The sequence below is a fragment of the Lates calcarifer genome, unplaced genomic scaffold (genome assembly GCF_001640805.2).
Source record: "Lates calcarifer isolate ASB-BC8 unplaced genomic scaffold, TLL_Latcal_v3 scaffold_53_113, whole genome shotgun sequence".
NCBI lineage: Eukaryota > Metazoa > Chordata > Actinopteri > Centropomidae > Lates > Lates calcarifer.
This window is the reverse complement of record NW_026118165.1, coordinates 1-72,089: the sequence shown is the minus strand read 5'-3', so window position 1 is coordinate 72,089 and position 72,089 is coordinate 1. Positions and strand designations below refer to the sequence as shown.

The window sequence follows — 72,089 nt, the reverse complement described above, 5'->3', positions numbered from 1 at the left end:
GGTGCTAAATGACTTTTGGTTGTAGTAATAGAAGAGATATAATACTATAAAAGCAGTCCCTGTATTACTCTGAGATATGTAAGTAATTTACTTAACTTAAAAATATTATGGGTTTACACAAGTTGTGGGTTAACAGATGTGGTTCACTTCAAAGTTTAGGTAAACTATTTAAGTTATACTTCGAAATTTTCAAACAATTTTGTGTTGTAAGTGATGCTGAATGGCTTTAGAGGTGAAGGGGAGGCAGTTAGCTTTTCATCTCGGCCTATAACGCCAGTTCAGATGTGCCCTATTATTATTCTTATTCTTATTATTCTTATTATTATATATGCACATAACTTATTTTCTTTTTTTTCTCTATAAATGTTGCTCTGCTGTGCCGAACAGGTAAAGTTGTAGTTAATCCTGTGCACATTTGTGCTTAGTTTGACTTTTGGTAGGAGTGTCAGCACGATCTCTCACTGTTTGGAGAGGTCAGCACAGGTTCAGGGACCTGGGAAGTTTTTTTTTTTCTTTCTTTCCCCTTTCCCTTTTCTTTCTCCTTCTTCACATCTGAGACTCCATTCATACTTAGGTTATCTAACATATGATGGGGCCTAACACACCATCTTCTGGCTCTACATGCTTGATAAACTGGAATATTAAAGGGATACACCATCCCATAAAACGTAGCAGGATTTTCTCGCATTTAAAAATCTTGGGGTCTGAAATAATATTTCTGCAGGAGACTTATCTCCAATCCAATGAACACTCTAAATTAAGGAGCGGCTGGAACAAATATACCACTCAGAGTATGGTGACAGATCCAGAGCACGGCCATATTAATAAGAAAAGTGTTTAAATTTGTCTCAACAAAAATTATACCTGACACCAAAGGCAGACATCCAAAATCACAATGCTATGATACTATGTGACTATGACATAACTCTCCTGTCCATATAGACATGGGTTTCCCAGATAATATTGCATCCCAATACACGTGGCATCTTGATCCATTTCAAGATTTTTTTGCAGATGAAATTTACTTTTTCCTTGAGGTTAATTGTCTTGCTGATTTATCCTAACAAATACAAGAGTTAGACAATAAATATGCTCTTTCTCAGAATTCAAATTTGTTTAAAGAAAAATTGCTATTACAAGCTGAATTTAATAATTTATCAATCAAACAAACTGAAAGACTTCTATTGAAAACTAGGCAAACCTACTATGAACATAGCGATAAGGCTGGCAGACTGTTATCTCATCAACTTAGACAAATGTCTGCCAGCCACATAATAACCAAAATTCGTACAACACAGGTTAAGATGGCTACTCATTCAATAACTATAAATGAGCAATTTAAAAGGTTCTATACAAATATACAAATCTTTACACACCACAAGCTCCTGTTAACCCATTTGAGATTCATGCTTTTCTTGAACAGCTAGAAATTCCAAAGATCAGTTTGGAAGACCAGTACCTTGTGGATGGCAGAATATCATCTGAAGAAATAATACAGGCTATAAAATCCATGCCAAATGGTAAAACACCTGGTCCAGATGGATTCCCAATAGAATTTAATAAGATCTTCTCGTCTAAATTGTCCTCTGTCTTGTGTAAGCTTTTTGAAGAAATTCTGTCTACACAAAAACTACCTTATACAATGACTCAAACTACCATAGTGGTTTTGCCTAAGAAAGGTAAAGACCCCTGTGACTGTTGCTCATATCAACCAATAAGCCTCCTCTCTGCTATTATTATAAAATTCCCACAAAAGTTCTATCTCACCACCTAGATACATCCATCCATCATCTATACCACTTATCTGTTAAGGGTCGCAGGTTGGCTGGAGCCTATCCCAATTGTCATTGGGCAAGAGGCAGGGTACACCTTGTACGGATCGCCAATCCATCGCAGGGCCAACAACCATTCACACTCGTATTCACATCTACAGGCAATTTAGAGTTACCAGTTTACCTAATGTGCATGTCGTTGGACTGTGGGAGGAAACCGGAGTACCCGGAGAGATCCCATGCAGGCACAGGGAGAACATGCAAACTCGAACCAGTAACCTTCTTGCTGTGAGGCGACAGTGTTAACCACTGCACCGCCTAGATACAGTGATCCCTAAAATAATATACCTGGATCAAACAGGCTTTATACCAGGCAGACAATCTTTCTACAATATGCATTGCCTAATCATTATATTCATCCCATTCCAGTCATCAACCAGAGGTTGTAATCTCTTTAGATGCTGAAAAAACATTCCACCAAGATGGATGTACGATGCATCATGGTACGATGCAGGGTTGTCGTCTGTCACCATTCCTTTTTGATTTAGTTATAGAACCTTTAGCTACTGTTAAAGGTTAGGGGTAAGGGGGTTGTATGCTGTTGTTTTTTCACCCTTAAAGTTCTCCTCTAACATCCACTGATAGATCTCCGAGAGAAACTGATTCACAACAACTATAAAGTTGTTACACTAAAGATATAAGTAATTCATTTATTTACAGTGCAAGTGCATAAACAGATATAAATGAAACCGTAAATGCTGATCTGGTTATTTACAGAATTCAATAAAGCAGCTGACCAAAGAAATCAAGGAACAGAATCAAAAAACTATTCAAAGAATGAGCAACAACATGAATGAATTACAACAGGCAAACATGGCATAGCTGTTCATCACAGCCAGAAGTTTCAGATGAGTTGAGCTTAATATAAAAACCGCAAAACACTGCTGGAGAGGCTAAATGATGACCCTAAACTGATGAAGGTCAGCATTCCTCTCTGCATTCTCAACGAAGGATAACTTCAGTAAATGTTTATTTAAGAGGATACACAAAGAATGCATTTTCAATGCCCATGGAAAAGTTGCAGTTTGCAACACTGGTATAGGATCACTGAACCTCTCATACTGAGAGCCGTGACTGTGTTTATACCTATTCTTACAGATCAGTGGAGATAAAACATGAGAAATCATTTACACATCAGTATTACAAGTACTTCACAGCTTCAAAATAATACAAATAAGAAAAATTAAAATGTATACCTGTACACAGTGAATGGACAGGTTATGTGATTTGACACCCTTGTACCCTACATAATATGTATAAAACACAGGAAAGGGAACAGGGTTCATTGGACAGTATACCAGAGCCTGGAGGAGAACAGACAGAATATATTGTCAACTACTGAATGAACACACAACCTCCTGAAACCAAGATACCAAAGCATATTTTTGGTATGTTCATGGGTTCAACTAGCACTCAAACCTCCCCACGTGCCTGAAGGCTTACCACCAAACATGCAAAGAAGCGGTTTCTTTTTATTGAATTCAAATGGCTAGACTGACTGAAGAGAGATACTGTGGCAGTAATTATTAAAAACAAGAAAGGTGGTTGTTGGGATGAGGGAATGAAAACTGCAAAATGCCAATGAAGACCCCATCACGTGCCAAATACTACCCATACATATACAAAATGAAGAACTGGTTCAGCTTGATACTTTACTGCAATAAAGAAAGAAAAGCTGTTTTTCAGGTATGAATTAGCACAATCACTAACAGTGGAAATGTAGGGTCAAAAAAAGAAAAGAATGCTTCCACAGGAGGAGAAGAAGGGACCAGTGGCATTAACTAGTCAGTGTCTTAGAAAAAATGGCTGGGTTATCACGTTTTTACCACTACCCATTCAAAATCTGGTGGCCGTGGTGGTGGTGAAAGCAGTGCAGAGGGTTGTACAAATGTCTCCTGAAAAAGTGGACAGAGCAGTCCTGAGGTCTGACATGCTTAAATGTTTTGAAGGGTCAGACACAGAAATGGGGAAAAAGGATGAGGAAGACAGAGAGGGTGGGTGTGCGATATTCTGAGGGAGGCAACGTTACTTAGTGCAGTCAGTCAAAGCAGTTTGTTCCGAGTCAGAAGCTGGCTTCCAGTGTAGCTGTAGTAGTTATTAATAGTGGTAATGGTAGTATTAGTATGTCAAATTGCTTCTGAGTGAACAGAGCTTGGTCTGCCAGGTTGCATTGTGGTAGCTCATCGTGGAGCTAGAAGATGGAGACCAGCAGGCAGTGCACCGGACACCATCTAGAAGAAACACAGGACAGGAAAGCAGGATGGTCAAAACAAACAACACCCCTACACCTGTTCTACATCACTGTGTGCGTTCAGCTTTACATGCATGCTTCCCTGTACTGTCACTGCTTCTGGATAAATATATATATACAGATATAGAGCCCTTTAATATATCCATAGTCTAACTGCACACTTATTAAGCCACAAAATCACTAAAAACACCTTACGAGCTACATTAGCAAAAAACTGCACAATTTCTAAACTGATGATGCTAATAACAATATATAATATGTACTTTTTTGCTTTGGAAAATATTTTTTCTTCTTAGTGATGTCCTAACTGGACGGTGAAGAAATAGTCATTACATTTCATAGAAAAAAGTGTTGTAATACTGTTGTGCTGTAGGGAAAAAACTCTCAGAAGGCTTACAGTATCAGGCAGGAAATGTCAAAAATGTATAAAATTGCTAAACTGTGTAAAGGAAGTAAAGGAGTAAAATGATTAGTGGTAGAGCTGCGAAACAGCTGCAGACATATGATAAACATGATGTAGCTAGATAGCCAGTGATGGGGTAACCAATTATTACTGCAGCACAGCACAATGACAGGTCAGAAACCACTCAGGCCTCTACAAACAACATCTACAATATATAAGATGTGAATGGATGTCACTGTTCAAGTCATCTTATTTTTTTCATTTATAAACCATATTGCAATGTAACAAGAATGTTGAAATTATTATTGCTCACTGTTGTTTCTCAAAAAATGATAGAGGACAAAAATCAGTCTTCATGTCAAATGTATTCTTATGATCAGCTGAATCTAATATAAGCTCTTTTCCACAACAGAGTCTTGGCTGTCCAAGAGAGTCCTCCTGTAAAAAAACAACCACACACGTTGTTTGTGCAAGCACCTTATTTTGACCCATAGTAATGTTTTCTTGTTAAGCGACATCTAGTGGCCATAGTAACTATGACATCTATTAGGTAGATGTAATATAAATGGCAAAAAACTCTGTGCTAGCAGGTGGTTGGGGCAGACAGATGGGCCAAACAAGCACAGAACCCTCGGGTGGAACCTCTGGGTTCAGTTCCCACCTAGAACCTCACAGTTATTGTTTCTTTGTTAAGCTATTTTAGCCAAAACCACAATCTTTTCCTAACCCAACCAAGGTAATTTTTTTTTAAACTAAACCTAACCAGGTTTCTTGTTATTCAATTCAATTCAGTTCAATTCAATTTTATTTATATAGTGCCAAATCACAACAAAAGTAATCTCTGGGCACTTTTCATATAGAGCAGGTCTAGATCATACTCTTTAGATTATTTTAATTACAGAGAGAGACCCAACAGATCCCACCATGAGCAAGCACTAGGCGATGCCTAAACCTAACCAAACAGAGGCCGTTCAATAAAGTATATTATTAGTTGCATGTTTATTATTGTTACCATGGGGTTGAAGCTCCGTCTGTTGCTTACGGTGGGCATGCTGCCAAAGTGCAATACATCCTGCCCGCTGATAGAGGCAATAGTTTAGGAAACAATCCTCTCAGTCACACTTATGTAGGAACAAACAACCAATATGGTTGTATCAGCTGGAGGACTTGTTGGGCAGTCCATAACCTGGAGCTTCCCATTTCCCTGAACCTTTGAGAACAGCATAAGATCTAGGTTCAACATTCTGCCTTGTTTTCCAGTGTATCTCAGATATACAGTATACAACAAACAGAGTACACCCCAGTGAAATATCACTAAAATGTTGAATTATTCAAAATTGTGAAATATTAAATGTTTAGATTACACTGAAAATACAGGCCCCAAAGTGCAACCTCAATTTTAAACAAATGAGTTTACCTGTGAGTTTTCCTGTGATCACTGCAACAGATTTGATTACACCTGTGATATCCATTAAGGCTAACAGTTTAAACAAGTTTATAAAATAACCTGTTTTGGCCTGGATTGTATCTAATGCAATGTGACTCCACAAGCTAATGAAGTACCTGAAGTGAAAACCCATATTATGAGACTTCATAAAAATGGGAATGGGTACAAGAACATCAGTAAGCTACTGGACATAAGCTGGTACAGCAGTGGTAAGAGGTACAGGAAGAACTACCACCAAACATACTACCAATGTCCCATTAAAGGTGTAGTAGAGGAGAAAAAAGATGAAAAGAAAAAACATTTTGGGAAAAAAAAGTTTATAAAAAAGAAAAAGTGAAAAATAATGTCTCGTGAATCAATAGAACAACCTTAGAGCATTTAAAAGCAAAAGGAAGAACAACAAAAACCCTCCAAAGATCCATCATCATCAAGATCATCCATGCCCAAGAGGGTTGAATCTGTCAAGAATAAAGGCAGGCATACACAGTGTGTACTAACCTTTGCTACAGTTGGTTCTTTACATGGACTTTTCATTGTAGTTAAGTGATACAGTTGTGTTCAAAATAATAGCAGTCCAACATGACTAACCAGATCAATCACTGTTTTTAGTAGAAATTATATTATTACATGGCAAATAATTTACCAGTAGGTGTAGTAGAGTCAGAGAAACCAACAGACCCAACATTCATAATATGCATGCTCCTGAGTCTGTGTAATTGAATAATTAATTGAAAGGGGCATGTTCAAAATAATAGCAGTGTGGAGTTCAATCAGTGAGGTCATTCATTATGTGAAGAAACCGGTGTCATTCAGGTGGCCCTTATTTAAGGATGAAGCCAGCACATGTTGTACATGAAATTCTCTCTGAAAACCTGAGAAAGATGGGTCGTTCCAGACATTGTTCAGAGGAACAGCGTGCTTTAATTAAAACGTTGATTGGAGAGGGGAAAACATATAAAGAAGTGCGGAAGATGATAGGCTTCTCAGCTAAAATGATCTCCAATGCTTTAAAATGGAAAGCAAAACCAGAGAGACGTAGAAGAAAACGGAAGACTACCATTCGAATGGATCCAACAATAGCCAGAATGGCAAAGACTCGGCCAATGATCAGCTCCAGGGAAATCAAAGACAGTCTGAAGTTACCTGTTAGTACTGTGACAATTAGAAGACACTTGTGTGAGGCTAATCTATCGGCAAGAAGCCCCTGCAAAGTCCCACTGTTAAAAAAAAGACATGTGCTGAAGAGGATACAATTTGCCAAAGAACATATCAACTGGCCTAAAGAGAAATGGAGAAACATTTTGTGGACTGATGAAAGTAAGATTGTTCTTTTTGGGTCCAAGGGCAGCAGACAGTTTGTCAGACAACACCCAAACATTGAATTGAAGCCAGAGTACACTCTGAAGACCGTGAAGCATGGTGGTGCAAGCATCATGATATGGGGCTGTTTCTCTTACTATGGTGTCGGGCCTATTTATCGCATACCAGGGATCATGGATCAATTTGCTTACATCAAAATACTTGAAGAGGTCATGCTGCCTTAAGCTGAAGAGGAAATGCCCTTGAAATGGGTGTTTCAACAAGACAACGACCCCAAACACACCAGTAAGCGAGCAGCATCTTGGTTCCAGACCAACAAAATTAAGGTTATGGAGTGGCCAGCCCAATCCCTGGACCTTAATCCAATAGAAAACTTGTGGGGTGACATCAAAAATGCTGTTTCTGAGGCAAAACCAAGAAATGCAGAGGAATTGTGGAAGGTTGTCAAATCATCCTGGGCTAGGATACTTGTTTACAGGTGCCAGAAGTTGGTCGACTCCATGCGGCACAGATGTGAAGCAGTTCTCAAAAACAGTGGTTATACAACTAAATATTAGTTTAGTGATTCACAGGAAGCTAAATCTTAACGTTTTTTTCAGTTTATTGAGTAAATATTTGAGTTTGTAACGAAAAATGCAGACACTGCTATTTTTTTTGAACAGCCCAATATCATATTTTCCTTCATTTTCTGTAAAGTAATTAAAATATTGAAACATTTTACTTTATGTTTTGATGTAAAATATAATGTGCAGTGTTCCCAATGAATGGAAATAAAAAATATTGTAAGGATTTTGAGCTTTACTCACGTTTTAAAAAACACTGCTATTATTTTGAACAGAACTGTACATGTCTGTTTTTCAAATTAACTGCCTTCTTTCTTTGCGGCCTTTGGCTACAATCAAAACTGTATTAAATGGACAAAATTTCTAAGTAATGAATATAAGATATAATTTATTTATCCCATTTGTGGGAAATTTACGAACATATTAGTGATATTGACCAGTGGTGTACTGAGTTTTGTTGTATACTGCATGTCACCACTACACTTGTCTTCATTTTTACATACTGCTTGGTAGGCAAATGTGCCTTTTACTTGAACAAACAAAAACAGAAATAGCAGTGCCGATATAGATTGTCTTTTTTATTTACACATGAAGAATTTTAAGTGCTCTGCAGTAGGAAGTTGACTGAATGGATCAGAAACAAGAGATGAGACTGGTTCCTCAATGCTGACCAGCTCTCTTTGAGCTGGGTGTGTCTCTTGGGATCAGGTCGCTGACCCCAAGAACACACCAGCAGCTGCTGGTCCAGTTCTCTCTGCTCCATGCCAATACCACACCAAAACAACACCCTGCTGTTAACTGTGCTCTTGGATCTAACAGCAGGGAAGTGAATGAGATTTATTTTTACTTATTTTTAATAAGTGGAAAACATAGATCAGTAATGCAAATGAATAAATCTGAAACTACCAACACAATCCAAATATTACTTAATCATAATTCTGAACACTCGCCACACTATGTAAACAATCTTCAAAACAAAAGCAGAACCTATGACAATGGCTTCCTTAAGTTACGGGCTATCACGTTCCTGTTGTGGAAAAAACCTTGTATGAGGCTTCAGTGCTGAATTTGACAGATCAACTGGGTATCTTTGTACTCGTGGTTGTGGGCAGACCTACTGCCAGTGATTTGTTTCAGCAACAAGAATAGATCAATGTACAATAATGGGATGTACTCCTCTGTTGGACAGCAAGGAAACACAATCTGTGGGCGAACAAAAAGAATTTCTTAGAGAATTCTGTTATAAAAAGACATGGAACTATGGACTGATTTGACTGATTTTAGACCAACTGTTTTTAAACCATTTTCCTCTATAAAAAATCTACCCTTTCTGACCTGATGACATTCTTTCAGCCATTGCCACAAGAAAGCTCAATGCTGGCTTGGTACACAAATTATTTCATATCATGCAAGTGTTTAGTGTGGAAGACAAGAGAGGTAGAAATCTGAAGGTGAAACAACACTGAAATGCATTAAGCAAAGGGGTGGGGGGGTGGTTGGGGGTATTAGTTGGTAAATTTCCTTTGGGTACTATAGCTATAAGGGTGTCATCTGATTGAAGTGACCTAAGGCATCAAACCAACACTGTAAGCAACAAGCCACAGGCGAAGATTAAAAGGGCATTATGTCAATCTTGAGGAGGCAATGAGGGAGTTGCATTCTTAGGCTCTGATGCACTGTGATGCATTATCAACTCCAGTTCTCAAGAGGACTGCACTCTCCTGCTAAGAAAATAGTACCTGACTATTCAGTGAGAGTTACGCTTGTAAAATGCAGCTATGATATCAGTAACAGCCAAGTACACTGTTGCCCATAAAGTTGGAATAAAACATTTTTCCCTCTTCTCATGAAATGAATGTGACAATTTATTCTTGATAGATGTCCAATTTACTGGTGACTGACTGACTGACGTGCTGTGGTGTTCACCCTACCTATATTACTATTACTACTGCTGATCTAACACCATGCCCATCATATACTTTTGTTGTGTACCCCTTACCTATTTAGAGAATTTGTCTTAAGATGAAATAGCACGCTAGACTGGTCGTAAGACATGCTAGAACCAGGACTGACCACAAGACTTCGATGCAGCCCAGTGTAGAACTAGAGATAGGATGCATGCATCCCTGGTGCTTTAGGAACGGGACTCACCCAGTGTTGCCGCCGTCACACAAGGACGTGGCGAGCGTCTACTTGGCGTGATGCTCGTAGGGAATGCTATTCTGAGGTTCAGGGAAGGGAGAGAAAAGGCCCAATATGTCAAGTCAGAACCCACATGCTGCATGAACCACATAACTGGAGAAATCCGGCTGAATAGCAGCATGTCACTTCTCTCTAACAAGAGACATGAGATTGATGTGCTGAAACAGCTGGACTGCTCTGGGTCTTGATCTGGGTCCTGTGTGAAGTTCTACACTTAGTCTTTTGTAAATCACGTTAACCAAAACTTCACAAGCATAATTTTCTTGTAATCAGAGACTAATGTTAATTGATCGTATGAAGTAGCAAGATGAACTTTAAAATGTAATTCTACCTCCTACTAGTTAACAATAAAGCCTTTTATGTGTTCAGGGGAGAGCCTCTGCTGCAAGCCTAACCTAGGGTGAGGTGGAATTATCTATAGTGAGTCAGAGTTTCTAGTTTCTGCCCATGGAAGCAGGCTTGGAGACAGTATAAGATGAACACAGATGTGTCTCAAAGGTGCCTTGTACCTGTGAGGTGGACATGCGTGAAGTGTCCTGCCGTCCTGTTAGGTCTGAGGATGATACGTTGACAGGAGCGCCACGGTGCAGTCGCATGCTGACCTTTCGTTCACGCTCCATACCAGACATTTGTCGAGGGGATGTGTTTGCTGAAGATCAGAGACAAAAAACAAAGATCATCAGCATTATCTAATTGTGTGGGAAGGGATAGGATGATAGAATTCATAAGCACTTCCCAATTTGCATTCCGACTGTATACGAATAGTATTGGCTACTTTGGATTCAAGTGCCACCACATCTTATTGTGTGTTTAAGGAACAAAATAAGCCAGACTCTATTAATGTTATCATAAAAAAACAGTTACATATTTAGTTTACATTTGTATTGACTATATTTAATTACGGTGCAAAATGATAACTGAAATCAGGAAACTTGAGGCATCTGATTTTGATATTGAGTGAACTAACCTGTATGCGAGGTGGGTGTTAGTGGGGCAGGCGGGGCTCCATCCTGGGCTCCTCTCGGTCTTCCTGATACGGCAGGTATTCCCCTAGCCCCTGGGTTTCTGCCATGCCTCAGCCTCTCCTCCCTGTCCCGGCGCTCTCTCTCTGCTTCCTCTGCTGCACGGTTGGCTCCCTGTGTAGAACAATAGCAAACAGCCAACAAAAACATGACTAGCAGAACAAGAATAGTCTACAGCCACAATAGAGCTCTGTAAGGCTATATCTGAAACATTATCATGCTGATGTGCATTGCTACTTAGCACTACACACAAAGTTGAGGCTTTTAGCTTTACAGGGTTTATGTCTAATTTCTAAAGTATTGCACAACTTAGACCTCATGATGGTGAGAAAAGGTAAGAGGATCACAATTGTTACAATTCATCCAGAGGGTGAGGAAGAAAATACACATCTTGGCTTGGTAAAGACATGATAATTGAATAAGGCCTGAAACCACTACTAGCAACTGTATGTTAAAATGCAAGGCCCCTTCCTTGTCCTTGTGTTTATCACACCTTCCAATGTTGATTCTGTCACACCTTACAAGTGTCTTCATCACTCCTGTAAGCATTGCTCACCTTGCATTTGCATACTGTCTGATCACCACCCTGTACCCATGGTATAGCTGCCCCCCTGCCCTTCACTCTGGGTCAGTTTTCTGTCTTTCTGTGCATCAGTAGATTCACCATATTCTGGAATACTAATAAATCATCAGCATTACAGCAAACTTTGAGAGTTTTCTTCAACAAGGGGGACCTGAAGGTCAAATCAAAGCAGTCCAATCAATAGTTAAATAAAGTAAGTAAAACCCACAAATGCAAACCTTCCAATGGCACTGCATACATATGGGAAAAAAAATCTTCAACTGATATATATATATATATATACACACACACACACACACACACACACACATACATACACACGCACACACATACACATATCAGTCGACGTCTATATAAATAAATATAGATCAAGCTTAAAAGTTCCTTTTTACTCCTAAGTGAGATGTGACGATACCATAAAGTCAACTTTAGGGCTGCCCCCTATAGTCAACTATTCGATGCATCAGTTGGGAAGTTTCTCCAACTTTTCCAACAGTACACACACAACACTGCAGGAGCAACAGAGCGAAAGGCTGTAAGCTTTACAACTAAATCTTACCTTAAAATGACCAAACCAAAAAACTAACTGTGGAGTTAGATATTTGATGAAAACAGATAGGTAGAGCAACAGCACGATGTAAGCAGTGTGACTAGCTCAGATTCTCTCCACTCCAGTGTCAGGTGAGTTCTACTTGCTGAGAACTTCATGCCCGTCGCAGACACAGCTGAAGCGGGAACTACTGGTGTTATTAAGAGTTAAAACTGGCTGACAGTGTCAGCAGCCTGGCGAAAGAGATGACTGAGCTATGAACAAGACACCAACTTTATGTCTGCAGAAAAATTATTGCAGCCGCTGCGATACTATAAAGTTACAAAATATAAGCTTGAGAGAGAAAGAAGAGAAAATGAAAATGGTAGAAAGAACTAGCTAACGCCATGCTCCACAAATTCAAGTTCAATCCATCAAGTGAATGTTGAGACCTTTTTCTGGATAAGTGAAAACTTTGACTTGATGACAGCACCATAAGAAAAGCCAAGGGATCACCAAGTTAAGTAGGATTAATATACTGGTCAAAATATCTGTACCCACTTTCATGCCAACTTATCAAATAGTTATTAAGATAAGTCAGTGTGGGCTACAGTGGTGGGACAGAGCAACATCCCTAGAGCCTTGTCACTAGCAGGGCTAAAAAAACATGGTTTACTAGTAAAGATGCTTATTAATTTATAGCAGGTATTTCTTTTCTTTAGTCAGTCAGACATAATCATAATAATCATAATTATCATAATTACAAGTATGTAAGAAGGTTTACTCAACAGTCCATCTTCCCTGCTTAAATGCTTTTTCAAGGACTTTTCCACCATAAAAAAGATAAAAGCTTGAGGGAAAAGGAAAATCACATGAATACAAGATGATACTTCATCAAATGCAAAACTCGTGGAAAAATAATTTTAATCTAAAAATATCAGGTTTTGTCTTGTCCTACTGTAGCTGATGCTTCAACCCCATACACAGTTCAGACATTATGAATACTACTCACAAACTTAAGCATGTTCCAGTCAAATACATAGTCATAGGAGAAGCCTTGTCTGTGAAACAGGTTCCTGAAGAGCTGCCGTAGGTATGAGTAGTCTGGCTTGTCATCGAAGCGTAGAGAGCGACAAAAGTTCAGGTAGGTTGCAAACTCAGCTGCGAGAAAGAGGAAGAATACATTTCTCAATTGCTGGGAGTGACTGTTCTTGCTTAATATTGGTCAATAGAGAATTCTGAAACAATTTCAGGATAATTCAAAATGAAGTAAGCCTAAAAGAAGTTGGAACTCACAAGGATATCCCTTGCAAAGCACCTCAATGGGGGTGGACATTTTCTTCTCACTGATCCGTTCGTACTTCTGCCTCTTGGTAGCAGCCTTAAGGCCTTGCCAAGGCAGTGAGCCCAGATTAAAATACATAAGAACATAGCCCAAGGACTCCAGGTCATCACGCCTTGACTGCTCTGTAGAGGGAGACAACAGACAAAGAGTGGGATGAAGAGAAGAGGAAAAATTGGTCATTACTGCAAAATACAACTTCAAATTCACTATCAAATGCAGTAATGTGTTCACGTCAAGCAGGCCTATATTGTACCAATCCCAAGATGTGTGTTGATTGAGGCATAACGTGCAGTGCCAGTCAGGTTCTTATTCTCGCGGTAGGGAATATGCTGGTGTGTACGAGCGTCACGATATTTTTTAGCTAGGCCAAAGTCAATTATGTAGACCAGGTTGCCCTTTTTGCCCAGTCCCATCAAGAAGTTATCAGGCTTCACATCTCTGTGGATGAAGTTCTTGGAGTGAATGTACTCAATGCGACTGATCTGTAGTGGAGAAGGAAAAAAACAAAAAAAAAAAACAAAAATAATTTGAGAGCAATGGCCAAAACCCAGCTTAACACCAGTATACTCACCTCTGGACAAAAGCAGATTGAGTTTTCTAACTAATCGTGATGACCATGATGTTTATCGGAGCAAACTACTTCTTAATAATATTTCATCAATTACAACACAACGCTAAAGGTTTTATTTTTTTGACAACAATCGCAAGAAAAAACAACACATCTTGAAGCTGTAAACATCTCTAAACAGGCTATCCCTGAAATACTTTCTAAGAATCACTGTGGGAAAATCTCAATGATGGAAATGATTGATCATTCATTCATTCATACATAGTGGTCTAAGTTCTAAGTAAAATTTTCTTTGCAATACTGAAACAGATAAATTCTAAATTCTAGTAGCACATGAACTGCATATAGTTAGTCTCAGTGATGTGCCAATATAAATACCAAAGCACTTTCTGCTCTCATTTTCAGCAGCTCTGGATTAGTGTTAGAAGATGAGATACAATCTGAAAGGACAATGTGTAATGCATGCAGGCACTAGTCAGCAGGTAAAGAGTGTGTGTGAAGTGAGTAGGAAGTCTCACCATTTGATCAGCGAGCAGGAGGACTGTTTTGAGGCTGAACTTGCGAGAGCAAAAGTTAAAGAGATCCTCCAGGCTGGGCCCCAGCAGCTCCATCACCATCACATTATAGTCACCTTCGGCTCCACACCACTTTATTGTTGGAATACCCACTGCAGCAACATGGAGTAAATGCAATTAAAATGCTAAGAACACAAAAATGTGGTCTACATATCCTGCTGATATATTCCACTTGCTAAAGATGAGGCCAAAGGAAAAAACCCCTGAAACAAGTAAGAAGTGAAGTGAAGAAGTGATCTGGTTGTAAATAAAGGGATCATGAAGAAGAAGGACTACAAACAACTACAGGGTACCCAAAGATTTCTCCAACTTAAATGTAAGGCTTTTAAAGACCTTTTTAAAACCACTTGCAAAAGTATGAATAATATTAAAGCTGCGCCCATCGGGGGACTGGCAGCTGTGGGGTTAATGCAGGTTGAACGACGTATAGTGGTGTAGAAGTGGACCGTGGCATGACGTATTGCGATTAAGAAAATATGGAAGTACGCACCGAGAGGCTAAAAAATGTTTTGTGATGTGACTAACACTGACACTGGTTACAACAAGATTTAAAGTGAATAGATTTGAACTGCAACTTTCTCATCTTCCCACAGCCTCTGACAATGAAAGCATCTGGCTGCCTTCAGCCCAACGCCTGTAGACCACTCGCTTTCCCACTGACCACTAAACAGCTGAGTGAGTGACTGTAGTGGGTCGATCCCTTGCTCACTCTTATTCCTCTTGCATAGTTATTTTCTCTGACAGTTAATATTTTGCAGAGCTCATCATCTGTGACAGCTGTAACTCTCAGCTATTATGAATGTACTTCGTCTGTGACATCAGAACATGTTACAGTAGCTTCACAAACTCCTGCAGGTTCAACTGAACTAACCAACAGTTTTAAGTTCAGAAACATTCACTCGCTGACCTAAAACATTTGCTAACCTAGCTACATGATACGGCTAAAAACAGCCCACAACGCAACACAAAATACCATAGTTACACTAGTACTTGCTCCACCAAAAAAGAACATCTGTTGTAAAGAATGGAAGCATGATTGTATAGATAAGCCAACGGCAACTTTACATCTACGTTTCAGGGGGAAAAATATTGCCTTATATTACTGCTAAAACTGCATCAATTTTTGAACTGTAGTGTATAGAGAATAACTGCAAGAAAAATTTTGATATCTTTAAAGTGGAATTTCATTTTCAATAAAGACAACCCCACACCCCCAACACCACAAAGGTCTTTAGAAGTCACCTACCAAATTTGAAGTCAATCGGATCAAATCTCTAGGAGAAGTACGTTTTGGTACGAAATTTGGTGCCAAAGTTGCATACTAAATTCAAAATAGCCAACTTCCTGTTGGATCTAGGATATGGCTCCAAGAGGCTTTTCTGTACGTCTTGGGGTGTTACATGTGCCTGCCAAATTTCGTACACCTGAGTAAAACGTACACGGTGGCTACTTCATTGAAAATTTCTAGGGGGCGCTTTTGAGCCATTTTGCTACACCCACACCCGAGACCCACATTAGAAATTTCATACATCATAGAGTAATAACTAATAACATAATTGTCAAGTTTCATGAGTGTCGAAGATTGACTGCCACCAGAAAAGTGCTGAATTAGGGGGTGCTCGAGAGCTGCCGTAGCATGCCCGTGGCCAATTGTGATATCAAGTGCTTAAGTGTTTAAACGTGTGTGTGTTTTGTGACTTTTTGCGCTTTTTGACTTTTGCGCTTTTTGCCCTAAAGGCCTCAAAACTGCGATCAAAGAATGAAAACTAACGCTGGAAATCAACAATGACTGACCTTTTGTTTAACAAAAAATGTAGTGAGTCCACAATGATGAGAGCAATGACCTCGCTGACTTTCCATTGTTGCCCTGGCAACTTTCGTTGCTCAGGCTCTAATAATGGAAAGTCAGAAGGGATCTTATTATTGCCTGAGCAACGAAGCTTGCAAAGGTCCTATTGGAAATGCTTGGATTATTGGAGCCCGAGCACAAAGCGTGTGAAGGCCCTACTGTAATTGCTCTGATAATTATTATTATTCTTATTATGCTAAAATCGCATTTTTGAGTGCCTAAACATGCTCACCAAAAACACTGGCGAAAATTGACATCTGATAGGGTTCGCATGCATGGGCACGATGTACAAAAAAGTCTCTTGATGTCATGGCCTCAAACCAACAGGAAGTCAGCCATTTTTAATTTCAAAATTTCATTTTAATTCCATTCATACATTGTATTTGATTGAACTCCTCCTGCAGATTTTATCATATCGACCTCAAACTTGGTCACGATATTCTTGATAAGTTTGTGATTAAAAGTTATTAAAAGATTGTTTAGATGTCAAAGGACATGGCCATGTCTCGCCATGACAGGAACTTGCATTTAAGCTGCTGTAACTTTGTCCAATCTGCCCCAAATTTCAGAGGTTTGATAATGATCCTGGCCTGAACACACCCACATGTCAATATTCATATTAAGTTATAGCGCCACCTACTGGAAACAGGAAATTACTTATTTTATACTCTGACCTACTGTTACTAGCAGGCTGATCATATCCACTTCAAATTGGTCAGGAAAGCCTTAACACCTTCATGATGCCTCAATGTGAAAATTGTAAGGTTCCCTTTAAGGTTTCCTTTAAATGGAGTGGTAACTCAGATATACGATGTATTTATCTGGCCTAAACTTGATATGTTTGATCAGAATCTCACCCTGAGGACATCTGCATGGGTCTTGCTCAAGGGCATGCCAAAATGACTCTATAGCGCCCCCCAGAATTTTTCAAAAACCCTTTGCCATTGGGCTTATTTTGTCCTAGGTGGACAAAATTAGGTACACATATGTAATATGCGGCGACCAATCTGCCCAAAACTTCATGTGTGATAAGTGTCATGGCCTGAAGACATCTAAACATCTGTATTAAGGTATAGTCATAGCGCCATCTATTGGCAACAGGAAATAATGTTTCATCCAAGTGTGTTGATCTGATTCACTTCAAATATTATAAGACAAGTATTAAGATCATAACGGTGCTTTATTGTGACATCTAAGTGTTCATAGGACGCCTGTGTTGTGGTGCCCTGGCGAGTTTCAATGCTTCACCATGAAACAAGAAGTTGTTGTAACTCTCAAATGCACTGTCAAATCTGCCCCACACTTTACATGTATAAGAATGCATCTACGTGACAGTTTTCAGTCACAGCGCCACCTACTGACAGCAGTGAAAACATTGCCTGATCTGCCTCAAACTTCACATGTAGGATGAGCGCTCAGACCTGAATGCATCTATGTGCCAATTTTTGGTCGTAGTCTCACCTATTGGCAACTGAAAATGAAGTCCCTGGCAACGAAGTTGCGAGGAATATTGTTTTTGTAGATTATTATTACGTGGAACCACAATAACCTTGCAGGTTCACAGGCTGCACTACAGACAATGCAATTTCTTCAGTACTGCTAGCGCTGACTTTATATGCTGTTGTTGGTGGGGAACTTTGCTGTGCATAGAACTATTGTATGTGCACTATTATTTTTGACTACTTAATACAGAATGACCATTTGCAATATTATGTTCACTTACTGTCAATACTACTTTCCATTTCCATTTTAATTTATTTTTATTCTCTTACATGTGTCTATTGTCTAGGTACTGGTTCTTGCATTTACTCTTTACCCACTTTACTTTTCATTTGTATTTATACTGTCTAAGTAATAAAAAAGTTCTATCATATGGTAGCATATTGCATCTATGGCGGGCCATAGTACATTTAACGTGTTTCACACTAGGGCTGAATGATTTTTGGGAAAATATCTGATTGCTATTTTTCTGACAGATACTGCAATTAGATTTGCAATAAAGTTTCTGAAAGTCAAGCTTCCGTCCAGGATTCACTATATACATGTAAAACGTGATGAGGCATTACAATATAAGAGATCATTAAAAAATTAACTGCTTTATGTGGTAATCCAAGGATGAGAATGAAAATATACAAATCCAAAATGTATTTGTTTATTAACAAAACAAAGGGTAGCATTATGTTCGCTTGCTTCTTTGCAGTGACTCTACATTACTCACGTTGCTGCCAGTGGTGATTTTTCTGCTGATACACTGAAGGGGAATGGCGGGATGGACAGGCACACAGAGAGCCAGTAGAGATAGACACAGCCGATAAAAACTTGTCCCGGTAGAAAATACAAATACAAATCTGACATTGTTAGCTAGTTCATTCTCATCCTCTTTTCTCTTCTTTCTCATTCTCCTTCTCAGCTCAACCAGGTATTTTGCAACTTTGTAATATTGCAGCAGTAGCAATAATTTTCCAGCAGCAGGCCGCCACAAGAGAATGTATATAGCATAAATACTGCAGAGACAGAGTTGGTGTCTTAGTCATAGCTCAATTACTTCTCTTGCTGGCCTGCTGACACCGTCAGTTGGCTTTAACTCATCATAACACCAATAGTTTCAGCTTCAGAGTAAGTCACATTGCCTGCATTGGGCTGTTGCTCAGCCGCCAGTTTTCATCAAGTAACTCCACAGTTAGTTTTGTGGTTTGGTCATTTTAAGACAAGATCTGGTTGTAAAGTTTATAGCCTGTCGTTCTGTTGCTCCTGCAGTGCTGTGTGTGTGAACTGTGACGGAGTTAAAAGTGTAACATCTCATCCACTGACATTTTGTTGTAAAAATAATCACAGCCTTTGTTGTTTGGAAATCACATTTGCTCCAATCGTGATTTCAGTTAAAATTTGATAAATTGGTTTGCCCTATTTCACACTCTTCATATGGGAGTTGAAAGCCATAAGCCATTGTCCCGAGGTTGAAGATTTTCAGCACAAGCAGCTTTGGTCCTCACAGTCATTGCCTGGGATGGGTTTAAACCACTCATATTTTGGATTCTGCTACCACTTGGGGTTTAAACAACACTTGCCCATTCTGAGGCAAAGAGCTAACATAAGTTCATTAGTAGAAAGGTGTGAGATATTTTCTCACACACACACGCACGCACGCACACACACACAAAACAATCAACATTTTGTTTTGTTATTTATGGGGTTGTGGTATTTATTTGGTCTTCCATAATGAAAAGAGAAAAATTAAAGACCTTTATAAACAAATTTCAGTGTTTTGAAAATTATGTTCTATCCCTTTGAGAATATTAAATAAGTTGTTTTTTAAAAAAAAATACTTTTAAGATCCCACAGGTACCCTGAACTACACAACTGGTAAACAACAACCCTGATAAACTTTCCTCCCTGTTTTACCATTAGCTGCAGACTATTTCGCTTGAAATGCAATTGGGTTGTAACAATAACAAGTTGCTTTAAGAATAACAGAATTTGCAGTTGTGTGCAAATTATGGATTGTGTGGATTCAGGATCCCATTTTATTTAAAGCTGTGAGTTGATTCAATGTAGCAGCTGGAAGTGTTAGGAAATGGAGAACAGAAGTCCAACAAGAGATGAGGATTCCAGCATGTGAGCTGATACATCACCTCCTCCTTGCATCATCTTGTAGATCTTACTCTCGATGTGGAGCTGGGGGTGTTTGGTCTTCACACATTCCAACTTAATTGCAACCTCCTCACCCACCGAAATATCTGTGCCTAAAAAAGGACAAATGATAATAGACATGGTAACTGTAGGGGTTCTGTTCACCCAACCACAAAAAAAATCCCACTTACTAACCTAGTAGGACCCAGCTACACAGACAGCTTAAAATAGGCTGATATTAAGGCCTGGCTTTAAAATTAGCACATGAAAGGCAACAGTGTGACTGATACTATGAAAGACTGTGCTAACCCAAAATACGATATATATATATATATATATATATATATATATATACATATATACACACACACACACACACACAGGAAGAAAGTCTAAATATGCTCACTGACGAAGTGTGCACTATGTCCTGAGTAATCCTTCACATTTCTGTGAGCAGCCTGTGCCATACAAAGTAACACTGGTAAAAATGAGACTTAGGCCCTGTTTACACAAGTTTCTTTGTAACATCATGCTAATGTAGCTTAATCAGCACTCTGTGGTGAGAGGTGGTTGGATAAAGTTCTTATTGTCCCTTTAATTTTTTATTTATATTATGTGTAGCACATGCACTGAGTATGCAGCCTTGCCCCAAACATGAGAGGTCGGAGAAGCAGCAGAGCCGTGACAGTGGCCTGATACTGTTCCTTTTCAGAAACATTTCATCAGAGGGTTACTGAACACCTGTCACTAAAATCCTGATGACAGGACAAAATTGCAGCTGTGTATGTTTTAGCTACTTATAAGAAATAATCTGTCCATACCATATAGTCGTTGGTCCATACTATTGTGCCTGAAAATGCATATCACATAACCATTAACTTACAGTGGATGTGTAATTGATTGAATTTTTTTTAACTGCAATATGGCCAAATTCCTACTGAAATTGTGATTGATATCACAATTGTATTGTCTGTCAAAACACTGGCAATATGACTTTTTAACATCATAAACATTGACACTGACGAGCATTCACACTCAAACATACTGAAGGATGGGACGGGAGACACTGTATGCAGACAGAGGTAAATGTGCACTGTCCATGAGGTGTAATCATGGCGCTTGTGGGCTCATAATCAAGTCACAAGTGGGGAGGCTCACAAGCTTGACTATTTGTGTAACAAAAGAGCATTTACATTTGTTTATTCTAACTGTCTGTCCTTCACTTATCTTGAGAACGGTTTATCCGATCTACCATTCACCTGGTGGGTGTATATTGCTGGGGACCTAAGACAGTGCAGTAGAGCTGGGCAACACACACACAATGTAGTTAACAACATAGATACATGTGAACCCCGTCTGTGGGTGTAACCATTAAAGTATTTTTCCTGCATGCCTCTACCGCGTGTAAAGTTACAGTCGACCATCAAAAGTCTGCAACATTTTCAGATCTTGATCATGTGATTAACTCCTAGGTACCAAACCTTGTCACTGAAAGACAAAGCATCTTTTGATACTTGATGGCATCGAAGAATTTCTGTAATAACTGTAAAATATCTCATACAAAAGTACAATTACAAAAGTCAATTATTATTATGCACTTTCTGCTTGCCTACCATTGTCAGCAGACAGTATGGTTAGTAAACTGTTAGCCAGTCTTGCACTAAAATTGTGTTAACATAGTGTCAATCTCCAGATTAATGTACACATCAGAAAAAAACAACAAACCATTCCTACACTGTGTGAGCACCTTGTTGCGACACCTAGCTGCACCTACTTGTCTGTGTATGGTGACATTGACCTGCGTAGTGCAGTTAATGCGCTCATGCTGGCGTTCGCAACAGATGGTGGCTGCCTTTCAACTATAATGCACAGGCACAGGCTTATGAAATGTTGATGTGGCAGTGGTAAAAAACAGAGATGGTTGCACAAAAATAATGTCAAATTCAGCTTGTTTTTGTGTCAATATTTTAACTGGCCCGAGAGCCATTTTTGGAGACAGTGCAACTAATTTTCAATGCGACTTGCAAATACACCCCCCATTCTTGGGTCAGGTCCACATGATGTTTGTTTTCAGTTTTATCATTTATGGCTGCGCTGTTTGTCATCTCTGCCTGGGGCGAGGCGGCATTTTTGGTGCATGTGCAACACACAAGCACAGAATGATCACCTGAGCTGAGCAGAGTTGCCGCTGCTGTGGACAAAGTGAACCACGTAAAAGTGAAGATATCTCAAGTTGGCGACAGCAGCTCTCATTGTATTACTGATACCAATTTATATTTTTCTTTTTATAGAATCTGCATCACCTCCTCCCACCTCCTTTGTTTTGATTCGGCACTATATAAATAAAACTGAATTGAATTGAATTACTCTAACAAATAATAGGCCAGTAAGAACTTTATTAAACTAGCTGTTCAACATATATTAAGGAAAGCAGTATTTCCAGCTTTTTTGGCATGTTTAACATGACCTCAATGAAAAATGTGAAGGATTAATTCATTTTGTCAGCATCTTAAATCATTCATTTAAATTAAAAAAAAAAACTTTTTCTTTTAAAATAAAACAGTGAATTGTTATTTCTGTAAATTCTCTTTTCTACCAAAACATTTATGAGTAATACACTTAGGTTGGAAAAAGATACAAATTTGTTGTGTTGAATGTCAATTTAAGTAGTTCTCCTAACTTTTGGGCTGGTGTTCCTACAATTTTCAGTAAGGAGTACCAGTGCTCGTAGTGGAAAAAATAGTCCAGAGCTCTGAAATGTGCTCTACATGTTGCTGTGTGTATGCTTTGTCATGCTGGTCTCATACTGATATTAGGAATGGTAGACTGTATGTATGATTAGTTTACAGAAGTCAAGATTTAAATGAAATTACAACAAAACAAAGAATAGAAGCCAGAACATCCCAGGTAAATTCAATCTCTATAAAAACAGCTCTGAAATGAGAAGTGTGGGATTCTCAAGCTCAAGCTTAAGAGCAATGCAACATTCAAGCTACATTTTAAATGTTTCATATTGTTATCACTCATCAATGTCAGTCATATCAGAAAATTGTCACTATTACCTTAATTAGGCGACTGTGGTAACAAAATAATATAATGTGGTAATGACATAACCAGCGTATTCCACCGAGGTAGCCATACGAAATACAAGCAAATTAGTACAAGTGTTTCAGTTTGTGGAAATTAATACCATCCTAAATTGCCAGCTAATACTAAGGGGAGCTGTATTTTTGTAAAACATAATCCAGACCAGCAGTTTACAGTTTTTACTGATTTTACGGAACACAATGACAGTTAAACACGCCTGCTGTCTTACCTGCATTTTACAACATGCGTGCAATGCTCGTAACCATGTAAAGCATATCAACGCAAATCACCTCGCTTACTTACAGCAGTAAACTTAGCAAGACAGAGGTAAGTCATAGCTAGCTTAGCAGTGACGTAAACTGACATTAATAGGAGAATGGCGTGAACCTAATGTAACTTAGACGGGGTAAAAATCTTAGAGATTGCTTATTAAGGTAGGTATCAACGGGACATCGTCTGCTTGGTGAACGTACGAGCACAATGAAGATACATTTTACTCACCTAAATAAATGTCCCCAAAAGATCCACTTCCGATTTTTCTGCCCAGCCTGTACCGGTTCCCCACTCTTAGCTCCATTTCGCTATTAGCTAACGTTATGTTTCTTGCTTCGTTTCTGGCTGAGTAAGTAACGTTGCTTGTCCTAAATGTTTAGCTTTAAGCCTTTTGTCAACGGTACGTCGGCAAATGTTCCACCGTCTTTGATTGGTTTACAACCCCCTTAATTCACAATCTCTCTCCCCCCCACCCCCCCAAAATCCCAGTTCTTTCTTTGACAATCCAAATTTCACCATCCCTTTTTTATCTGTCTGAGGAACGAAGAGCTGTAATATCGATATCATCCGGTAGTGTGAAACGCGTAGTTTATGCTCTCCGTATCTGGGGAGTCATTATTGGCTAAAACATAAGGATGGAGACGGATTTTGCTGACAGACTCTGCCCCTGTTCGTGCGCGGTTACATTCCACTGTTGATATCTCTCCTCCACCGTGAAAATTTTATTCACTGATGACGTAACTTCCCCTAGCAACAACATGCAAATCTGGGGAAAAAAAAAAACCCTGAATCAGTGTATGGAAGTGTATGTCAAATTAAAAGTCGGTAATTTAAAAAACGTTATTTACTGAAAGTTACACCACACAATTCACGTTATTAAAGATCTGTACAATAGTCTGCTATTTAACATTGTGGCTCCAACAACATTAGCATTCTCCTACCTAGTAGTAACACCAAGTAGTGAAAGTCCTTTGTTGAGGAAGACAAAAGAAAGTTTAATTTGTGGCTGATTCTTTTATCAGCCAGGCATACTAATGTGTAAATTTAGTCCACTGGAAAGAATATAATAAGAATCAACATTTTTCATTATTCATACAGTATGAATAATGATTAGAGAGATGTATTAACCAGCAGCTAAAGTACCTAATGTTTTAACAGCCATCAGGTCAAAAGAGCTAGCACCTTATCATTTCCCTTTTAACTGCCAGAATTCTGCTCATACTAACATTAAAAGCCAAAGAGGAGCAATAGATAAACACAGGATGTCTTACTCATACTCATATAGCGCCATCCCTGTAGCCACGCCCACTAATTTGAGTTCCGATTTTTCTGATTGGCTGCATATGGCTTGGTCCCATAGATTTCTTTTCATTGGTTGCATGTGGGCCAATCAACATAGAGCTAAGGTAGCTCACGTGGCAGACCTGTTGGTCTACAGATTGAATAACTGGCTTGCACATGCAAAGCAATACTTTGCATGGAGTCTGCTGGTCATGCTCGCATCCTGTAAGAGTTGTTACTGTGACTTCACTGTTAAAGACAACCTCATTCAGACTATGACATCTTAGTGAAAATACTCATATATTTATACATATACTAGAAAAATATAAGTTTATAAGATAAGATAATCCTATATTAGTGGAGAAATTTACATTGTTACAGCAGCATCAGGGATTGAAAAAGATTGAAAAAGGCATAAATACAAGTAAAAACACCAAACAAGATATAAGCAAGATAATATTATAATAAATATAAACATAAGAACAGTATAAACAGGACAGATGTAATAAAAATATAAACAAAGTAACAATATACACAGGACTATATACATAGAAACAGACTGAACTAAATACAGATATTGCACATTTTGAAATGGTATTGCACACAGTGAGTGACTGATAAGCAGCTGTTTTGTAGGTGGATTAAAGTACAGAACCTAGTGAGATAGTCCATGTGAGTATGTGGTGTGCTAGGAGCAGTGCGATACCTCTCCTTCACACACTTTGGGTGAAGCAGCCTATCACCGAAGGAGCTGCTCAATGCTGTCAGACTGTCCTGCATGGGGTGGAACTCGTCCATCAGGGATGATAGCTTTCAGGGATGATAGCTTTCCACTGGGTCATGGGGGCACCCCAGACAGAGCGGGCCTTGTTGAATAGCTTGTCAAGTCTGATGGCTGATGCCAAAACAGTGTCAAAAAACTGCAGAGTCATCAGAGAACTTTTGCAGTTGGCAGTGAGGTGAGTTATACTGGAAGTCTGCAGTGTAGATGATGCAGTCCCGTGTCCTCACATACTGTTGGTGGGGTAATCCAAAATCCAGAATGTGAGATGCTGGTCCACCCCCATGTGTTCCAGCTTGTCCCTCAGGAACATGGGCTGTATGTTGTTGAAAGCACTGGAGAAATCAAAGAACATGATTCTCACAGTGCTTCCAGGTTTATCCAGGTGAGAGAGAGCTCTGTGGAGAAGGTAGATGACTGCATCATCTACCCCAATGCCAGGCTGGTAGGCAAATTGCAGTGGGTCCACTGACTAGAGATGGACGAGAATCAGCCGCCCCAGGGTCTTTGTCAGGTGAGATGTCAGCGCCACCGGCATGTAGCTGTTGAATGTTATGTAAGCAGCAAACAGTTTTAAGCACATTACAAAAATACAAGTCATGTAAAAGAATGGAAGTAATGAGAGTTTTGATGACACAATGGAACAATGAGTGTAGTCATGAATGATGGGCAAAGATGTTATGCACCATTTGAAATTGTATTGACTGTTATCTATTTATCTACTGACAACAGATGTGCTCTACTTTCCACTCACAGTTCAAAACAAAGAGGACAGACTTTTGGTGTGGGCATGAGTGTCAATGTATTTATAGCCCTGTGATAGACTAGTGACTTGTTCATGGTGTATCCTGCATATATGCTGGCACAGCATCCAGCCAGTTGTAATACTTACCAACTGATTGTTTTTAGTTACTGAGGTATCATAGTAATAACTATTGTATAATATATAATATTATAATATAATACTACAATATAGTATGTATCATAATACATACTATTACTTAAAATTCCTTCAGATCAAAGAACAGAATCAGGATTTTGGTATGTTGTTTGGCTGAATGTGGAGACTTTAAAGTCTGATCCAGGAACAAAGTGCATGCAAACATGGACATATCTTTCTACAGAACAAATGGAATACAATTTATGAAACTGCTGAGAATCTTACTTGTATCAAACTAATGTGCATTCTGATCCAGTGATCCAGCTCAGGGCAGAGCAGAGGCCTCCAGGTATAGTTTTGGCTGCCACATTACAGCGAGAGAGAGTAATGAGGGACATAATCATCCTAATGCTCAAAAATCTGGGCTCCTCAAAGGGGACTCTAGTACACTTGAGTCTCTCACAGATTATACCTTATCTATAGCTATAAGTGATTAGTTGAGTCAAGCAACAGTTGGTGGAGGCAAGTACAGACTGTTACCACAAGATGCCTGGTATTTCAGTCACGAACACCAAGGTCATGAATGAAAGAACAATTCAGTGATATAGATTTTATATTAAAGATTTGAAGAAGAATAGTGTGAATGCTGAGTCAGCATTCACACTATTCACGCTGAGTCAGCATTCACACTATTCTTTCACTCATTCAGGACATTATTGTTTGCATTCAACTTTTTCATACTATTTATACTTTTTAAAATATTCAACTTTTTGTGCAAATTTTTTCCCATTCAAATGAATGGACAGAATGTTCAAATCCTTGAAAACTCTTTGAACTTTAACTACCTCAGCATACTTTGTGCTAGAGACTTCGTTTAAACTTTAAACAAGTCCAAATAAGTTCAGCTATTAAGCTTGCATTCAACTTTTTGATATCTTGTACAGTTTTTGAATGACAGCAGTTTATATGTTATGCTCATTTCTGGCAGTTTCTGAGTTTGTAATGGGCGTGTATTACACTGGCTATAGTGGGTGACGTCACTCTAGCCTTCAGCCCCTCAATTTTTTTCTCAAATTTTTGTGCTTCAACCGTTCTCCTGCCCACATCTTTCACTTCTCACACACATTTTATACCTCAAATTGTAGATACTTTTGTGCTCTGTCACACAGTGTTTAAGACTTCATGCCTTTTTCTCTCCATTTTAACTGTTTGAGTCAAACCCTCAGCAGCTGATTTTACCTTTCAACTCTACCTCTTTCTACCTCTTTTACAATTTAACTTCCTACTTATGATTCTGCATTTAGCATTAATTTGCAAAAAATTCTAAAAACTTGCTTTTGCTTTGTGATTATGTGGTATTGTGTGCATATTGTTGAGACATGAAATGATTTTCTAAATGATGTAGGCCGACAGTGACTATGTTTATGGGAGAAAGGGTATTAATATTTGAAAATGACTTTTAAAATATTAAGGACTTTTAAAATATTAAAAATATTAATATCACCAAAAGGTTTATTTTTTATTACAGTAGAATAGTAAACAACCCTAAAGTTTTTGGAACACATTTAGCTACACACAGAACAGTATTTTTCTCTCTGTGTCTTTTTACTCAATTAGTTAAACTTATTTTTTTACTGTGATTGTTTTGATTGTTTAGAACTCTCTTTTTTCTCAATTAATTCAATATACGCTATAGGCTAATAGAAGAGCCATCTAGCTAAAAAAAAAAAAAAAAAAAAAGTTGTAATGCTAATTTTTCATTTGTGCTCATCCTGTGAAACTTGATGTGTAATGTAAAGTCATTATTCAGTGCCATTTATCTCAAAATAAAAATATATTATATAATATATCCCCTGCAGTTCACCTACAGAGCCTACAGAGCCGACAGCTCTGTAGATGATGCAGTCAACATGGCCCTCCACTTCATCCTACAGCACCTGGACTCCCCAGGAACCTATGCCAGGATCCTGTTTGTGGACTTCAGCTCTGCCTTTAACACCATGATTCCAGCACTGCTACAGGACAAGCTCTCCCAGCTGAGCGTGCCTGACTCCATCTGCAGGCGGATCACAGACTTCCTGTCGGACAGGAGGCAGCATGTGAGGCTGGGAAAACACATCTCTGACTCTTGGACCATCAGCACCAGCTCCCCTCAAGGCTGTGTTCTCTCCCCTCTAAACTTCTCCCTGTATACCAGCAGCTGCACCTCCAGTCACCAGTCTGTCAAACTCCTGAAGTTTGCTGACGACACCACCCTCGTTGGGCTCATCTCTGGTGGGGATGAGTCTGTCTACAGGGGGAAGATTAACCTGCTGGTTACGTGGTGTGGTGAAAACAACATGGAGCTCAACGCTGTGAAGACAGTGGATATAGTTTAGTTTAGCTTCACCCTCCCCCATCATCCCATGTGACTCCCCATTCAGAACTATGGAGTCCTTCCGCTTCCTGGGGACCATCATCACCCAGGACCTCAAGTGGGAGTTCAACATCAGCTCCCTGATCAAGAAGGCCCATCAGAGGATGTACTTCCTGCGGCAGCTGAAGAAGTTCAATCTGCCAAAGACAATGATGGTGCACTTCTACACCTCCATCATTGAGTCCATCCCAACCTCCTCCATCTGGTACACTGCTGCTACTGCCAAGGACAGAGGCAGACTGCAGCATGTCCTCCAGTCTGCTGAGAAGGTGATCGGCTGTAACCTGCCTTCTCTCCAGGACCTGTACACCTATCTATCAACTATGAACTTCTTTGTAACCATTATTTGTATAGTTATTAGTTAACATACAAAGACTGGTGGTGTATTTATTGTCACTGAGAATGATAGTCAGCCAAAATACATATTTATGAAGTTACAGTAAACTATTGACATGTTTTCAACACTGACACCATTATCACAAAAGCAAGTTAAACTAATATGCACACATTCCAGTACATTTAGTCTAAGAAATACCTGTTTCTGAATCATCACTTTCAGTCTCAACAGGTTGCTGTTGACGTGGATTTGGGTTAGAAGTCCCAAACCACTGGGCTACGATCAGAATTCTTCAGCCTGATTCAGGTGTCCAAAAAGTATCAGGAGACGGCAGTGTCCAAGGCAGCAGAGTTTATTTGTCGACAAAGATACCCGGGAACCATTCACAGTGCATACATGACACACCAGAAGAGCCCCAAAAATGTACTGGCTCTGACTATATATACTGTTTTGGCTGTGACTTTCCACACCTCTTAGATCATTTCATTGGTTTACACCAGTAAAACATTGGTTTTTATCTAACTGTTTGTCCTTGGTCCCTGTTTGCAAATACACCTTTATGTTCAAATGCTCCACATCTTCGGTGGTGGAGAGTACATGGATTCTTCCTTTTGTTAAACTATTTTGCTGAATCAGGCTAAGCTGGCCCTGTCCTCATCTGACCTGTACACTCACTGTACCAGCTGGCCCTGTCCGCATCTGACCTGTTCACTCTCTGTCATACACCATTATGTCTTAGCCTGTCCTGATTATATATTTTTTTAAAAACAAAGTTATCCCTTACTTTAACACCATTATTTCTTAACTCTCCCTAGCATCATTTTTAAAAAGTATCTAACTTTTTCACACTTTAATATGAATCATACAAGGTATGCATTATATTCAGTTAACCCTAACATCTATACATGTAACACATGTTTTTCTCTGAATCACTTTTTGAAATATACAATTTGAATCATACAATACAATACTGAATCATACAATACAATACAGTAAATGATACTACTATTTCATACTCCTACAAATGTTAAGATTATCTGCTTGCTACAAGATCCTCTCTTAGAGGTATTTTACTCCTTGCACATCACACAGCTGTTGGCTTTTTACACTACACTGTCTTACCTTAGATCTTGAGGATCCTGTATAATAAGGAATTATGAGAATATTGATAATAGAATACTGACACCTAACTGATAACAGCACCTTCACTGTCTGAATGTAAGCCATCTAGATAGACTTAACATACATACAGACATATGTATGACATAACAGTGCACTGCATTACAGTTTGTTTCACTGGTGGTACTGAGAGAGAAAACATTTAATCGCTTAGTTTCTAAGTTTGTGTTAACATTGCTAAAATGTGAACTGAGCATGAAAATTTTGCACTGTATTATCTTTTGATTCCACTTTTTTTATAAAGACACTTAAGACATCTAGTATCTTTTGTATGTGAACTGCCTGTTTTAAGATGATCACTGTAAGACTCAACAGGTTGCAGCATTTTCTTTGATCTTGAGGATCTTGTTCAAATAAGGAATTATGAGTATATTAATACAAGATAATGTCAGTTAGTAGGCAACATAGCACACTATCAGCCTCTTAATTGATAGTGCAGATAAAGAAAGCACTGTGTACAATGTATTTCTTAAACTAGCTAAAGAGTGATTAGAAAATTCTGTACTTTGTCTTGGCCACACACAGACAGTATCTTTCTCAGCTGTTACAGTAATACTTACTATTGTAAGTATTATTATTATTAATAACAACAACAACAACAACAACAATAATAATAATAATCAAATTATTATTATTATTACTACATTAATATTTTTTCTGAGATGAGAAGTGATTTTGAGCAGTTGGTGACAGGCCTATGCATTACCGTCCCCATCCCCTCCATTTCACTGATCACTAAAAATAATAAAATATAGGCTGATGATTTGGAGCCAGGTGTGCAAATAGGCAGGGCAGTCAGGTGAGTGAGGACAGGAAGAAATGTTTTTACACATCTGGTGGGCAGCAAGAGCAAGGCGAGTCAAGGAAGGAATATGGCCAGTGAACAGTGATCTGAGGCTGGAGGAAACAGAGGGTCAGATTGTGACTGTATCTCACCCTTGAGGGATGGATTCCAGACATCCCTATGCAAGGAAGAAGCAAGTCCAGCAGGTGGGGGTCTGGAGATTAAAAGAGCAGGGGCTCTATGGTCTATAATATGAGGGCAGGATAAAGACACAGTAGGGTGGACACTTCTGATGGACAGCTAAGAGGCTGGATAGACATGTGAAGCAGCCTGGAGGCCAGAAAGCCACAGAAAATGTCATCACTTCATCATTTTATCTTATTAGACATTTGTGTAACATTTTGTCATAATTAGTAATATTAGTATTGAGTTATGGTCAAAAACGTGTTTTGTGAGGTCACATTGACATTGACCTTTGACCTTTGACCTTTGACCGTCAAAATCTAACAGTCACCTTTGAGTCCAAGAGGAGATTTCCTTTAAGACAGATCACATTCACATGAATGGGACTAACCTTTGACCTTTTCACTTCGCTTAATAATTTAATCCTGTTAGACATTTGTGTGATAATTAGCATATGGGTTACAGCACAAATGTGAAGAATTTTCCCCCACGGTGTTAAAAAATAAAATATAATATAAAATAAACATTTTTAAAAAATGTTAATGATTGATTGTATTTACAGACATTAATGCATATTTTGATATACTTATGGCAATCAAAACTTTTATCATTCGTGTTTTCCAAAGAATAAGACTGCTTTGAAAGGAAGTTACAGTGATTAAATGGGTCCAAACTATTCAATAAAATTAAAGTCTGATCACATAAACGTGTAATCTATATAAAATATGAAGCATACTGATATATGCAGTTATCAGGAAAAGTGGCCCCACCAGGGAAATTCACACACTATGCAATACCATCAGAGCAAACACACCATGTCATGAAACCCTACTTGACTTCACCTCAGCTTTTAATAAAATCAAACCACAGACCCTAATCCAGAAACTAAATACACTTGGACTGAGCTCCACCCTGTGCAACTGGGTCTTAGACTTCCTAACAGACAGGCCGCAGTCTGTGAGGATCCACAACGTCTCCTCCTCCTCCATCAACCTCAGCACTGGCTCCCCCCAGGGCTGTGTGCTGAGCCCCCTCCTGTTCACCCTGCTCATACATGACTGCTTAGCGAGACACCTGAGCTGTCTGATTGTGAAGTTTGCGGATGACACAGCTGTGGTTGGAGTCCTGTCCTCCTGCATCATAGTGTGGCACGGCAGCTGCTCGGTGGCAGAGAAGAAAGCTCTGCAGAGGGTGGTGAAAGCTGCACAGAGGACTGTGGGACGCAGCCTATCCACCACCACGGATATCTACACCGCTAGATGCAGGAAACGGGCCGCCTGCATCCTGAAGGACCCCACTCACCCCGCACACGCTCTGTTTTCCCCTCTCCCCTCAGGCAGGAGGCTACGGAGCATTAAGAGCAGGACCACCAGACTGAGGAACAGCCATTCCCGGAAGCTGTGAGGCTGCTGAATTCTGGAGGACCCCTGTAGCCCCTGCAACCCCCCCCGACACCCACAGACAAACATATCTACACATACTGTTTATGTCATTTTAACTTTTTGCTGTCACTTTAACTTTTTGCACACTACCTCAATGGTAAAGGACTTTGGATATTGTTGTTGTGTCATGTCATTTCATTTATTTCCTTTTTCTCTATTTATATTACTACATATTCTATTTTATACTTAGTTAGTTATTTATTCTGTAATTGGCATTTCACCTCATGTTCACATGTGTTGGAATGACAATAAAGCTCCTTGAATCCTTGAATCAGTGAACCATGGAAAAAAAAACATATTTTAGCACTTGAACTACATGGGTAAGCACAAAAATGAATGAAATATACACTGATCAACCACAGCATTAAAGCCACCTGCCTATAGGTCCCCCTCATGCTGCAAAACAACTCTGACCCGTTGGGGCATGGACTCAGGAACTCTGGGGGTCTCCTGTGGTGTCTAGCTCTGGGACAGTGGCAGTAGATCCTTGGGGTCCTGTGGGGACAATATTGATCTGACTTGCTCTGGCACATCCTGCAAATGCTCAGTCAGACTGGGATCTGGGGAGTTTGGTGGCCAGGTCAAAGCCCTGGGCTCTTTGTTCCTCAAGTCATATCTGAGCTATTTTGTGGTGGGCACTGCCATTGGGGAGTGCTGTTGCTACAGAGGGGTGTACTTGGTCTTCAACAATGTTTAGGTCAAACTAACATCCAGATGAATTCCAGGAACCAAGATTTAGCAGCAGAACATTGTATTGTACTGAGATGATCAGTGTTATTCACTTCTGTCTGATAGGTATGTCTATTTATCAGCAGTGGAGACTGTTAAGAAGGCAAAGATGACTGGCCAACAACAGTTCTAGGCATTTGCAAAGAAATGTCTTTTGGAGAGAACAGGAAATGACCAAATCCAACCAGTTGAAACTGTTTGGTGGCTCAATGACAAAGAGGGTGAAGAAGGAGAAGCAGCAGCTGACATCAATGAAAAGTGATGCTGAGCTGTTCTCATGACTTAGCTGTCAAACAAGAGATAGAAACTTCAAAGACTTCTTTCAGCATGAAAACCAAGCATGGCCACCAGCACTCTCTAATAGAGGAAGATTACGACAAGAACAAGAGTGACCTGGAGGACCTGTCTCCAGCTTAGTCTAAAGCCCCTGATGCAACCTATGTAGTTTTTGATGGACCTGCCGTTATTCAGATGATGAAGCCAGGAGGTGCCAAGACATGATGATGGTGAATATGCCCAGCCGATATTCATCCCATATAGTGTGTCATGTGTGGACCTTGTTTGGGACACTTAAAAGGATGACTCCTTTAAAGGCACAGCAAAAGGAGACATGTGGTTGGGAAGGCTTTCATACTAGGAAAATGACTTTCTGTGGGTTGACAGAAACATGACAGAACTATTCAATTTCCTGTCCAAGCGCCTCCTTCCTGTGAGGAAGTTGTCCTCAAGAGGTGCTCAGCACAGAGCTACTACAAGATCTCCACACCCTGACCCCATGCAGCCATGAAGAAGGTGATAGTCGTATGTTACTGCATCACACACTCCACAGCACGGCCACCACCAGATACACTATTGACACTGATGTTATGGTCTTGGCTGTGTTTGCCACGAGTCAGCTACCAGGTGGACGTGAACTGTGGCTAGCATTTGGCACAGACAAGAGCTTTCTTACCTGGCAACCCACCAAATAGCTACATGCCTTGGACCAAAGACGTCATGTGCCCATCCAATGTTCCATGCTTTGACAGGCTGCAACACTGTATACACCTTTGCTCAGCATGGAAAGAAGGCAAGGTGGTCAACAAATCACTGCCAGAACTAACAGATGCACTTGTGATACTGCCAAATGGATCAAAGGTCATCCCACATGATGCAATGAACATTATTGAAAAGTTTGTCATACTTTTTTTGACTGAACCAGTACCTGCATCAAGGTGGATCATTAAGAAAGAAGTTTTTTCCACGGATGAACTTGGCACAGCAAATCCTGCCTATTCGAACTACTCTGGTGGAGCACGTCAAGAGAGCAGTCTACCAAGGTGGTTACTTTGACAATGCTACCAGACCCTGTGCTGTCATTACCAACTGACATTACCACAAGCATTGAAATCCTGCTATGAGCTGATTTCTAGTGAGTCTGTGGTATATTAGGTGGTGATGTCGATGTGAAGATGATGAAGAGAAGATCTCCGCTGACACTGACTTACTTGTATATAGAAGTTTATTACAAAGTAGTTCAGCATCGGACAAGCACTGCAGTAGCCTGTGAGAGGATCCGAGCCAATATGGATCTCTCTACCTAACAGCTCTAAACACCAGTATATATACATTGGTTGTTTACATGGTTCATAAGAAACATCTGGACCTTCATTCAATGCCTTCACTGTCAAGAGGAAGATGATGGGTAAGAGGAAACCCTCACCTTTAACCTCTACTAGTCTAGGGGTCACATTCTTAACTCTTATCCTAAGCATAAACCCCAAGGGCTAACTCAGACATAGGAAACTCGTAAAAAGTGAAAGTATCTGGAAACCCTCAGACATTCCAAAAAGACAAAAACATACATAAAACATCCTGTATACTACAAGTCTAAGAGTGGTTATAGGAAGCGCTGCAGGTGCAAGAGGGCTGCAGTCCAGTGTGCAGGCCTCTGCTTCTGTGAGGGAGAATTTACCAAATTAGTCTGAATACAAAATGATCCCTGAAACAAACAGTTGCAGTGATGAACAATTAATATGATCCAGTTGTTTTCATAGAATTCATAATCCACTTTTCCCTATAATATGTATCCCTCCATTTTATCACATTTTCTTTCATTTATTATTGATGAACATTGTAATAAAACATATTTTTCTCTGTAACCTGTGTGTAAATAATATTTGTGGGTGGGGGAGTAAGGAGAGCTAGAGGAAAAGGAGCTAGAAGAAAAGAAAGAAAAAAAGAGCCAGAGGAGGAGGCAGGAGGGTAGAGAGAGGCGAGAGGTGGAACACTGTGGGAGGCTTCCCCAGGGATGTTGTGGAGGATGACCTCAAGGTGGAAACAAATACAACCTTTAGACATCTGCTCCACATCAAATAAGCATCTCGTCATCAACTGCTTCTCGGAGACGTGGCTTAAGGACTGTACTCCAGAGAGCAGCACCACTCCCGGCTTCCTGACGATACGGGTGGACAGACACACCAAAGCGAGCTGTAAGAGAAAAGGTGGGGGTCTTGCTCCGCTCGTTAACAACAGATGGTGTAACCCTAGACACGTTACGATCCATGAACGGATCTGTAACAAAGACACTGAACTCTTGGCAGATAGTTTAAGACCATACTATTTGCCGCGGGAGTTCACTGTGGCCCTCGCCATTGTTGTTTACATTCCGCCCTCTGCACATGCTGAAACTGCTTGTGACGTAGTTCACGCGACTATCGCGAGACTACAAGTAAGATATCCCGACATTCATCGTCCTGTCAGAAGACTTCAAGCACGCCTCTCTCTCCAGTACTCTGTTCACCTTTAAACAGTTTGTGGACTGTCCTATAAGAAGAAATTAGAGATGCATATAAATCCACAGCGGTGCCTCCCCTTGGTGGATCTGGTCACAATCTTGTTCACCTCTCTCCCATCTACATTCCTGTTGTTAAAAAGATCCCTGTCACCACCCAGACAGTGAAATATTGGTCCCTGGAAGCAGAGGAATCTCTACAGAGCTGCTTGGACCTCGCTGACTTCAACGACTATAGGCCTGTAGCTCTCACTTCTCACATCATGAAGACACTCGAGAGGCTGCGGCTCTCCTACTTAAGACCCAGGATGAGAATGTACATGGATCCTTGGATCCTTGGATCCATGGTCCAGCCATATAGAGGTGGTGTACAAGAAGGGTCAAAGTAGGCTGCACTTTCTGAGAAGGTTAAAATCCTTCAACATCAGCAGACCTCTTCTGTGCACTTTTTTTTTTTACCAGTCTGTGGTGGCTAGTGCCCTCTTTTTTTGGTGTGGTGTGCTGGGGGGAGGGGGCTTGCTCTAGGGACAGAAACAGACTGAACAAACTGATAAAGAGAGCGAACTCCACCATTGGGGCTGAGTTGGACAGTTCAGCAGGTGGCTGAGGTAAGGATGCTCAGGAAACTGAAGTGCAACCTGGGCAATAATTCTCACCCGCTACACAACCTTAAGGTGTTTCGGTAGAGCACCCTCAGCCACAGACTGATACCTCCACAGTGCAGGACTGAACGCAGCAGGAAGTCCTTTGTGCCAGCAGCCATCAGGCTTTTTAATGTCCATTAATGTGCAATAATCACCGGACATACAGTCTGCTTTCTGTAATATTAATGGTGCAATATTTTGTTTATTTTCTCACGTGCAATATCTTGTATGTCTCTTGGCACATAGCGGCACACGTACAATATCTTGTGTAATATTCTGTATATTTTGTATGGCTCTTGTTTTTCTTCTTTTCCCTTTTAATTTTAATTTTATTAAAATTTATATTTGGTGTTAGTTGGTGCGCGGCTGCTGTAACAAAGCAATTTCCTGTCAAGGATCAATAAAGTACCATTCTATTCTATTCTATTCTATTCTATTCTATTCTAATGAAATGAATGCTGGGTAGGAGCACAAAATAAAAATACATAAGGGAAAAAATTCAAAAGTTCAGAAGTATACATAAATTTGCGCCAATAGTACAGTACAATCTAAAAGCAAAATGATAGTAAAGTAGCAAAATATATTGCATGTGGGAGGTGGGAACATCTATTGTAATAGCACGCAACAGAATATATATGTAACATGCTAAATAATAGACATAAGATGTCTCATGACATAATCAAGAGGCTCTTTATTTTAAGAAAATAACTGGTTTTAACTAACTGTTCCTGCTTTTATGAGTGCCGACAGCGTGTGCAAGGTTTAAAACACTTAATTAGCCTATATTTCCTCTAAAGGTCTTCAGGTTAACAGTAGCCTATAAGTAGACACACCAGCTTCTTGTGTCAATTAAACACCCATAGTTGTCAGTACATATAAAAGTAAAATGTTGTATTATTCACCTGAGAGTGGAGCCTTCACCAAGAGGGTCTCCACAGTGGAGGCCTGCAGGCAGACTATTGGGTGCCGTTAGAGCAACAGTGCAAAGTGGCGGTGGGTGACTACAGTGGTGAGCTGATGAGGATCCTTCCTACTCCTTAGCAAGTCAGCTTTCATGCTGTGGGACAGTCTTCCCGATGCATTGTAAGGCTGAACGATTTTGGGAAAAAATCTAATTGGGATTTTTCTGACAGATATCATGATTGTGATTTGATTTGCATTATAATTTTTGGAAGTCAAACTTCAGTCCAGGATTCACTATATACATGTAAAACATGTGACTCAGCATTACCATTTAAGAGATCATTGAAATATTAAATGGTCTATGTACTAATCCAATGATGAGAATCATTATACAGTACTGTGTAAAAGATTTAGACAATTTAGATGTTTTTACTCTTATCCTTCATCAGTACCATCAGTGAGATGTATGATCAGTCCCATTAAATCTGCAGCAGCAGAAGAACAAGGAATCCTACAGTAGATGGTCTGACCCCCACATAGCCCTCATCTCAACATTACAGTCAGTCTAGGATTACATGAAGAGACAGTGGACACGGAGACAGCCTGAATCCCAAGATATTATATACCCCTGTGCCGATTCTCCAAGATGCTGGAACAAACTACCTAAGTACAAGTGTACTGATGATAACTGGAACTGTTTTAAAGGTAAAGGGGGGAGGGGAGAGGAAATAGGAAACACTGATCTGATTTAGGATTTTTTTTTTGTTTTCTGCACTGTGCAAGAGGTCAATTGATGAATAAAAATTAATCATTGGATTATTTTCATCAGCATCCTCACTTTACCTTTAGTTCCTAAAACTTTTGCACAGTACTGTATATGAATACATGGAAGCGCCATGTTCACTTGCTTCTTTGCAGTAATTTTACATTAGTCATACTGCTGCCTGTGGTGATTTTTCGAATGCTGATACGCTGAGGGGGAATGACTGGAGATTGACAGGAACACAGAGAGCCAGTAAATACAGATACAGCCACTAAAAACTCTATTATGGGATTTGTCCCGGTAGAAAATACAAAATACAAATCAAACTTAATGTTGGCTAGTTCATTCTACCATTTTCCCTCTTTTTTTCTCTTCTTTCTCTCTCTCCATCTCACTTCTCCATTCCCAAGCATCTGGGAAAGCAGGCTGGGTGGGTGACTGTTCGTAAGGACAGGTGTAGTCGTAGGCAGAAGCCCACTGCCGACCACCACTCAGTTCACGTTTTTAACAGATATTCCCCGCCCAACCAGACCACCATCTCTAATCACCATCTGATATATAAATGTACAGCAAAATAAAATAATTAAATGCAGATTGCTTAATATCAGATCTCATCCAAAGCTGTACTAGTTAATGATTTGATATCAGATTACCACTTGATCTATTCTGTCTGACTGAAACCTGGCTTTGTCACTAAAAGCCAATTTTATTTGTTGTAGTGTACCGTCCTCCTGGTCCATACTCGGATTTCTTATCCGAATTTTCAGGGTTCCTGTCAAGTTTGGTTCTTAAAACAGATAAAGTTATTATAGTAGGTGACTTCAATATTCATGTGGATGTAAATAATGACAGACTTAGCACCAAATTTTCCTTATTACTCAACTGTATTGGCTTCTCTCAGTGTGTAAATAAACCCACTCGCTGTCTCAGTCACACTCAATCTTGTTTTAGCTTATGGTATTGATATTGAACATGTCTTCCCACAGAATCCCGTTCTATCTGACCACTTTCTAATCACTTTTGAATTCATATTGCTGGATTATGTACAAACAGGTAAAAATGTCCTAACTAGAAACATTTCTGATAGTACAGTAGGTAAATTTAAGGAAATGATTCCAACTAACCTAGGTCCATTGCCCTAGTTTAGTAGAGGCTACTCCCAGCTTGATCATCTTGTAGGCAGTGTTGCAAACTCACTGTGTACTACTTTAGTCTCCATCGCCCCCCTAAAAATGAGAACAATAAAGAGAAAGAGGCAAGCTCCATGGTTCAACTCCCAAACCTGTTGACAGACTGCAGCATTTTATTGGGATTAAAGGAACTGCACTAAACTGGTTTAAGTCTTTCTTTGATCGGGATATGTCCTTTAACTCATACATAAAACAAACTTCTAGGACTGCCTTCTTTCACCTGTGTAATATCACCTAAATTAGACATTTTCTGTCTCAAAAGGATGCAGAAAAACTAGTCCATGCATTTGTTACTTCCAGACTGGACTACTGTAATTCATTATTTGATAATAATGAATTATTTGATAATAATAATTTGATGATAATGAATTACAGCTGCCCCAACAAGTCTACAGCTGATCCAAAATGCTGCAGCACGATTATTGACAGGAACTAGGAAAAGAGATCACATTTCTCCTGTGCTAGCCTTTCTACATTGGCTCCCAGTCAAATCCAGAGTAGAATTCAAAGTCCTCCTCTTCACTTACAAAGCCCTTTATGGTCAGGCTCCATCTTACCTTAAAGATCTCATAGTTTTTTTTTGTATCTTTCCCCAGATCTGTGCCTCAAGACAATCCTGTCTCTGAACTCTGCAGACAGTTCTTTTGACCTCATGTCTTGGTTTCTGCTCTGATATGAACAGGTCAGCTGTGAGACCCTATATAGACAGGCGTGTGCCTTCCTAAATCATGTCCAATCAACTGAATTTACCACAGGTGGACTCCAATCAAGGTGTAGAAACATCTCAAAGATGATCAAGCGAAATGGGAGGAACCTGAGCTAAATTGTGCCGTGTCATAGTAAAGGTTCTGAATACTTATGTTAATGTGATATTTCAGTTTTTCTTAATTTAATAAATTTTCAAAATTTTCCTGAAATTCTGTTTTCACTTTGTTATCATGGCATATTGAATGTAGACTGATAAAGGAAAATGAATTTAAGACATTTTAGCATAAGGCTATAACATGAAATCTGAAAAAAGTGAACAGGTCTGAATACTTCCTGAATGCACTGCACCTATTGTATACAGTCAGTCCTGGGCTGAATGAGGCTCCCAGTCCAATCCAGAATAGAATTAAAAATCCCCCTCGTCACATACAAAGCCCTTAATGGTCAGGCTCCATCTTACCTTAAAGATCTCATAGTCCCCTACAATCCCACTAGGACTGTGCTCTCCCAGAATGCTGGTTTACTGGTGGTTCCCAGAGTTTCCAAGAGTCGAATGGGAGGCAGAGCCTTCAGTTATCAGGCTCCTCTACTGTGGAACCTTCTCCCAGTTTTGGTCCAGGAGGCAGAAACACCCTCTGTACCTTTAAGAGTCGGCTTAAAACTTTCCTCTTTGATAAAGCTTATAGTTAGGGTTGGCTCAGGCTTGAACCATCCCTTAGTTATGCTGCTATAGGCCTAGACTGCCGGGAGATCTCCCATGATGCACTGAGCTTCTCTCTCTCTCTCTCTCTCTCTCTCTCTCTCTCTCTCTCTCTCTCTCCCTCTCTCCACGGCACAGATTCATATCCCATAAATACATGTTACCAACTCAATATCTTCCCTTTCCTGTAGTATTGTGCTCTTCCGTCTCTCTCTCCTCTTCTGTCTCTTTCTGCAGGTATTTCTGCCTCTGGAGCTGTAGAGTCCCCCCCCCCCCTTTCTCAACCCAACTGGTTGAGGCAGATGGCCGCCCACCCTGAGTCCAGTTCTGCTCGAGGTTTCTGCCTCTTAAAAGGAAGTTTTTCCTTGCCACTGTCGCCTAGTGCTGCTCATGGTGGGATTTGTTGGGTCTCTCTCTGTAAATACCTATTTTAAAGAGTATGGTCTAGACCTGCTCTATATGAAAAGTGCCTTGAGATGACTTTTGTTGTGATTCGACACTATATAAATTTAATTATTTAATTAACAAGGTTGTCTTGTTCATATATATATATATATATATATATATACACATGTGTGTGTGTGTGTGTGTGTATATATGTATATCTATATATATGTATATATATCATCAGTCATTGCATTTTTTACAGGAGACACTGTGTACACATGCGCTGTACGTCTAGTAGTACACACACACACACACACACAGCCCTGTCTCTGTGAATGCTCCATCTGTTAAGCATACTACTAAAAATAAGCAAACCTCTATTCGCTTTTATCATTACAAAGGTATTTTGCAACATTATAATATCAGTGGCAATAATCTTCTGGTTTTGTGAATTTCTGTCCACCTGACAGGCTGGCAGCAACAATGCCGGTGGTGTGGACCTATTATAGACTGTAGGGACAGCAGCACAGAGATAGAAGCACAGGTGAACACTGTCACCAGATTATGAGGTAAACTGTTGGGTTTGAGTTTTAAACTGTTGGAACTTTTTCACATTAAATACTATAGTGTCTGTCACAACTATGTTGACTCTCCTTCACCCCCTTATGCTGAGAGCACCAGACATGTGCCTTCACCTGATGCTGAAGAGCCGGTGCACTTGGTGCATACCAGGCCTTACATTGAAGAACACTGGAGAGTGCTGACCGGTTCTTCAGCATCAGGTGAAGGAGAGGCCAGTGTCTGATATTTGAAAGAGATGCAGTGCACTTCATGCTTCAGAGAGAAAGCCTGTGTGTAGTCATGCTTCTGCATGTACACTTACCTCATGTGCATAAATTAAGTAAAACAGGTCTACAAAATAACATTTTGTGCGCCTAGTGCAGTTAAATGTGCCCTCATTGTTTATTTATTTTCTCTCTGTGATCATTTGGGGCTCTGTAAAAATGGTCCTTCAACAGCTTCACAGTCTAAAGTCTAGATTCTCAGCTCGGTCCGGTGCTTTATCTGGTCCTTTTCACCCTGTACACATTGGACTTCAAGTACAACTTATGCCACGTGCAAAAGTTCGCAGATGACACTGCTATCGTGGGCTGTATCAGGGGTGGACCTCCTGTCAGTACAGGAAACTGATCCAGGACTTCGTCTCATGGTGCGATTCCAACCACCTGCACCTCAACACCACCACAAGACCAGGGAGATGGTGGTGGACTTCAGGAGGCCCAGGCCTCACCCAGAACCTCTGTGCATTAAAGGTGACTGTGTGGAGTTTGCACAGACGTACAAATACCTAGGAGTGCTGCTGGGTGATAAACTGGACTGGACTGCAAACATGGATGCTGTGCAGGAGAGGACAAAGCCGACTGTACTTCCTCAGAAGGCTGGTGTCCTTCAACATCTATACGAAGCTGCTGCAGATGTTTTACTAGACTGTGGCGAGCGCCCTCCTCTACGCGGTGGTGTGCTGGGGGGAAGCATCAAGAAGAGGTACGCCTCACGTCTGTACCAACTAGTGAGGAAGTCGGGCTCTGTTGTGGGCACGGAGCTTGACAGCCTGACATCTGTGGCAGAGCGACGGATGCTGAGCAGGCTCCTGTCGATCATGGACAATCCACTACATCCACTGCACAGCATCACCTCCAGACAGAGGAGCAGCTTCAGTGACAGGCTGCTGTCACTGTCCTGCTCCACGGACAGACTGAGGAGATTATTCCTCCCCCACGCCATGCGGCTCTTTAATTCCACAAGGGGGGGATGTTAATGTCAACTGCTCTGACGGACTACACACTACATACATACATACATACACACATACACACTGTACACCATGCACCTTAAATATGGCATTCTATTTGCACTGGATCTATCTTTCTTCTATCTATCTTTGCAGGGCTGACACAACAAAGAACTTCATCAGGGGAAAAGTGGAAGGTTTTAGACTGTCCAAATTAAGAACATTTGGGTGTGCCTCTATACACTCACTTGCATATTTGTTTATTTACATATAATGATCTCCTTTACTGCATTATATATATATATATATATATATATATATATATATATATATATAGTGTCACTGTCCACTCACTTTTTTTCTGTTATGATATTTTCTGTAAATATGTCACCATACAGTACCTCCTCATATGGTTAGTGTGGAATAGAGAAAGCAAAGGCTGAGTGGAGATTAAATCAAGACAGAGAGAAGAGTACTTTACATATACATTTGTATTTAGTATACAAAAATTTTAAGATTTCACCACACAAACGTGAAGTAATAAAAAATAAGACAGACAGTTAAAACAAGTATACAATTAATCTTACATTACATACATACACGGCCAATGCATTTCATCATACAACCTCTCTTAAGAATTACAGTGGGTCAAATAACCAGAGAACTTCCATGCAATAGTAGATTAGAATTTTTTGGCAGGACCACGACATAATTCAACCACAGTTTGCTATGCCAACCAAACAGCATGACAGAGTGGACTGCAGTGCTGTGTCTCATCACAGGAAGGAAACACACTGCAGGTCTGCAACCATACAGAAATGCATGTCATAAAGGTACAATCTGCACGGTTTGCCATAGTGACAAACTCCACAAAGATTGGCCCCTTTATTTTACACTGTTAGCAACACTTCTAACTTCGACATGAGCAACTATAATCCCTTTAGTTTGAACTGTTTTAGTTTTAAGAGCTAAATATTCAGGTACATGTAGATAGATATTCATAATGCATTCCTTTTCTAAGGATTATTCTGTACATCACTAGATGTCATTGATATCCATTTTTTCTTTCTTATGTTAACAGAGTGTTGAAAAGTCTTGTGTATTCCTACAGTACAATAAGAAATAGTACCAAAAACTGGACACTAAAAACTTGGCTTAAAACAATACTGTCTTTTATGCGCTATCCCAAACTGTCGAACTATACTGTCTCACTGATGCAGACACGCATTTGTCCAAACACACAAACACCAGAGTTCATATACACTCAAACACGCACACACACACACACACACACACACACACACACACACACACACACAGAGAGAGAGAGAGGAACAGAGATAAGATCTAAACAATGGGATAAATTAAGACAGAGTATATTAAGACCCATGCAAGCTCCTCCATCCCCAGAGAACTCAGGCAGCAAGGTTGTACAGCCCCCACGTTTGGCATGCTCATCTGTCATGTGTTCACAGATAAAGTTACCCAAAGACACTAGACTAAGATCAGATTTCTGTTGAAATTAAGAACACAAGTGTTTTTAAAAAAGGATAGTACGGACTGGATACTATTTCCTTAAACAACTTAAATAAACAAAAATATCTGAATTTAAAGTCCATAGGCTTGCTCTTCAGAGCCTTTAACCACATGGACTTCATCAGTGAAAATGACCCAGTCACTGATCCAGAGAGGTCTTCATCATCTCACAGTCTTCATTGAGGAGGACCATGATGTGAAGTTAAAATTTTGTGAAAAGGTTTTAAGTGGACCTTAAGTTAAGAACATTTTATCTACCATTACCATTACCATTCCACCCTAAATATTAATTATTGACTTTGTAAATAGCATTTTTCAGCCACATGTCTTTGTCTTCAACTGAGTAAACCCTTTTGCTGATGAAGACAACAAGGTATGGCTGAAAACTCCAGTACAACCAAGTAAGTAGACCTTGTGATAAGATTTTTTTTTGTCAAAGTAGTATTCAAAGGGTAAAGAATGAGTCTTCACAAATTTGTGCAAGGCAAAAACTGAAAAGCTACTAATGAAGAAAATGCGTCTTTAGTTCAGTAAAATGTTTCTGCTCTTATTTTTGGTTGCTATTTCAACATTATGCTAGGTCTCTTCCAAATCATCCTTTGGGAGATGTTTTTAGTTTTGTACATCATTCCTATAAGTACTAACAATTTGGTACTCATCAAAAGTATTTGGTGAGATGTACGACAGGGTTTCAAAAGCAGTCAGACAACTGTTACAGTTAGCTGTGACCAACTTAATGTAGCAGGTAAAGGGCAAAAGTGAGCTGCTGGGCCACATTGAAACAAGTTTGGCGAATAAGGAGGTTTGTTTTCAAAAGATCTCAGCAGCTGACTTGGTGAACACAAAGCTGTCAGGACCAATAGAAATGATGGCTGAAACTACAAAACAACCTGAGGCTTTGTTGTAATAAACCAGAATATCCCTTCAACATTCATTCTTATCTCTTGTTGAGGAACTACACTATTTCTATTTAGAACTTAGTATGTGAAATTTCATAAATGCAGTAACATCTTGTTTCCAAATACTGATCTTAGATCCGAAACTAGGGGTAACTTCCGACCTGAAGGCGTATTCATAGTTCACTTTCTATCTAGTCAACACTGCATTAATTCAAGCAAGCATGGCTGAGAAAGAAGAGATGTTCCAGTATGAAGGCAAGTAATAGAAACCTTTGTCAGCCCTCATGGCAACTTGATGTGGTTCTATGAGTACAAAGTAGGTGGACAGTCAGTGTCGTTCAGAACCTATGAACTATTCAGTAATGGTAAAAAAAAAAATCTGATTAAATATTGGTCTTGTTACCAATATCACTTTGAAAAAACATCAATATAAAGACAGCAATCTCAGCAGTGCACGCTCACTCTCGCTAGTTTTCTCTCTCATCCTCTCAGAGAAGTAGTGGTTGTTGTTCATGGTGATGTAGTGTTATAGTAGTGTTTCCTCCTCAGAACATGGTGCACCTTTTCCCCCTCTTCTTCACCGGCGGAGGGCAGAGCACGGCTCGGATGGCCTCATCAAATACTGTCTTCAGGCCTCGCTGGGTCAGCGCTGAGCACTCCAGGTACTTCACAGCCCCTGAGGACCAGGAAGAGGGCATAATGGGGATCAGTGACTTGTGCAAGGTATGTAAAATATTTCACTTATTACAAGGCTACATATACAGTACATCACTTACCATTTGAAGCAATGGTTATTGATTATTGAATGTTTATGCAAAACAGTTGTGCACATGCCACAAACAGTCTTACCAATCTCTCTTGCCATGGCTAGGCCCTGTGGGTAGGTGATGGGAGAAAGCTTCTTGTCTCGCAGCCTCTCAATGGTGTCCTTGTCATCTCGCAAATCCAGTTTAGTGCCCACCAGGATAATGGGTGTGTTGGGGCAATGGTGTCTCACCTCAGGGTACCACTGAAGCACCACACACACACACACACACACACACACACACACACACACACACACACACAAGCGTACATATGTATATACAAAGGACAAGTCAATGAGAGAGAGAACAGTTAGCTGTATACACAGGGAGAATGAAGAGCGCCTTTCCACATTGACATACAACAAACTCTGAGTTGTTAAAATAGAAAATGTGTTTTTTGATAGAGCAGTCTGAAAAGGAAGAATAGTGGTATTAACATAAAACATCCTCAGGCAAAGCAACCTCAAATCACATCACATGATGAGAGAACCCTGACAGAAGCAGACAGACTCTACAGAGGGAGGTCGGACTGTAAGCAAAGTGTGATTTCATCTGAGAGCGTCACATGATGCTCAGCGGACCAAATCACAGGCCAAAACGCTTCCTTTGCAGAGTGTTTGGACTTGTTCAGACCTTGTCTTAGAACATGTAACACATCCCTCTGGGGAAGTGAGTTCAAATCTAGACTGTTCTAAGCCAAAGTCTGGACAGGTGGGGCAACAGTGTGATAAGCCAGGTGGAGCCATAGATGTGCCTCCTTGTGGTCAGACTCGGCATGGAGGGGTTGGGGGGGGTCAGTCAGCGTACTGACCTTAGCTCGGACGTTCTCAAAGGAGGCCGGACTGACCAGGGAGAAGCATATCAAGAACACATCCTGGGAGAGAACCAGAGAGATGGCTAGTTGAGAGTGATATCTGTGTGTGTGTGTGTGAGTGTGTGTGTGAAGCCACAAAAATAATCCTTAATTTTATTTTTGACAGTTAAAACTCTGTTTTTCCTTAAAAGACACTAATACTTTATTTATGTTTATGTTTATTTTAGGGATGTTCTCTAGACACTCTTGGTCAACTAATAGTGACTAATTAATTAGTTGCTCTAATTTTTAAAAAATGTAGAAGGACCTCACAGTATAACAAGATGTTTTTATCTTATACTGACATGTTTTTCTTGCTGTATGACAAATGATTGTGTTTGACAAGATTCCTTTCTTGATAGTTTTTCAACATTTCACTTATTTCATATTATTAAAAACTTAAATGTGAGTCTGACTGGTTCAGTTATATAAATGGAGAAATATGTATTTCATAAGAGTAATTATGTTAAAGGCAAGAATGTGATTATGCAAACTCACCAACTGTATATGGTCATTAGCACAATGTTACAAGAATAATACTGTCATTTTAGGTGAAGTGTGTTATTTTTGTGACATCTAATACGATAAATTTTAGAGAGACCCCTAGGTTGTCTTAATCAGGATTATTGTTGACACTGTTTACATTATTGTGTCCACTATAATACAATTTATGTCTTTTACTCTGAAATCTAAGCAGGTCATACTTGGCAGTTACTTGGTGTAAACATTTAGTAACATAAAAGTCGTGATGTGTGGATCTCTACTGAGTAAAAATTTATGCAGGCTAAGTTTAAACTTACAAACAGGTGGTGCAGCCGACACCACCCTGTGCTTCACTCTTGAAACTCTGCATATCTGTCATTTTACAGGTCTCTGACAGAGCTGTGCATGTATATGAGAGTACATAAATCTGTGTGTGTATGTGTGTGCGTGTGGGGTTGGGGGGGGTTGAATACCGTCTGTGGGTAAGACAGTGGTCTGAGCCTATCGTAGTCCTCCTGTCCTGCTGTATCCCAAAGGCCCAGATTCACTGGTTTCCCATCCACCATCACATTAGCAGAGTAGTTGTCAAAGCTGCAGGAAGGAATTAGAATTTTTGGCTTATTCTAAACCGCACCCACACAAAGGACTATAAGTCAGTCTTCAAACATAACCATAGTATGTTGTGTGTGTGTTACTCATGTCTAGGTTGAGATTTAGATGACAAGACTGATATTAGTCTTATATCCATTTTGTAAATACAAGGTTACAGTCAGCATATGGTTAACTTTGCTCAGCATTAAGCCTAGAAACAAGAGGAAACAGTAGGCCTCACTATGCCCAAAGGTAGCAAAGTACATCTATTAACATGTCTAAAGTTAAAACAAGAGGCAACAACTCCTCCATTTAATCTGTGAAACTGTTGTGAGTTGTGTTTTTTACATGGGAGGCCTGTACTACGAAGCAAGTTCAGCATACCCAGGATATCTTACCATTATCTGGCCTCACTAAACCGAACAACCACAGTCTGGTTATCAACTCGTTAAGTCAACCTTGCCTTGCCAACCAAGCCTTGTCAGAACCACGAGTAATAATTATTATTAAAAACATTATAATATTATATGAGAAGTAACACTGATAGCCGCATGTGGTTTTGGTTCTAGCAATGTACAAAAATGACATTTAACAAGGTGAAATGTGAACAGCATGATCACATGACTAGAATAGAAACACTAGAAATAATTTCCAATTATCAAAGTCAGGCTGAGGATTTATTGTAAATAAGTACATAAATGATTTTTACTTACTGACTGAGCGTTTCTGCTCTTTTGTCTGATGGTGATTTATTTTGAGTACTCTGAATATGTGATGCAGATAATAAAAAATGACAGTAATGTTAGACTGTCTGCTGCCAAAGCAGAGAGGAGAGAGTTAATGTCTAAGGTCAATCTGAGAAATATTCTGGGAAATATTCAACAGTGTGTGGATAAAAACATCTTTGTTCTATCAAAATTACGATATAACAGTCAGTATGTGATCATTTAGTGTGATAAACTCTCTCTCCATTTGATAGAAGCTGTGTTGTGGACATATGGAAAGACTGGAACAAAACAATTCCACAGCCTTCCCTACCAACTCTATTTAATCAGCAATGAAAATATGGTGCCAAGTCCACAGAAGCACAGAAACTAAACAGAGCTGTAGCTGAGTACATTTGTATGGACAAACTAACCTCTCAAACAACATAAAAATATTGTTGTCATTGTTGCTGTTTTTTTCACTACCTCAGACAACCTAAAAACATTGTTGTCTTTTTTTTTGCAGTACCTAAGAGAATCATATTTGTTATATACCTTACAGTTATGTTACTGTATTTTATTTATTTATTTTTTTCCTCAGACAACTTAAATAGTGTTGTCATTGTTGTTATTGTCTGTATTCTTCTAGTCTTCTTGCCTAGCTCTTTTTGTCTATTAATTTTTTGTCATTTTTGTCCCCGCAGTATTGAAGATGGTACAGAGTATTGAGTAATTTTCTTGGTATCTGTATCAAGTTTGAAATTTTAGTATCGTGACAACCCTACTGCTTACAGCAAATAACTGTGAGAGCATGTGCAATGTGTGGTTTACTCACACAGTGGGGATGTATTCACCAGGAAAGGCATTGGTGGTGTAGCTTATCAGCAGACAGGTCTTACCCACAGCCCTGAGGAGGAGGGACAACACAGAATATTTAAGTACAAATTCTAAACACAGGCCCACATCCATATGCAGAAACTAAATCTGTATAGATTGTATGGAATGACTGTATGCATTACTGTGTGTGTACGTGTAAAGGCAGGCTGCTACTCCCTCTCCATGAGTGCCACACAGACACTGGCCTACATTCATATTGCCTGAGGGACACAGTAGCTCCCTGGATAAATAGAGGATGAGTAAATAACAAGAGGGAAGGAGTTAAAATTACTGATACTGACAGCTTCATTTCATCTTTTCATTTAATAGCAGCCGTCATTAAAGGAGTATTCTGATGATTTAGAATTCATACACCTCCGTAAAGTTCATATCCATCACAGATATCCTCACATTCTGTCCCTAAGTTGGGTCAAACTCCAAAATCACTGTATTCTCCATGTCCCACAGTGCAGTTTGATATTGTCTATTCTTTTAAGTGTGTTCAGACTGAACACAGATTTGATTCTGTAGGTGGTGGTGCAGGGTGGGAGGACCTGCTGGCTCACTGTAAATTCCTGTTTCAAAGTTTCTTGTAAGGATCTTTTTAGCATAACAGTGCTGTAGATCTATGTTTTGGCCATCAGTTCAAATTATTCCGGTGATGCTTTGAGAAATCATGTTTTGTCCATCAGTGTGTCTTGACGCTTGGTTCTAGTTACTACAATACCCATGAGCCTCAGTTGTTGTTGCTATGGAGACGGAGCAAATCAGGTGCAAATCAGAGCTGTGTCAAAACACACTCATAGCTGCAGAAGATATCCCAAACTGATCCAGAATCCAAAACTGAATTAATTTTAGTTTGTATTATCAGAGATGAATCAGAATTTGAGCTGATGCAAAAACACACACACAGATGGTCTCCACAAAGATAGTTTGTGCATACTTTACTGGGTAGCCACATCTACTGCATGGAACGCATGCCACCACTCTGCCAACCTGTCCCATTGGCCACTTGTGGAACTGCAACCAAAAATCCCCTGTTGCCTTAAAAGCACTTTCCCCATCAGCCACCATTTTAAAAGACAGGTCACATTCAGCTGCAACCAAGGTCAATTATTACTCTTAATTACTCTACTATGAATGTTAGATCAATGCAACTTAATATTTGTAAAACTTTCCCACAATCAAGTGATTTTTATGTGCATGACATCATCACAATGTAAAGTCTATGGACCTGCAATGAAAAGGTGGTGCCAGCAGAGGACACACTAATGAGCATTTGCAGTGGGCCACACAACGCTAAAGCAAAACTGGAAGCTTATGCACTTGTCTAGCAATTTTCACTTAAACAAACAGGCGCCATCTTTGAGTCCAGTATCCAACTCATAATACATTTTCAGAGTAGATATTTTATTCATCTTAGTAAGAAAAGAGCAGTTGTTACTAAGATTAGCTATGGCTTCCAGTCATCCCAAGTGATGACAGTGAGCTGCATGAACAAAACCAGGACCCTGAAACTGAAGCAGCTGAATGGAATTCAGCCATCACTCATTATTCTTAATTGACACCTGTGCTGTTTGAGGCTGATAAAGACAAACTGAAAAAAACAACCCAGAGGTCAAATGGTACAAATGACATCAGATGAACACACGTCACTTCTCTCAACAGAGAATAGGACACTCTGCACAAACATAATAAGTAGCTACATGGCCTCAGTCTGCACAATGACTGTTTGCGGTAAGCAAAAAGTCACATTTGTACAAATAACAAAAAGAAAAAAATTCTCTGTGTGTTTAGTCTGACTGCACCTTTAGACCCAAACACCAAGGTGCAGTTAAACTCCACCAGCTTCCCAAGTTTCCAAGCACAAGCTGAGACGACTCTGATGACACCACCAGGGTGATTTTTTTCAGACTTGAGAAAGCTCTCTCTAGATCCAGCTGACAAGTACCCCTGATGACCTGCTCCTGCTGAGTTCTGAGATTAATCCCAGAATTCTGAGAAAAATCACAAGTCAAATTCTGAAAAACCAGTGTTGTAAAGTGCAATTTAAATAATAATAAGTCAGTAAGTCAAAATTGTTTATTTTCATCATTTTGACTTTAATTATGATAGCCTGACTTCAATCTGAGGCCTGTTCTTAATTTTTCTAAGAACTGGCATTAATATTAAAGCAAATTTTCCTGGCCTCAATCTACACCCAGCAATGATATGAACTACAACAAATGCGAGCACACGGATCTGAACGGGCTGTGGATGCAGTAAGAAAAGGCACACTGTGTGCAGAATTAGGGCAGCGGGGCCTGTTTGCCACTGACAGGGCCACAAATTCCTTAGCGTGCATCAGCACTTCAGCCTGCCTCCAGTGGCCTGCGAGGCGTGTAGGTGTTCCTGTATAGCATCCCGAGGTGCTCCGCTCCTACCGCTGCGATGGATCGGAGAGCACGACGTTAGCGAACCGAACGCGACCGCAGAGCACAGAACTGAGGAAATGTGTCGAACGTAAAGGAACAGACCGTGGAAAACCGGAGATCGGTGACCCAGCTCCTTTTCCCACATAGCATCCTCCCATCATCCATCCACCCGTGGACGCATCACTGAATCACACATGACAAAATGGGCCGCTGCTGTGTTTTTAAGGATCCTCTTACCCGTCGCCGACCACCACACATTTGATAGCCTGCATTTGGACACGAGCTGAAGGCTTCCAGGGAGCCGGCGATGGTGGTTTAATAGATTTGACGGTCTGAGCTGAGGTCTGGGATGAGAGTAGCGGGCCAGTCCGCTCGGCGATGGAGCCGCAGTGAATGGGGGACGATAACGAGCACCTCCGAACGATTCCGGAAACTGACGGGTGCGTTTAAAGGGACAGAGAGCAGAACAGAAGGATCCGAGTGGAGGGAGAGAGGACCTGTCGTCTCCTTCTGTCTTCGCTTAAATCCTGAGCACATCACCACTGCTACCAGCACTTAGAAACATCACTGCTCATCTGTTAGCTTTGCACTGGTTTTCACTGGGGTATAAAATAGAAGTGATGCTGCTAATAAACGACTGGAATGTCTACAGGACCAAAATACAAGCCCATCTCTGCTAAGTTAAGAATCAAAAATAAAAATAAGTAGTCATGGTAAGATTTTATATTCAGACATCTTGATTCTCATAATATACAAAGTATGCCTCATAACTTTCGCTTTTATTTCCTTAAATAGGAAAATAATTACTGCAATACCTACAGTCTTCATTTTTGTTTTATTTTCTTCTTCATTGTGTAATTTAATTTGTCCTCAATGCTTGTCTCTGTGTTTGAAAGGTGCTTAACAAATAACCTTACCTTGCCATTTTAGATTCAATTAGACCAGTGCACTTGATTAATAATGTTAGATCCCATAAGGAACATGTCTTGAGGATTGAGGTTTCCTACTAGGTTTTTTTTTATTATAACTTTAATCCGAGATCAAGGTACCAAAACTCTGTGTTCATAATATCTGCTTCAATCTCAAAATACTGTACTCAGAGCATTATGTTGTCTTGATGAAACCATACCACAGCCTTGACACTGCAAGAACTACAGAATAACAGACAAAGGTGTGAACTATCTTGAAAGTTAAGGATCTTTGGCTGTAATTTCAAGACCCAGTGACCTCATACATCCCCACCCCACCAACACACTACACTCTGAATACTGTGATGTTATCTGTCCGGTAAGAAAACTCTTTCCCATTTTCTTTCAGAAATGACCAACTTTTATTGATAAAAAACACACAGTGAAAAACTTGAACACACAAATAAAATATTCAAAACATATCAAGATATGAAACAGCTCTTTGTATTATAAAAGAAAAAAACATTTGTAAAAACAGCAATAACATTTTCCTGCTCTTGGCGTCTGAACTGCAGTGAGTGGGTGGTGGGGCTGTGGGCATATTTGGAATTTATGGCATATTTGAACCAAATCTCATTTGGAATGTCAACTCTAACAATGCAACATTGCCTTTTATTCACTGTGACTGGAGGAAACGACAAATGGGTTCAACAAAAGGGAGGTGTACAGAGAAAACAGCTAATTTTCAGTTAATGTGAAGACACCAAAGTTCCTTGGTAATGATCTCAGCCCACATAAATCATGACAAGGGAGACAAGACAGGGATGTGAATTATTCCAACTGGAGTTTACTCTCAATATTTCTTAAAATAGAGCACTTAGAGCACTACGGGGCTCCATCATTTCTGTGAAAGAGAGGATGATTGGTATAAACATTATATCTGCTTATTAGTATTGTCATTGTGAGCATGTTAGCATGGCAATGTAAGCTGCCTACAAAATTCTGAGTAGTAGAAGTAGTAGAAGACGTTTCTCCAAACAGTGAAATCAGCCACATCCTGCCACGCACACACACAAACACACCAAACAAAACATACCACCTAACATAATCCTCTGCCCTTATTTTATGTACACCTTTTTAACATTTTCACAAAGTTACTCCTTGTCATGTTATTTCACTAATAAAATAAAATTAAAAACAAAGCAAAACAAACAAACAAACAAAAAAACAATGGAAATAGCCACTAGTGGGCACAACATTTGACCCATTAACAAATCAGAGATTGGAGTGGTGATACAGAGGTCTGACAGCAGGTTAGCCAAACTTATTTGGAAGATAAAACTTAAATACTTAAATGAAGGTGAAAAACTCACTTCCTTTTTTCAAGTCTGACATTGATTATTACTCATCTTTATTTCAGATGTGCCCACTTACACTTTTACCTCAGAAAAAATAACAAACCTTAACTTTCCTTTACATTTTCAATATTGACTTACACTACACTGCCATCCTTACTAGAGAAAAATGTTTTAAAACAAGACTTTGTTTCTTACTGTAAACTAAGAATATGTGTTGGGACTTAAGAAGGGAGACTAAAATGGGGGCAAGTGACTAGTGATAGCAGTTCAAACAAGTATTGATGAGGTACAGTGACTGGAAGTAAGAACAAGGTTGCTACGGTTTTAAAAGGTAGACTTTTTGAAATTTCAATTGCCTGTATTTGCACATTTTGTTGCATTTTGGTGTCCTGCTCCAAGTATCTCCCATCTTACTGTTAAACCACTATCTTTCCTTAAAACTTTTCAAGTCGAGGAAATCATGATTTTTTTTCTGCTTATTCTCCTGGCCTGTGCAGGAGCCCAGTGAGGGCTCAGAGGTCATAGCTGAGGTGGTGAGCTCTCTGGGTCATTTCTTGGGGCTGTTGTACTGTCCCAGAGGGGAGCCCTGAACATAGGTGAGGATGGCACTCTGCAGGTAACTGGCTCTGTTGGCCTCATCCTCCCTTATCCTCCAGATCTCTGCCTCCTTCAGTCGCAGCTTCTCCAGCATGGAAGACATCTCGCTCTCTTTATCGAGAAGCGCCTCCCTGTGGTTACTGCTTAGTACTACAGGACATAGGGAGAAAGGTAGAAAAGAAAGCGTTCAGAAAATCATTTCAAACATGATGCATTTGAAATCTTCAGTGTCTGACCTGGTTACATCACAAAGCCTTACATTCTCAACAATTCAGCTGAATGTTCAAACTGTATGTTATTATTCATACTTTATTATTATTTATTATTCTACTTTGTTTCCAGAGTTGTTACATATAAACATAGAACTTGTTGCAACGTATGGCAATAGGGCATACTACTACTACTACATGCTACTGGCATCAATACATTTCTTTAGACAAATTAATTTGCACTGGAACAAATGACACAAAGACACAAGAAGAAATTAACCACCTTCTTGAAATGTGCTTTTGTTTTTGTAAAAGGTAATAAAGAGTGTACTTTTAATCTCTCTCTCCAGAGTACTGATCTTCTCTTTGAGTCCTCCCTGTGCCGTCCTCTCTGCCTGTAAATGTCCAATCTGCTCCTGCAGCTCCACCCTGATCCGGCTCACCTCAGCTACCTTTTCCTGGTCCTTACCCAACAGCTCCTGCAACAACACATCACCTGTTAAACCTCCAAAGCAAACTGATGTGGTACAACTTGGACAGTTGCTAGTCTACCAAGGAGCTGCTAAGTGGAAGGAATTACTTTGGGCATCAAGCATCTGTCTGGGAGTAGAAGTCCAGTTAGGTGTTAGGTGACATTAAAATCTCCTGGTTGAATCAATAAGTACAAAAGATGACAGATAGGTTCTTTGATGAAAGGTTACTAGCCTGAAAAAAACAAAGGAGAGAAGTCCACTAAGACTCTTGTGGTGCATTTCAGTGACAAACACCCAGTCACCAAGCTGAAATTTCTGTTTTATGTGCCACTAACAATAAGCAAAGGCTAAAGATGATGCTTTGTAGAAACTTCATAATATACTCTGTACTTTAAACCAGTTTAGTGTTTATTCTGAGTCAGTTCATTTGATTAATTTAACTTCTTTTGTGTAGTTTTGTTCTTCAAAATATTTTCCAGCTCTGCTGTGGCTACTGGAGTCACAGGCACAGATTGGCCTTTGTCCTTGTTTAGACAAAGAGTAGAGATATGGAAGCATGACAGTAGTGTGCTGCAGATGAATGTAAATTTTGTTGAAACCACAATGGGCAATGAGTGATAACCTTTACATATTTTGGTCTGTGTCTATTTGTTATCCTAAATGAACTGAAACAAAGCTCAGTATACAGTTGGCAACACGAAAGCAGGGTGTCAGACCGGGGCTCCAGCTGCCCAGTTGACTAAGTGGCACTATAAAGAACAAGTGGAACAACAATAGAAAGTGAGTTGAGCTCCAGGAAGACCCACATCATTTAGTTGTTTGGCAACTCATGTGTCAGAAAAACAGGTTATGTTGCAGTATTATGCTAAAATGATAATTTTTTACTCAATACCTCATAATGACAAAGTGAAAACAGAATTTTTGCAAATTTATTAAAAATAAAAACTGAAATATCAAATTGACATAAGTATTCGTTCAGGTTCCTCCAATGTCTCTTGACCATCTTTGAGATGTTTCTACACCTTGACTGGAGTCCACCTGTTGTAAATTCAGTTAAATGGACATGATCTGGAAAGACACACATCTGTCTTTATAGGGTCTCACAGCTGACAATGCACATCAGAGAAATGTCATTTAGTTTTATTTAGGGAGAGGATTCTGAATTTGCCTTTTGAGCTTACTTCCCTCCCGGAAGCTCCAATGACACCACGTCTGTCAGTGACACACAGGTTGAACTGTGCCTGGGGCACACCCCCTGTGTAACCCAGTCGACCAGCCCCTCTCAAATCATTCCAGATATGATGGTGAAAGAACCAGGGATTACGTTAAGTTACCCAAAGTTCTTTTTCTAACGTCATTCGGTGTTTCACTATGGGAGATATAGACCACTCCCGGAGTGCATAAGCTTCCCGAGGCCATAAACATATCCAGCCTGTCAGCAATAATTACACTGACCCTGGCGTGTTCACTTCTAGCATTGCTTGTGCTAAGGGCAGCCCCAAGACGTCAAATCTGTAAAACCTCACAAAAGTGTGAGGGATAACCCAACTTGTTACAGCACAAATTTCCTGCACTGACACAGCAAACCCCCACACTTATAGGCCAGAGAAATAGCCTCCACAATCCAGTGAGACAGCCTCTGGCGAGACAGTGGCTTGCCTTTATGAGGAGAAGCCCAGGACACGAACAGCTGATCAGCTTTCTTGAACCCTGCTGTTCTACTCACATACACCTGCAGTGCCCACACTGGACACAAGGTGTTTAGCTTTTGCTCCACACCTGAGGAAAAAGGAGGAGAGTAAAAAGCCAAAAGCTCCACAGTGGGACATCTGTAAGCTGACTCAACCACCTTAGGCACAAAAGCCAGGTTGGGTGGTAGGCAGACTTTAGTGCCACCTGGGGCAAACTGCAAGCAGGAAGGGTGGATAGAAAAAGCTTGCAAGTCACTCACATGCTTCGCTGGTTAAAGCCAAGAACAGATAATGCAACCATTTTTATTGCATTAATGCGGCCAGTCATTGAAAGGGGAAGCAAATTCCAGTTCCTGATGTTAGTTTTGTCAACCATATCCTTAACATAAGAGGAGCCATTTTTTCTTTAAATGCTTTATGAAATTCAAAGCCAAAACCATCTGGGCCAGCTGCTTTTCCAGAAGGGAGAGCTCGAATAGCATTTAAAAGATCTGCTTTAGTGACTGGGGTGTCAAGGTTATCTCTTCAGGCACTGTTTAGTTGAGGGTTTAAGGTGGTAAAGAAGTCACAAAAATCTGTTTCAGAGGCAGCTGCTTTGCTAGAATATAGTTCCCTATAGTAATCTCTGAAACAAACATTTATTTCCTTATGATTCGTAATCAATTTGCCTGATTTGGATTTAATCTGATAAATGGCCTGATTAGCCTGCTCACCTCTGAGTTGGCTTGCTAATAATTTCTCTGGCTTATCACCAAGTTCAAAATGTTTTTGTCTAAGTTTTAGTAAAGTAGTGCTTACACGTTTGCCAAGGATAGTGTTGTATTCATATTTTACTTTTAAGATTTTATCGTAATCGGACTGTAAAAGGGAGGATTTGTACATTGTTGAAATGGTATATTCTTGCAAAAAAGAACAGCAACCCCTCTGGCCTTATGAGTAAAAAGTGCCTGAAAATCCTGGGAAATCCAATTTGCCCTCATTCTACGCTATTCATTTACCCCAGTATGTGTTTCCCAGAGAAAAATTGTATCTGGCTTCAGTGATTTGAGATGTGAAAAAACCCGACCCCTTTTGGTTGCATGGCCGAGACCCCTCACATTCCAAGAGACCAATGTTAGATTATTATTGCATGTTTGCAATACAGAATGCAGCCTGGTGTCCACCCAAAAACCCCCACAAAATACCACACTTAAACGAACACAGGAACATGATTCCTACCCGCCCACCAAGTACTTCCCCAAATGAAGCACAACTATCCCTTTAGGGCCGGCATCACTAACCGCACGTCCAGTGACTAGCTCGCAGACGAATGGTGCTTCGCTAAAAAAAGAAAAGCTAAAGGAAAACTAGCTCAGCTCCAGTTCCAATGAGTGTAGGAAAAACAAAATTGACAGTTTGACCAAAAACCTTGTTGAATTTACGCCATTGTCACATTACCTCTGGTGTATAGTCTGGGAAAATAAGCACCTTCCTGCCTTTATACTCCAGCTGTTGTGACCTCCGGAGATGCAGTATGAGCTCTCTCTCTGTAAAAATGAACCCAGGCCATGATGGCACAGGGTGCAGCTCCCTCTGGAGGCGGCGGTGACAGGGTACGGTGTGTGCAGTCAATAACCACCTTAGATTGAAAATTGTCTTCTCCTAAGTTTTGGGATTAGGGCCTCGATGAATTCTGTTGGTTTACCTCCTTCCTCTCCTTAGGGAATACTGACAATCTTAACGTTGCTGCGGCGCGACTGGCCCTCGAGATCATCCACCTTGAGCTTGAGGGCGTTGTTTTCATTCTTCAGGCCGGAGAGCGCCTTTTCCAAGCCACTAATATAGCTTTCCTGATCTTTTACCTGCTCTTTGACAGCGTCAACCTTCTCCAACAGCTCTTTTTGGGAACTCTGTACCACCTGAAGGGTCTGATCTAGCTTATCAAACCTGTCATTTATATGTTTGAGGATCTTGTCCGAGATTTTGTCCCAGATCAAAGGCAAATCCTCCAGTGGCTGGGCTAGGAGAGTCACAACTGTCAGTGTTTGCATTAGCCAAAGCTAGTGATGCCCGAGACGGCTCAGTAAACTTGTTTTTCTTCAGCACGTTCTTCCAAAATGTAATCAAGGCAAACTCCAGTGTGTCAGGGAAGTTCTTAAGGTTGTCGAAGTGAACAGTGAGACTGTCAAAATCTTAAGTTTAAAGTTTGGCACGGAGGAGCATCCACACAGTGGTGTGGAAAATTTCAAAGCTTCGCCATGAAACAGGAAGTTGTATCTCCCATATGCACTGTCCAATCTGTCCCAAACTTCACGTTTGGAGTCTTGGCTTGAACACTTCTACATGCCAATATTCAGCCATACTCATAGTCCCACCTACTGGCAACAGGAAATTACATGTATTATACATTAATGTATTCCTCTAGTAGGTTGATAAAGATCCATTTCACATGAGGTCAGAAATCGCCTATTGAAGTTACAACTAACCAAGAACATACTTGTCAAGTCTGAGAGAAAGAGGATTAAGCGTGTCTAAGGGTCTGTCTGTGCATGGAGCTGCCTTCATGAATGCAAATATGCAACTGATGGACGCAGTAAGTGATATTTAAGTAATTTGTTCTGTGTCCAACGGTCATGCAAATTCAGAACCATGTCGTATGACTTGCAGGTTGACAAAGATCCATTTCACATCATCATCATCATCATCATCATCATCACATAAGTCAGAGACATTTATTACAGTTAAAACCAGCAAGAGGGCACTTATCATGTCTAAGGCAAAAGGACAGAGGATTAAGCTGCTCTTAGGCTCCATCTTTGAAGGTGGCTTCATGCATGATAAAAATATGCAACTGATGGGAAAAGTCAGTGATTTTTTGCTCGGTTTCAGAATCATATTGTTCGACCCGTATTAAACCTATGGCTGCCAGTGCCCTGACAGCACAGAGCTGGAGGGCCTGTTTAATGCTGCTTGCAGCTTTATTCTATATTAATTAGCAAATATTGTTCTTCAAATCTTTATTATTATTTTTCCGTACGTTTTTTGGTCGCTAACTACTCCTGCATACTTTGTGCTACCGAAACAATTGAGGTATCAAAATGTTCAGCTCCATTAAGACATTTCTGCTAGTAGTCAACGTTTTTCTTTTATTTATGAGCAATTTTATATTCATATTTTTTTTATCAATTAAAAAATGAATGGAATTCTATGGGAACTCAGCTCAACTTTCTTTAAACCAACTCAACTTTGCAAGCTTAGCAGTCTGGCATACACACACAGACTCCATTTGTGTCTTAAAATGATCCTTTAATGTTGTACCTTTTCATGTGCTAAAAATGTTAACTTTAGATTTGTGGAGTTTTGTGGAGGCTTGTTACAGCTTCTTGGAGGATTTATCAGTGTGTCCTGTGACCAGCTAGAGCGAGGAGCTGTGAAATTTTGAGAGCAGAATCAGATCTCTTAAAGGCATTGTCATGTAGTTTAAAGGCTCCTGCCTCTCATCATGTTAACATCTAAGTACATTGAAATTTTCCAAGATCTCTGCAGTGTGGGTTTCAGTGGCGCACAAAGTAGAGTGGGTACTTCCCAGTCAGAAGGTTAGCGGTTCGATACCTGGCTCCTCTGGTCAATGAAACAACATGAAATTTTACTTTTTACTATTTATACTATTTTGTTTTTTCTGCAATTTTGCTATTTTGCTGTTCTGCTATTCATATACTCTGCTCTTGCTATTTAAATTTAAGCATTGCTTCTGGATTTCAACTGTTATCAGCCGTTTTGCTTCAGCAATGCATTCAGGTTGCAGCATTCACACTGCATTTTCTGCAGGAGCTTATAATGCAACACTATTAGTTCAATTGTAATGTAAATCTATGTTGTGAACACAGGATATGGAATATGATGATGCCCACACATTGTGAGCCTGAAATGTTCTATGTGTAACAGTGCATCCTAACCTGCTGGAGCTCCTCTATCCTGCGCCGCAGTCCGTCCATCTCGACACTCTGCTGACCGGTTTTAGCCTGCAGCTCAGAGATGGTCTGCTTTTGCTGGGAGCAGTGGTGCTGGACCTCCTGCAGGGAAGAACGCACCGAGCGAAGCTTCTCCTCTAACATTGACACATGCTCCTGCTACTCAGAGGAAACAATATGAAAGAAGATGACGGAGAAACTTAAGTGTTGTATATGTATGTTTAACCTTTAATTTTTCTAGATTCTTTCATGATAACCATAACTTCTTGCTGTAGATAGGACCTTTAAAACATCACAATCACAGCAGAGATGTGGAAGCATGAGAGTAGTGTGCTGCAGATGAATACAAATAGCAAATATTTGCTGAAACAAAGATGGACAATGATTGATAACCCTCATCCCAGAGGACGTGGCTTAGTTTATGAAATGAAACAAAACTCAGTGTACAGTTGGCGACATGAGAGAAGGGTGTCAGACCTGGCTCCGGCTGCCCAGATGATTAAGTGACAATGTGAGGAACAAGTGGAACAACCATGGAAAGTGAGTTGAGCTCAGGTAAGACCTCATTTCTCATTGTTGACAATTAAGCATTCAGTACACACTGCAGCCTGTTAGTAGCTGGAATAGCTGCAAGGCTTGGTGGTTATGAAAGCCTTTAGATCTAAAGTGAAACATTACTACCTACACTGTGACACTAGTCATAACTGAAGCTGGCTAGCACACCTCAGTGCATCTTGGAGCCATCCTGATCATAACTCAGAATACTGAAGACTGTCAATGACCCAGAGCAGGCACTGGAAGCAAGTTCAGACTCATAATCTTGTTTACGTACTTGTTTTCTAAATCAAAATGTTGCTAATTTATTGTAAGATTACTTCTTTTGTTAAAGTTTTCTGTAGCTTAGGCAATATTTAACAGTTGAGAACTTTGCCTTCTTTTCCATCCGTCCATGCATTATCTATACCGCTTACCTTTTAAGGGTTGCGGGAATGCTGGAGCCTATCCCAGCTGACATTGGCCAGGGTACACCCTGTACGGATCACCAGTCCATTGCAGGGCCAACACATAAAGTCAAACAACCATTCACACTCACATTCACACCTGCAGCCAATTTAGAGTCACCAATTAACCTAACTAGCATGTCTTTGGGCTGTGGGAGGAAGCCGGAGTAACCGGAAAGAACACAAGCAGGCACAGGGAGAACATGCAAAGGCCTGAAGCGGGCCTGAGATTTTCTGTGAACCCTTTATGCTGTGCGGCGACAGTGCTAACCACTGCACCACTATGCCACCCCACTTTGCCTTCTTTAACAAAGTGAAAAAAGTTTTTGAAGAAAAGTTAAGTCCTCAAAGTGAAGAAACTCAGGTATTGTACTGACAATTCTTGTATAGGACTGTTATCTTTGGTCTGATGGTGCAGCTACAGAAGAGTTCAACAATATTATTATTATTGCCTTTAATGATGGCAGTTGGCTATCAGTTTTTGAGGTATCTTGCTCTCCATTCACCAGACACTTTGGTTTATAATAAAGTCATCTGAATAACTGATCACAGATGCAGATTTTATGACCCACCTCTTCCAGGCGCACTTGAGCTCGCACTCTTCCCAGTTCCTCCTCTGCTTGGGCCCTCTCTGACACACACAGTGCTTTAGCCTTAATCAGCTCCTGTAACAGATGTAAATGACATTTTCACAATATCACATTACAGCTAATATGTATAGATGTTTATTAAACTGTGTCCACCATCCACACCTTTTCACTGACAGGGCAGACACTATAATAATCCAACACTCCAGCACAAAGGTGTTCCCATGTTCTACATTCACTTCCAGCTTGACCTGAGAAGTGGGAGATTCCCTTCTTGCAAAGAGAAGCAAGTGGATTTGTGTGAACTGAATTTCCTGGTTAAATACGGTTAGGAAAAGTAACAGGGTGAAGCTGTTCTATGGAATAAGAAGCTTGGGTAATAAATGTGGTTAGGCTTGGTGCTGACTGGTGTAATGCAAAACAGTTTATTGACAATGACAAGGCTGCCATCAGATTGAGGATCTGACTGCATCTTGCTCAGTTGTGATGATATTGTGGTGATAATAGTCTTAGTGTTTGTAATAAGGTAAAGTATCTTAGACATTTTATTAATTGACAAATGGCAGATGATGAAGATATTTGTAGGCAATACCACATGATGTATGATAGATGTCTGTATTTAGAGCATACTATACACCACTCTGTACTGCACACTTGTGGTCAAACTACAGAAAAGCAAGTTTACAAATACTTAAAGTAGCTTCTAATGATGCCATGAGAATATTACTTAAGAAACCTAGATGGTGTAGTTTCAGTAAAATTTTTGTTGCTGCTGGAGTCCATACTACAAATTATATATAAATATAGATGCATTTGTTGGCTTGCGGAGTCTGAAAATGAAATCATCCTGGGCTTCTGAAACACAAGGTTTAATACTACACCCTCTCAATCCCAGCTGTAGAGACACTGATACAGTCTCCTTGTAAACCTATTCTTTTCGCACAGTGTTTTCTTATTGTGCTTTGTAAATGTATGTAGAGGTGGAATTCACTTAGGCATCACAGTGTACGGATACTGCTGTGGGAGCCTCTGATGTGGGAACTGGTTTATGGTTCAGTGTGTGATTTCACCTGCTGAACTACCACTGCAACAGTAAGCAGGTTTATTGTACTGTTAGGACATATCTTGCTGTAATGACATATCCCATGGTAATATATTTACATTCTTTCATTCACTGACAGAGATAACTGATGGTGGTGAGTAGGTTTGTTTTTGTTGAATGTGTGCTCCCAAAAAACAGCAAGTAACAGTCTTTCTTTAACTTTCTTAATGTTGTCTTCGCTGTCAACAGTCTTGCTCTCCATTCACTAGAATGTTGGATGTGAACAAAGTCAGTGTCATCTGAATAACTGATTGAAGGTGCAGATTTTATAACCCACCTGAAAAAGTAGAATCAAACACCCCACAGCCCAAGCAGCCCTGACCAGTCATACCAATCGCAAGCTACACTGCTACACCATAACCACTTTACATTGAAATGGCTTTAGGCTAATGTTGTGTTTTTGTCATGGATACTGGACAGTAGAGATGTAAAAAAATTAGTTACGTATGAAAATATGGTTATATGGATTCTGGATGACCGCAGTGATGGTCAAGTCAGTCAAAGGATTGTGAGGTCTGTGTGTAGCTTCCTGGATAAGCTGAGGGCAGCTAGCACTATAACCTGGTGGAGGTCGCTGTCTTAATAGGGGCATAAGTCCTTGGCCAAACAATTCCCCTGGAACTACAGGGAGAGTGCGGAGAGCTCTCTGGCCCGGCTCTAGAAGTGGGGACCAGGCTTGGTTACTGAATGGAAGCATCCATGCTGGTGGTTTGCAAAGACTGAGACAGGACTAATATTAGGTGGGAAAGAGAGTTTCCAGTATGGCCCATGTGTGCTGCCGTATCATAACATTTAACCAAAAAGTCATCTGTAATACGACACTGTGGCCTTGGACAGCAAGCGTCTGGTCTCAGCACCTCATTGGGTGACACAGTGAGGGAAGAGATAGATGGTTCCACGGCTGGCATCTGGCCCAGTCTGTAACTGCTGGCATTCTACATGGAAGCCAAGGCTCTGCCATCAGATGTGTGGTGAGTAGGGATAAGCATTTTGATTACTTTTTGAAGTTGGATTAATCATGCCAATTTAAGTCGATCAGTCATGACGTCATCATTAAGACGTGCCCTCCACCCAAACCAAAACAATAATATGTTGTGATGTCAAGTCATGTTTTTGCAGTGTAGTGTACAGATGCACTAACTTTACCTCCCAAGCCCCACTCATCAACAATGCACCTCAGACTAGCGGTGATGTTCTCAGCAGTCAGGGAGCCACTGAGCTTAACTATCTCTAACAGGAAGCTAAACACTAATTTGAAAGCCAGCAGCCAGCCCTTGGAGGACAAAAACCGTAGCTCCAACTGTGTAGTTACAGGGCTCTTAGATCTTAAGATGTAAGGTATGTCTTTCATGATGACATGGACTTAAATACTCCACGCCCTGTCATCCCAGATCACACGTCACTTTGTTGATGATGAACTACTTGACCTGTGCATGCGCGAGTTGGATATCATTCAGTGTTAATAACTGCCTCTGGCGGTCAGGATGAATGAAACAGAACCCATTAGGGATGCACTGATACCACATGTTTTCAATGCAATTACAAGTACTTACATTTGAGTACTTGCTGATACTGAGTACCAATATGAGTACTTACTAATGCCATTACAGTTCATACTGAACGTCACGCTGCCGTAAAGTGGTATCGGGACACTTTTATGAATATGAGTATGAGTACAGGAACAGGGTATCGGACAGACACCTGATGCTGGTATCGGTGCATCTCTAGAACCCATGTTAATGAACTGCAAGAGTTCAGCTCATCATAATGGTGGTATGCTTGCAGAGCTGGTTTTGTACACAGACAAGTCTCTGAAGGGCGATAAGGCTACAAAAAGCAGTCACTAATAGTAAACACAAAAAGGCAATCAATGCAATACTTGTATACATGCTATACAAACACATGACACCAGGTCAACATCACTGTCACTGTCGTCATTGTCACTTGTCACCAAATCTATCAGTGAGAGCAGCAAGAGAAAGGAAAGGCATAAGCTAGAGGAAACACAGCTAGTAATAGAATGTTTGAATGAATGAATGAAGATGTTGATCTTATACATGTGTTTGTGTCACCTATACAACCCCCACCTTGATGAATGCAAATTAAACTCAGCAGCTCATATGCAGCTCATATACAATATATGAGCTGTCAGCCTGTCAGTTTGTGGCACACATTCAAAAGTGGTACATATCTGTTCCTCATTGTGCAGTCTTCTGCAAACTTAAGAATAAACATAATTTAAAATCCATGTTAAAATTTGACAGCAGCCTATGTGCAAGGATGTGAAGCTGATACAATGAAAGCAGAATCAAACAGAGGAGCGACAATCATGTGTTTTCTTTTCAAGATGCCTCAAAACAAGATTCAACAGCACTGTATGGCATCTATAATCCTCCTCCTGGCTTGATAAGTTGAAACTGGAGCAGGGTCTAATCTATCCTGTACACTGACATAATAGCACCATTAATTTGAGTTTAATTACACTGAACTGTGGCTCTAACTTCTGGCATGTATTATAAGTGCCAAGCTGGATATATATGAGCTTTTTGGAAAATCTGAGTTTCCCAGTCATAATTCTAACTTGAATGTTGATGTGAGCTATTTATAAATTGGAAACTCATAACTCTGATATGCCATGAACGCAAATAACTATAATCTATAGTCTGTTTTAGCAGTTACCTTGTTGACTTAATGTATGTATTACACTGATTGGGTTATCTTTTTTCTTAAAGATTAAGATGATTTTTGCTTTTACTAGATTCCCAGCTAGAATCGTACCAAAGATGTTACTGTCAGTTACTGCCAATAGCCTAAATCATCCAGCTATTAGGATACCCCAGATTGTGTTCTTTTAAACCCAGATACTCTGAATTCTGACCTCTTCCAGTTGTATCCGCTGTCCCTCCAGTTTGAAGATGCGCTCTTGCAGAGTTCTCTCACTTTCCTCCAGATGTCGATTCACATGCTCCACCTATAATTTTAATTTTTAGCATTTTATCACTGTAATAAATCTGCATCTATTAGATAAAATAAAATGCATTGACTGTCCAATGGTAACAAAATTAGCTCCCCAGCACCTATAAAGTGCATCAATTAACACATTACATCTTGTTTGTGTTATCAATACAAAGAGTCAAATGTAAAAGGTTGTTATATGGTGGATTATTTCTTGGCCCGATGCAGTAATTTCCTGGAGTCTCTACACTGGTTTCTTTGACAAGTTCATAGTGACAATAGGATTTTATTATCAGAGAGAGTCTCTCTGTATTGTTAAATTCCATTGCAACATGCTTGGAATTTCAAGAAAGCACCTCTTTCTGTCGGAGATTGTCCATGTCCTCCAGGACTTGTTTGGACCTTCGTTTCTCTGTTTCCAGACGGTCTGTCAGAGGGTGATACACAAGAAATTTGCACTAGGTTTCATGTGAAAAAGACCGTGTGTGTTTGTGTTCATTATGTGTGTGTTACCCTCTGCCTGTGCTAGTCGCAGCTTTAGCTCAGCTGTGTTGTTGGTCAGTTCTTGTTTCAGCTCAAAGATCTGGTGCTGCTGAGACTTGCACCTGCGCTCCATCTCCTCCACCTAACACACGTGCGCATGCACGCACGTGCACATGCACACACATACACACACACAAAACAGTTACGCTCACATCTAACACAACTGCCATAACTGGCAGATGTATTGTCTAGTACAGTAGCCTTAGAATCCACTGTAATATCTGATTTAGACTCTGAGCTAACTTCAACAGTTACTTTATCTAAATCATCATCTTGTCTTTTAGACCCTATTCCAGGTAGGCTATTCAAGGATTTTTTACCTTTATCTAACACTTCGATATTAGACTTGATCAATTTATCCTTATCAACACACTACGTACCTCTGGTTTTTAAGATTGTAGTAATTTAACCTCTCCTTAAAGAGCCACTCTACCTACGATCCAGATATTTTAGCCAACTATGGATTTACAGCCAACCTGACCTTCATTTCCAAAATCCTTGAAGAAGCTGTTGCAAAATCAATTATATGATTATCTGCATAGGAATGGTATGAAGATTTTCAAACATTTAGGGGTGCATTATAGCACCAAAAGTTCCAATCTTCTCATGGCCTCAGACAATGGATTAAAGGAACCACACTAGGCTGGTTTAAGTCAGATTTAGCAAATAAATTCCTGTTTGTTCATGTTAAAGAAGACTCTTCCATGCACACAAAAGTTAGCCATAGTGCTTGCTACAGTTCTCCATATAGTTTTGTTTTAGAAGACTACTTTTTAGTCTTTATATTCTTCCTTTAGGGAGCATTATACAAAAGCACCACGTAAATCTCTATTATCTATGAAGCTGGATTAAATTTATCAGCTAGTCAAACTTCATTAATGTCTTAAAGACATAAAGGCCTGGATGAGCTACAATTTTTGCCACTAAATTCAAACAGAAGTTATTGTGTTTGGCCCTAAACACCTCAGAAAAACATAATCTGGTTATGTAGTTAATAATGACAAAAGAAAGTCTCTAGGGAAGCCCTCTTCCACCTACACAATAATATATAAATCAGAATCAGCCTGTCTCAAAAGGATGCTGAAAATCTTGTCCATTTATTTGTTCCCTCTCAACTGGACTACTGTAATTCCTTATTATCAGGACGTCCCAGTAACTCTATGAGAAGCATCCAGTTGATCCAAAATGCTGCAGCATGAGTACTGACGGGAACAAGAAAGAGAGATCTTATTTCTCCCGTGTTACCTTCTCTACAAGGGCTCCCTGTAAATCCAGAGAATAATTCACAAACCTTGTCCTTACACAAAGACCCTCAATGACCAAACTCCATTATATCTTAAAGACTCCATAGCCCCCTATTATCTTAATAGAGCAAGACAGAGCTTTCAGCTATTAGGCTGCTCTTCTGTGGAATCAGCTCCCAGTCTGGGCTGAGGACACAGACAACCTCTTTACGGGAACACATTAATTCCACACACTCAGTTCTGAACAGACATCACTCTTACTTTACTCTTGAGTTGGATGTTGGTTTCGGACAAGTTTTGGACCTCTCTGAGGAGTTTGCCCTCTCTGTGCACACAGTCCTACAGGATGGAAAACAGCATGAGGCGGAGCATAACTTTATAACAGCATACATTTATAACAGTCATATCTTGGAAGTGATTTTGTGTCATGATGTGTCAGTTTGTTAGGATGTGTCGCTGTTTTGATGAATTTTATTCCACATCAGGGCCTGTTACACTGTGAACCTACTCAGACTCTCTTCTCTGGTGAACAACTTACTCAGTTAGCTCTGGGGTGATCAAAACCAGCTATAAAGCTCATGCTTAAGACATATGGCCCTGCATGACATATGAATTACTGTTTCTCACCAAAAAATGTCTTAATTGAAGTGGTTAACAGTAATGATTCAGTAGATAAAAGTTGACAGATTCAATTCTGAGCACAGAATATAAAAAGCAGCAAAAGAAAATACAGTCACCAAATAATAAAAGCAGTGCATTAAAATTAGTATCACTTAACTAGTCTGGAATGGTAAATACCATTGATGATGGGTTCATCTTTTGTGTACTAAGACCAGTTTTTTCTTTTGTTGAAAGAAAAGTACTTGAATAAAAAAAGCTTGATGACGCCATATACACCTCATCATCATAATCATCATAGTCGTTTCCTCCCACGAAGGTGAAACTACTTGTTTTTACATTGTTTTCTGTCCTCTCACCTGGCCTTACCTCTTGTTCTTTCTTCCTCTCTCTGCTCTGGCGTTCCCACTGCTTTCTTTCTCAACCTTCACTTGAGTCAGCAGTTCTCCCATGTTGTGATTTTTCTGCTCAGAGAGGGCAAGGGCAGCCTCGGTCATCTGCAGTCTGCATATCAAATCATTATGTGATCATTGTTACAGGTAGAGCTGTTGATGATGAGTCAATTGACAGAAAATGAATCAGCAACTATTTTGGTTATTGAGTAACCATTTTAAGCAAAAAAAATTTGAATATTTCCTTGTATTTTCTTTGTTCCAGCTTCATGCTTTTCATTATCACATAGGACAGTAAATTTATTATTAGACAAAACAATACATTTGAGAACATCACCTTGGGCTGTAGAATATTACAGTGAATTCGCATCGCATTCTGCAATGTCACAAGATTTATTTCCATCCAGTGTTGCATTAATTTTTCACCAAGATCTTGTATTGATGATGGAGAGTCGGACCACTGTGCAAAGTCTTCTTCAGCACATCCCGAAGATTCTCAGTGGGGTTAAGGTCTGGACTCTGTGGTGGCCAATCCATGTGTGAGAATGATATCTCATGCTCCCTGAACCACTCTTTGACAATTTGAGCCCGATGAATCCTGGCATTGTCATCTTGGAATATGCCCGTGCAATCAGGGAAGAAAAAAATCCATTGATGGAATAACCTGGTCATTCAGTATATTCAGGTAGTCAGCTGACCTCATTCTCTGGGCAAATAATGTTGGTGAACCTAGACCTGACCAACTGCAGCAAACCCCAGATCACCCACAGGCTTGTACAGTAGGCACTAGGCATGATGGGTGCATCACTTCATCTGCCTCTCTTCTTACCCTGATGCCCCATCACTCTGGAACAGGGTAAATCTGGACTCATCAGACCACATGACCTTCTTTCATTGCTCCAGAGTCCAATCTTTATGCTCCCTAACAAACAGAATTTTTCTGATTAGCCTCACTTAGTAGTTTTCTTAAGACTACACAGCTGTTCAGTCCCAATCCCTTGAGTTCCCTTCGCATTGTGCATATGGAAATGCTCTTACTTTCACTATTAAACATAGCCCTGACTTTTAACGTTTTAACTTTTTTAAGTGATCGCTGATCACGATCAATCAGGATTTTTTTTCCGGCTATTTCTTCCTCCCACTATCCTTCCAGTTTTTAATAATGCGTTGAACAGTTCTTAACCCAATTTTAGTAGTTTCTGCAATCTCTTAGATGTTTTCTCTGCTTTTGCATGCCAATGATTTGACCTTCTCAAACAGACTAACATCTTTTCAACAACTATAGGATGTGTCTTTCGACATGGTTGTTTAAGAAATGAGAAGCTACTCATTGAATCATTTTGGGGTTAAATAACTTGTTGCCAGCTGAAAGATAATCGCCCATGCAGTAATTATCCAATAGGAGGGTCTTACCTGTTTGCTTAGTTAAATCCAGGTGGCGACTTTTTTTTTGGCCAGGCAGTGTATATAATTGATTTGTTTGTTAAATACATAGTTCTTCAATTGAAAACTCAACACATGCAGTCCATCTGAGTGGACATGTGAGAATAAAAACACAACACAAAAAATCCTTGCAATCTGTGCATGAAAGGGTTGAATTAAAATTAAGCTTGAATTCAAAGGACTTTAGAGAGTGAATTTGTGAAAAACTGAAAACAAATGGCCTAATAACCTCAGCAGAGGTGTTGATGTGTTCTAAGACAAGTTAAATGATAATGTTTAACTGGACATGTTTGGTAGGTTGTCTGTGCTCCTGAGAGCCTTCAGTGATAATAGTTGGTTCTGAAGCACACGATTAAATATTCAATTGCATGAGTGTGCAAGGAGGGCCGAGTCAGTGGGGGTGGGGGGTTGCACCGTTTTAGGTTATACTGTAGTTCATACAATCTTGTGCTTGGCTGAAAAATTATTTAAGTCACTCATGTACACACAATACCTAGACACAGAC

The 72,089-nt window shown here is 40.0% G+C and overlaps 3 protein-coding genes across 10 annotated transcripts; all 3 read right to left on the bottom strand.

Annotated features, from left to right (window-relative positions):
• Nucleotides 1-2,468: 2,468 nt before the first annotated feature.
• Nucleotides 2,469-24,205, bottom strand: csnk1db (casein kinase 1, delta b). Of its 5 annotated transcripts, none has more exons than XM_018674366.2 (10): nucleotides 23,708-24,205; nucleotides 20,122-20,232; nucleotides 14,584-14,732; nucleotides 13,751-13,979; nucleotides 13,449-13,619; nucleotides 13,165-13,313; nucleotides 10,986-11,154; nucleotides 10,528-10,667; nucleotides 9,968-10,038; nucleotides 2,469-4,063 (listed from the first exon to the last, which is right to left on the bottom strand). In XM_018674366.2, the coding sequence occupies exons 1-9, from the start codon at nucleotides 23,781-23,783 to the stop codon at nucleotides 10,006-10,008; spliced, it is 1,227 nt and encodes a 408-aa protein (XP_018529882.1). In that variant the 5' UTR covers nucleotides 23,784-24,205; the 3' UTR covers nucleotides 2,469-4,063; nucleotides 9,968-10,005. The 5 variants fall into 5 exon arrangements, with proteins under 5 accessions (XP_018529882.1, XP_018529879.1, XP_018529878.1 ...); XM_018674363.2 differs by having other exon boundaries at nucleotides 9,968-10,033; XM_018674365.2 differs by lacking the exon at nucleotides 2,469-4,063 and adding an exon at nucleotides 8,370-9,019 and having other exon boundaries at nucleotides 9,968-10,033.
• A 19,619-nt stretch (nucleotides 24,206-43,824) lies between these two features.
• LOC108882082 (ras-related C3 botulinum toxin substrate 3) lies at nucleotides 43,825-53,171 on the bottom strand. 4 transcript variants are annotated; one of them, XM_018674355.2, is made up of 6 exons: nucleotides 52,751-53,147; nucleotides 50,059-50,130; nucleotides 48,402-48,519; nucleotides 47,404-47,466; nucleotides 46,636-46,795; nucleotides 43,825-46,462 (listed from the first exon to the last, which is right to left on the bottom strand). In XM_018674355.2, the coding sequence occupies exons 1-6, from the start codon at nucleotides 52,783-52,785 to the stop codon at nucleotides 46,332-46,334; spliced, it is 579 nt and encodes a 192-aa protein (XP_018529871.1). In that variant the 5' UTR covers nucleotides 52,786-53,147; the 3' UTR covers nucleotides 43,825-46,331. The 4 variants fall into 4 exon arrangements, with proteins under 4 accessions (XP_018529871.1, XP_018529870.1, XP_018529872.1 ...); XM_018674354.2 differs by lacking the exon at nucleotides 52,751-53,147 and adding an exon at nucleotides 52,616-52,721; XM_018674357.2 differs by having other exon boundaries at nucleotides 46,402-46,462; nucleotides 46,617-46,795; nucleotides 52,751-53,171.
• Nucleotides 53,172-53,819: 648 nt separating this feature from the next.
• Nucleotides 53,820-70,577, bottom strand: LOC108882081 (leucine-rich repeat-containing protein 45-like). Its single transcript, XM_018674353.2, is given in 11 exon segments — nucleotides 53,820-55,526; nucleotides 55,917-56,064; nucleotides 61,685-61,858; nucleotides 63,273-63,365; nucleotides 67,268-67,360; nucleotides 67,701-67,771; nucleotides 67,858-67,969; nucleotides 69,393-69,470; nucleotides 70,119-70,162; nucleotides 70,165-70,253; nucleotides 70,479-70,577. Coding segments are annotated over 11 exon segments (1,140 nt in total). The 5' UTR covers nucleotides 70,517-70,577; the 3' UTR covers nucleotides 53,820-55,326.
• Nucleotides 70,578-72,089: the final 1,512 nt, after the last annotated feature.

Bases quoted from the DNA above. Each gene is read 5' to 3' on its own strand.
- csnk1db (XM_018674363.2), bottom strand. From the start codon at position 23,783: ATGGAGCTAAGAGTGGGGAACCGGTACAGGCTGGGCAGAAAAATCGGA. The intron at 13,980-14,583 runs GTGAGACTTCCT...TCTCCACTACAG, and splicing joins TCCTGCTCGCTGATCAAATG to ATCAGTCGCATTGAGTACAT. The intron at 11,155-13,164 runs GTGAGTAGTATT...TGTTCTACACAG, and splicing joins ACTGGAACATGCTTAAGTTT to GGAGCCAACCGTGCAGCAGA.
- LOC108882082 (XM_018674354.2), bottom strand. From the start codon at position 52,674: ATGATGGGAGGATGCTATGTGGGAAAAGGAGCTGGGTCACCGATCTCC. The intron at 50,131-52,615 runs GTCTGTTCCTTT...CCTCCTCCTCAG, and splicing joins CCGATCTCCGGTTTTCCACG to GGCTGTGGGTAAGACCTGTC. The intron at 46,796-47,403 runs GTCAGTACGCTG...GTGGTGCTTCAG, and splicing joins TTGAGAACGTCCGAGCTAAG to TGGTACCCTGAGGTGAGACA.